We start from the raw sequence: 72,089 nt of genomic DNA, 5'->3' as shown, positions 1-72,089 counted from the left end.
TTTAAAAGAAAACTTATTTGGACGTACAGAATTAGTTTTTCGTACCCAAATCCGTGTCTTCCGGATATCATACATCACGGCGTACAAATTGAACCGTCTCCGTGCGACCCTCGTCACGGCGCAAATACAAAGTTACAATCAACGAAACACGAACACCCTCCACGTGCCGTGGGTAGATGTCCACAGTTAAAGAGGTGGAAGGATGAAACGAGTTATTATATTTAGTCTTATGTTGTTCCTACGACAATGATATCTTATGTTATGATGGGACCTTTCACGAAATTGTATCCGACCGACAAAACTAGTTATAATGAAGAAATAAGGCTGCGTTTCCACCAGAGATGTGCGAGGATGCGTAGCGAGGGATGAGAAGAACCAATAGAATCGCTTCATTTACCGAGGCGAGGTACAAACACATCCCTCGTTACGCATCCTGGCATTTCTCTGGTGGAAACGCAGCCTAAAGCTGGAGACTCGCGGGAAATTAAGCTGAGGTGGAATTGTGTAAAGCAATCGTTATCATTTGACAGTTCATAACGTACGATAAAGTCAGTTAAATAAAGCGTTTGACAGAATAATCGTACGTTATGAACTGTCAAATGAAAGCGAAGTCGCGAAGTGCGTCAGTTCAACAGATCAGTTAATTAACTGACCGTGAGTTTCAATTTTAATAAATACAAGAGTTATGGAAATCCTTAGGGGAGGCCTTTGTCCAGCAGTGGACGTCATTTGGCTAAAACGAACGAACGAAATACAAAAGTTCATTTCTCCCTCAGTAAGATTTGACGCAAGCCTATTTGTAACTTTAATGTCAATGAGAAATGACTGTGTCTTTTTTTAAATAAGTAAATCTACTGAATTTACATAAAACAAATCTAAAATCATTAAAGTAATATCAACTCAAATAAGTGTAACTAAAAACATAATAGCAAATAAAATTATGAAAACAGTATGTTGAATGTTCCAGTAACAACAAACAGGCTTCACTATTATGCCTGAGCCAGTTGATCTCAAACTATTGGCATTAACCTACTGGTAATAGAAAGCACGACAATAATGAGCACAGAGCAAATGAGGCACATTTTTACAACTTTTTCTTCTCTCAGGCAAGTGCAATCTAAAAAGTTTGACAGCCACTGGCTTTGACAGTGTAAACTCCTTTAACAAAACGACCTTATTACAATATATGCAAAGATCAAAACCGCATATTCAGTAAGACAGTTATTATTACGGCACGTCTACACGCGTATCGGTACTTTCAGAATATACTGAAAATGTATAACATTTAGTTTCAAAAGATTTCAAGTACCCATACACTTGATTAGCGCCGCGAAATATTCAAATAATAACAATAAAATTATACACAAAATAATAAATTACACAGGTTGAGAGATCTATATGTAAACATTAAATGAGTAAGAAATAGTGAGTTATTATTACAGTCATAGGGAAAGTTATTTTTAGAAGGCCGACCAGTATTAAGCTTTAGGTTACGTTCACATGTGGCCGCTACTTCATCGTTACCACACTCGTCTTAACTAAGGAAAATCCGTGACGGTGTTATGGCAATTCCATAAAATTGCGACCTGAAACGACTAACAGCATGTGAACACGCCTTAACATGCGATAGTTTAAGTACCTAATTCCTATTAATGTGCCGAACGCAGTCTTAAACTAAATGCATTTTAGTTAAATGAATTCAAACCAATCGTAGTTCTGTATCCGCAATAGCCGTTGTACTTTCGAGTCAAATGGGGCAACAATTGTTACTAAAAATCGATTCTCGCCACACATACATCGATTTAGACTGTCATAGAGATAGCTTCCCCTAAGAAAGATTTGCTAGTCATATCGATAATAATAATTATTAAAAAAAATACGCAACAGTATCAAGGTATTTATGCAACACTAGTGGCTACACGGGCTGTCAATCACTCCTTAAAAACTCTATCCAAAGGCAAATCCAACTTTCATAAGGTGACCTATAATACTGGGCGAGTTTTGTCAGCAGTGATTGTCATCCATGTTTCTTAAAGGTAAAATATTATGGATCGGAACAAGTTACAAACTAATTACACCTAACGAAGACTAGCAGATTAAAATGAGTTCAATAGACTACTGCTAACTAACGCGAACGGATTCAACTAAAACAGAATTAGTAGCGACTCGTGCGCACTTTTGTCTTGCGGTTGACAATATCCTTTGGTTGGTTCCCAAAGGTTGGTGGTTGTTCCCAAAGTGGGGGGCGCAAATACCTTTAAAGGGGGGCGCGTTTCAAATTTGGGAACCAATGACTTAGATCATGTGTATTATTGCTTTTTATGCTTCTGGGGTCAGTTCACAACCCAATATTCGTACGTTTGGGCCTACTTGTAATATCTGTCACACTCACACATGGTAGTCTTAGAATGAGCGAAAGAGACAATAATAATGATACACCGTGGCAAAGTAGGGCCTCTGGGTACAATGTTATTTGTGTTGGACCTAAATAAAGCATGTTAAATTACTTTAGTACAATGACATACCGCTAAGTGGCGCAAGAGTCGACGAAAGTCAACGAATCTAATAACAAACGATGTATTAGGACTTCAAAGTTAATGTTTTTGGAGTCTGATGAGACTTGCTATGAAGAGAGTATAAGAGACGACACTTTACGAGACAAGAAGTGATTATGTATAGCGCTATCACTTTCTCTAACCTTCCGAATATTATGCTGAGGACTCACTAACAAGTTATAACTGTGACGTCACACGTGCGTGTTTCACGCTTGCCTAGAAAGGCATAGAACCTCTAGAGTGTATCTAGCGGATACAGTTACAGCTCAGCTGTGAATACCCAGCTTTAAATATGTACCTAAAATATTGCGGGACAAGACTAAAATGCACACCTAACACTCTCCGGACACCAGAGTATACATAAACAGACTTGACATACGCAACTAACATACGTAGCACTTGGCAGTGTCATCTTAGAAGTAAGCGAGCGAAACCTTAGCAAAGACAACAGCACACTACAGCACTCTCACTACCCTGGACCCACATATTTCTGTTTTGTTTCATCTTCTAACGCCTCAGTAATAAAATACACACTCTACACATATTTTATGAGATACAATCAAAACTTTTGCGGTTTCTCAAACTTCTCAACGTGTTTATTTCCTTTTTTTTTGTATTTTTTTTTGTCCTGAGAGAGCTAACATCAGGCAAGTTTTTATCATATTTCTTAAAATATAAAAGATGTTTTGGCATAATGGTATATTATACAAAAAACGTGTTTCACTGATGAAGATTACAATTTTGATCTTTTATTCGAACTAATTAATATTTTGTCCATCTAATAGTCGAGAACGTTCACCCGTGCCCAATTTATGACCGTATATTAAAACCTTAACTATTACAACTACACTATGCTATGTTTCTTTATACTATAAATAACAGTCACAGCGCTATATTACATTATTTTATTTACATATACTATCAAAAACAACGCGTTCTTTTTGGCTACTCACACACACCCAAACACGCAAATGAAAGGCCCTTGCTTGTAACCTGCTCCACACGTGAGAATGGTATCATTATTGCAAACGTGACATTCTACTTTTAGCGTCAATTACTGGACCGCGAAAGACTTTTCATGCACACAAAATGTCATCAAGCGCACAATTCACTGCATTTTGTTACTTTAGAGCAGCGCTTAGCGACTCTTTCTATGTGGCATAAGTCTAAAACTTTCAATCCTTTAGCAAGCAGGATATGTCTTTCTTCTAGGGACAGTCAGCATCACCAGACATAATATAATAAATAACTGTTTCAAGATCACTAGGCAAATAGGTACTCTAGCTACTTTTTAATAAAGGGCTATATTACTCGCAGCTGTATTGTGATTTATCATTATTGGATATTTCTTTTACTCTTCGAACTACAGCTATCTGGTGAGTATTGCCGACTGTCACCTGCCTCTCCATCACCAACTTTATACAATCGAGTACTCGTCAAGTCCATACGCTGCGCAATGACACAGAACTTTCCTAAGCGAAAACAATTTGTCTATAATTATTGCTACAGCACACACGTCTTAAACGCGACGGTGCTTGTGTTACGTACGCTACTCGCCACAGAGGTGCGTCACGCAGCGTACAATAACTGTTCGCAAAATCAAATGCTTCCAGATATACAACAGTTGTTCAAATGTTTCTAAATATTTACTAAATAAAATCTTTGCTAAATAAAAATTAATACTACTCCATTATCTGTAAAAGGGACGATCTGCACCGACTTTTTCAACACTTTTTCGTAACGCAACTCTGTGGCGGCACGCAGTCATTAAACTAACCGAGCACTACGCAATACTTACTACCATGAGACGCGAACCTAGACAATTACAATGAGTTCGTCTGAAAGGCACAGAATTACGAAAGGCTAACTTGACAACGATTCAGTTTCAGTATCAATAAGGCTCGCGTGCACGGGTGACTTGTCACCGTGACTGTTTCCTCACACTCTGAGAGATGTATGGAGGTGACAAGTATCTGTCACTGTCAGGACGCTACGTGCGCGCACCACCATATAATTATGTCCATGGACTTGGTATGAGTGACGAAACAGTTATCGCGATAAGTCACTCGTGCTTGCGAGCCCTAACCATTACAATATTTAATTCTTATCACGTTTGGTCCTTGGTGTTGTAGTGTAAATTAAAACATCAAGAACCCACCGCTTAGTAGAATTAAGTGCTAAAATGGTCAAAAATATTTGCATCATCTCAAACACCTTAATACTTACAACTTTTGTAGCGTTATTGAGTCAATTAATGTTTCAGTCAATGTCACAATCGCATTGCTTCGCGAGAATCCTCATGGACGTCTCTGTTGGGTATATGTATTGTCTCAAATATAAGAAAATAAGTCTAAATCATATTTGGTAATATTGCTGTTAACGCAACGCCATTTAGTGCTTGTGTAAGCATATCTATCTATAACGTGTAGTTATTATTTACGAAATAATAATTTTTTTGATACATTTTTCAAGTTTTTAACCCTTGCAATGATGCCAATATAAATGTGGTATGACGATCACAAACTCATTAAAACGATGTTTGGAAACGGAAACAATATAACATCACATTCGCTCACACAAATCTCGCAAACAACATCCAGGGTGTCTAAAAAATTTTCTTGTTCCTATTTATTATGAACACCTGGTATGTATTTGAAAGACTGCCACTCGCACAATACGTTATTCATATTTTTCACGAGCTACTTACATCGTAGATAGACTTAGCATAAGCGTAAGGTCTATGAACATACACGCTGGCGTTACGTACGAGAAACGACGGCGAAGCGTCTTTTAAATCTAATTTATTAGAATTTTTGACTTTACTTTTATATTACACTTGGCCATATTTTTTTAACTTTAGCTTACGGCGTAGTCGCACGATGACGCGTAGATAAGGATTATTAAATTTACAGAGGTACAATATTCTCTACGCTAGCTATTTCTAACTATCTTCTAATATTAGGAATAGTTATTGAAATGGTTTGACATTTTTGAACCCGAATTATGATATGAAGGTCGTTGTAATTTTTAGTCTCGCGATTGCAGTGTGTATTTTGGGATCTAAGAGTAAGGGCAAGTACCTCAACAGTTATAAAGAAACTTTCTTATGATACTTTTTGTAACTTGTAGAACGATTGAAATTTTTTCCGAAGACTAAGTGTACTCTGTAGCTACAATACGTGAAGGTACCTTCCCTCCCTGCCTCGCCCCGTAATGCCACTCTGCTTTAACAGGCAATACAGAAGCGACACCGTGTATACTTGCCTTAATATTATCATCTGTGCGCACATTGCCATCACAAAGACACAACATTTAATTTATTCATCCAAGATTATTATTTTTAAATGCACTGGACTCTTCAAATTGTATTCTAGATATTTTTAGTTATTTGGACTTTTTTTTTCAATTTTATGTACGAAATTTATACTTTCAAGCAATTTAAACATCATTTAACTCACATATTACTTCACTGACTCTCCTAGCGATAGTTATCAAGTACAAAATAATACTCCTAAATACAAGTACACACCCTTCTAACTACTGATATAGTACACCGCCATGGAATCTAACGGTCAATTCTGAGTGCGTAGTAAATTGATTATGCGAACTTTAGATCTTTAAAATGAACGAGCGATTATTTACTCATCTGTGGCTTATTTTACAGAACGATTTTAAACCTACTTTGTCAATGTTATAAAAATTATACCGTTATTAGCTAAATCGTGTTTATATTTAAGGCATTTGTTAATAAATGAGTTAATTATGACTACTGCAATGTAAGGCTCATACTTAGTCTGTGTTTCCCTATTTTACTCGATTATTTTAATAGTAGTGCAATATTGCTTTTGTGTATTCACGCGCGCGTTTCAGGCATTACTTTTAATATTATGAGAACTATTCGATAAGGGTTATATACTAACAGTAAATAAGAATATTATTTAGACATTATAACAGTCCATATCAAATATAATTTCTTATTTATTCACTTTGGAAAATAAAGTCATTTTAACAAAATAACAGCTGTATGATTTTTGCTATTGCTTTTTGTTACTATAATCTATACATAACTGTACAAGATCAATATCTTAAAATTATTTCTGAGTTTTTAACCGAATTTCGAGGAACCACTAATTACATTTTTCTTAGATATTTTTGTCTTTTTCCAACAGTTGACTTACAACAATGTAGGTACAATTTCTAAGTTGTTTTTTTCCTGTGTTATGTACCTATTTTGTTTTAAGCTGAATACGTGTGGAATGTCCGGTATATATTTATATCGCAGCTCGAAAGCTAACAAGTCAATTTCACTGTTATATAGCGTAACCACCCCTGTATATTACCTACGTATAATACAGGGTGGCGTACGGAAATGCAATTATTCTTTGAAATGTATTCCGCGAAGGAAATGTCAAATTACCTACGGCAATATTGCATTTTGGTTATAACTGGATCATTATAATTGATGACCATTGTCATTGTTGTGATATTTGTCTACGTCCGACTGCACACCACACAATCGTGATCATAATTACCTCTAGTTTCTGAATTGATATTGAGATGTTTGCAAGCTTTATTAATTTTGCATGATAAAACTAATTACTTCATAGAAAAAAAATCGTCCTTTAGGAAAGTCGGATATGTTTTTGAATAGTTTATTGAACCAAATCAATCCAATCGATTTATAACATATCAATTTAGAAACATTGAAAGCAAAAACATTGCGCCTGAGATCCGAATCACAGACGTTTGTCGAAAGGGCGCTGTAAAGCAAGGTGTACACTACCGGTTGGTTGGCAGACGTATAAAGGTACATCTACACTAGGCGCATGGACGCGAGAGGCAAGCTTGACATCCTGTTTACGCAAGAGCAGGGTAAGTAGGATGTCGAGCATATCACGCGAATCTATGCAGCCGGTGTAGACGCGCCTTAAAACCTTGTATCTACTTGAGCATACTCAGGCGAATGTGCGGCTCATATGGTCGAGCTGCTTAGTGTGCTCAAGTGGATACAAGGCTCAACACACGTCTGGAGCGTGAGTATGACGAACGTCCGCGATAAGGGTCAGGGCACACCGCTGTGTGCGCGCGCCAGGCGATCCTCGATCACGCACAAATCACGCACGAGGTAGTCAGACATCATCCAACAAGTCTACACAGGGTGCCTTTGGGAACAGTCAGCAAAGCAAACATGTCACTATTGACAATGAGGAAAATCTAAGGAGATGGATTCTATACAAATGAAGAAAAACGGTTTTCTTCACTTACAATCACGGTTACTTAGATGACTTTATTCTCAATAGTATGATTCCCTCGCTGATCGTTTCCGCAACGCCCTGTATAGTTTATAATACCCTCAAACGTAATCTTTGATTACAACAACAGTTTAAGCATAATTTGTATAATACCGCCACATTTCGATGTACCACAAGCACAGATACCGCACAAATATTCAGTTAAAAGCAAACACTGGATTCTTATTGGCTCACAACGTAGTGTACATTCTGATGGATAATATTAGTTATTTTTACACGATACAATTTTTAGATTCATAAAGCTGTAGCCGAGATGACATACGCTTTACATCATACGCATACTGCGATTCGAATTAATACATAACGTCAAGAAGTTTCAAGTTATGTACAGTTCATACCACAGTCAATGATACTTTTGAATGCGCGTGCGCCTAAGAGTGTCAACGACCTTTGTACTGCGGCACTCGGGATTTTCTAAGCACAGTCAATGATCCTGAGTATTTTATTTATTTGTCCTAATGACTGCGAGCGGCCGCTGCACCATCTTAGTATATCCGAGACACATTTAATGACACTGATAACTAGCTTGTCCTAGTGAATGCACACGCATGCGTGTCGTACTTAAGTCATCGCAATATACCCGAAACACAATAATGACGCTGATTTGCTTGTACTAGTGAACGCACACAATGTTGTCCTAGTGAACGCACACAGCGTTGTCCTAGTGAACGCACACAGCGTTGTCCTAGTGAACGAACACAGCGTTATCCTAGTGAACGCACACAGCGTTATGTATAAGTATTCGTAATATATCCGAGACACATTAAATGACGCTGATTGCTTGTCCTAGTGAATGCGCACGCAGCGTGACGTACTTATGTCATCGCAATATACCCGAAACACAATAATAACGCCGATTTGCTTGTACTAGTGAACGCCCACAGCGTTGTCCTAGTGAACGCACACAGCGTTGTCCTAGTGAACGCACACAGCGTTAGTATTCGCAGTATATCTGAGACACAATAATGACGCTGATTTGCTTATCCTAGTGAACGCACACAGCGTTGTCCTAGTGAACGCACACGTTGCGTGAGGTACTTATGTCATATTTGCTTGTCCTAGTGACGTACTTAAGTCATCGCAATATACAAGAAACAATAATGACGCTTGCTTGTCCCAGTGAATGCACGTGCGTTACTTGGTCCCGCGCGGGCCGGCGATGGTGATGTATCATCGCGGCTGCTGCTTGCGGCGGCGCGGCTTGTCGGCGCGGGCGAGGCGTAGCGGCGCTGCTTGCACGTGTACAATAATGACGCTGATTGCTTGTACTAGTGACCGCACACAGCGTTGTCCTAGTGAACGCACACGTAGCGTGAGGTACTTATGTCACATTTGCTTGTCCTAGTGAATGCACACGCAGCGTAACGTACTTACGTCATCGCAATATACAAGAAACACAATAATGACGCTGATCCCTTGTCCTAGTGAATGCACGTGCGTTACTTGGTCCCGCGCGGGCCGGCGATGGTGGTGTATCATCGCGGCTGCTGCTTGCGGCGGCGCGGCTTGTCGGCGCGGAAGCGCTGCGGCGCCGGCGAGGCGTAGCGGCGCTGCTTGCACGTGTACGAGCGTTGCGCTCGCGCCTTCTGGCTGTTGTCGTTGCCGTAGCGCTGGATTACGCCTGCAATGAAATGAGGATAGGTTACGCGATGATATTTCAATACTTTATTGCTTCACCATATTAGTATTTAGCGTTTGAGCCGGTATTACACTACTCGCTTCGGCGTTTCAACGGAATCTTTGAGGAAGTTAACCGAAGTTCGCACTTTCACACATTTGTGATACCTCGCGAGGAATGCAGTTTCTCGGAGGTCGCGTGGCAACATGGTGTTCAAGTGGCACCTGCCATTACAAAGTTCAAAATTAAATTCGAAAGAACAACAGTCTCGATGCGAACCAAAGTTCTGACTCGGACACATTTACAGACACTATTCGGAAGTTCATTTCATAAAAAATAACTCATTTATTTTTGTTAGTAGGCTTTTAAAAACCACTTTTACACATATCCCAGTATTAACCCTACCACTGCTTCGGACAATAAATGGACCAGTGCTGAGAAGAAGCAGCGCAAGAAACTCAGTCATGATTTCGATCAATTTCGCGATTAGTGCTACGCCGGCATTACAATTCTTTTTCTATATAATATTTTAAACTATTATGTTGCATTTTTGCAATAAAATTATCACTGTCACGACTGACGCAAATATAGTGCAAATGCGGGTGAGTGAAGAAAATTGATCGCGCCCGAGCTGACGACGCCGCATCTCTTCAGTCTGCCCGCGACCATGACTCGTGCAACCGAGTTGAAACGTCAGGAATAAATATCTGTTTACCATTATAAAAGTGTTTTCGTTGCAAAAAAATCCCGTGACAGTGATTTTTTTTTGTTTAGCGGCAACGAAACTTCTAGGTTATTATTATTTTTATTTTATTTTATTCGGAAAACCAACAGCAATACATTATGTATCTGCTTAGCCATTTATAGGTAATCGCCATTTATAATTATTATAAAACTTTATTGCACAATAAAATAGTACAAAGGGTGGACTTAAGGCGATTAGAGTCCTCAATGACCTTGAGCGTTTGACCTTCACGCTTCGCACAACACCCGCGCACCCCGCACGAAAACTCCGATTTGACACCGATCAAAAATACACGGGCATAGGTAGGTACAGAATAGAAGCTCTTTCTTCATACATAACTGCCTATTATTTTATACTTGAATTGATGAACCTTGATGTCGATGTCATTCAACCCAGGCGCAAGTGATCGCCCGAAATGTTCTAAACTAGCGCACCGTATAGTAAGGTATTTATATTTAACAAAAATTACAAATCCATGAACATTTTGTATGGGATAATATTTTTTATTTTATTTTATTTAGCTTACAATGTATGTTGTGTGTAAACTATGTTTGTTCGGGTGGAATTTTGCAAGCTGAATTAGTTAGACCCATTTCCTGACGACAACCGATTGAGTTAAAATTTCGGATACACATGCAATTCGGATGACAATGCAATATTATGATGACATGGAGCTGATCTGATGATAGAGCTGGAAAGTCAGTGACCCCCGTCTGAAGGCCAGCGGCCGACTGCCGCCCGCACCCCGCGAAGGCCCCCTCAACAGCAAAACGTTCGGAATTTATCAAAAGTAAAATTTATGAATGAAAGTAATGTTCGATTGAAAAACGCAACGTGTCATTTAAAGATTAAAGAATTCTTAATCTAATCGTGCAAAAATCTTTAAAATTAACATAGCCTTTTGGGAGGAGTAGGGAATTGAAGTAAAAAATCGATGTCCCGTACTTAATTTTTTAATCCACAACAAAGAGACGTAGGAAAAATTCAAACGTGTCAAATGTAGTCCTTGAACTGTTGTATAACATATATTTTTTTCAACTATTTCTGTCCAGCAGTAAAAGAGGAGTAGGCTTTACAAAATGACCATTTCACGCGGATTGAGGACACTAATCGCCTTAATGCTATTTGAGCATTCTCAGCCAGTCGACCCCTGGGTTATGCAGAAAGCTGTGAGTGCGAAGGTAGAGATAGAAGGGTTTACCATTATAAAAGTGTTTTGTTAAAATCCCGTGAGTGATTTTTTTTTTGTATAGCGGCAACCAAACTTCTAGGTTTACCCACCTGAGGGTATGTTGTTGAAGTCGGAGTTGCTCGTGATGTGGTGGATGATGAGGCTCTGGTGCGCGGACACGCGGCGCGGCGTCGGCGACGAGCACTGCAGCGCCGACAGCGGCGGCGGCGACGTGCGCGCGCCCGCCGTCACACCCGCGCCCGCGCCCGCGCCCGCGCCCGCTTCCAGCGGAGACGCGCCGCCCGACCCGTCCGACCACTCCTGCAAGGAGATACAACGTTAGAAATGGAGAACTGGATACCATAAACATATCAATTCTACTATGTAATATTTTTCACAGAACTATGAAGAACACTGACAAGGGTTATTAATTTAGCTATAAACTCTGGCTCAAAAACTGAACTCCGACAAACTTTACTTAGACATTACGTTACTCCGACATTTCTGAAAATCGACATGACTTTACTTCGACACTACACTACTCCGGCAAAGGATATTCGCCTTTGTCTGAGTTTACTTAGGTAGCCATAAACTCTTTCTACTCTCCTCGATTTTTAGTAGGTTTAATGATATTGAAAACAAACTTTGAATATGTACTTCAATTCAACCTCGTTTTCACAAATATACAAGCACCGACGTAGCTCTTCAAATGGCCAAATGGTAATGACCAAGCCATTCACGAGATGAATGGTTCTTCTGTCGGGATGAGACCATAAACCATAGCAGACGCAACGTGGGTACTGAGTCCTCCCACGATGCAATACACTATTTTGCTCGAGGCCGGATGAAGTGTGGGGCTCGCTCCAGAGCGAGCCAAAGCCTAGGATGGCGCGGACGCATGTCCAGTTGAACAACAACTCATAGCTTTGTCTCATTGGACTCCAGCAAATACCGTCGGGTTCTAGTGGCCCTCTTCTGGCTGAGAGAACGTCATTCACTGTCTCCGAGACTAGTGGGTACGCAGTCTCATGCATTCCCCGCCGCAAAAAAAGGTCTCCCACAGGCAGATCCATAGCCTGAATAAGACTACAGGATACACTCACGGGCTCGCTGTCGGACGCGCGCTCGCGCTCGGGGCTGGACAGGCGCGCGCGGTGCGGGAAGAAGAAGGGCTCGAAGGTGTCGCGCACGACGCGCCCGAGCACGCGGCGGCGCGCTGTGGGAGACACTCACGGGCTCGCTGTCGGACCGCTCGCGCTCGTGGTCGGCGCGCTCGGGGCTGGACAGGCGCGCGCGGTGCGGGAAGAAGAAGGGCTCGAAGGTGTCGCGCACGACGCGCCCGAGCACGCGGCGGCGCGCTGTGGGAGACACTCACGGGCTCGCTGTCGGACCGCTCGCGCTCGTGGTCGGCGCGCTCGGGGCTGGACAGGCGCGCGCGGTGCGGGAAGAAGAAGGGCTCGAAGGTGTCGCGCACGACGCGCCCGAGCACGCGGCGGCGCGCTGTGGGAGACACTCACGGGCTCGCTGTCGGACCGCTCGCGCTCGTGGTCGGCGCGCTCGGGGCTGGACAGGCGCGCGCGGTGCGGGAAGAAGAAGGGCTCGAAGGTGTCGCGCACGACGCGCCCGAGCACGCGGCGGCGCGCTGTGGGAGACACTCACGGGCTCGCTGTCGGACCGCTCGCGCTCGTGGTCGGCGCGCTCGGGGCTGGACAGGCGCGCGCGGTGCGGGAAGAAGAAGGGCTCGAAGGTGTCGCGCACGACGCGCCCGAGCACGCGGCGGCGCGCTGTGGGAGACACTCACGGGCTCGCTGTCGGACCGCTCGCGCTCGTGGTCGGCGCGCTCGGGGCTGGACAGGCGCGCGCGGTGCGGGAAGAAGAAGGGCTCGAAGGTGTCGCGCACGACGCGCCCGAGCACGCGGCGGCGCGCTGTGGGAGACACTCACGGGCTCGCTGTCGGACCGCTCGCGCTCGTGGTCGGCGCGCTCGGGGCTGGACAGGCGCGCGCGGTGCGGGAAGAAGAAGGGCTCGAAGGTGTCGCGCACGACGCGCCCGAGCACGCGGCGGCGCGCTGTGGGAGACACTCACGGGCTCGCTGTCGGACCGCTCGCGCTCGTGGTCGGCGCGCTCGGGGCTGGACAGGCGCGCGCGGTGCGGGAAGAAGAAGGGCTCGAAGGTGTCGCGCACGACGCGCCCGAGCACGCGGCGGCGCGCTGTGGGAGACACTCACGGGCTCGCTGTCGGACCGCTCGCGCTCGTGGTCGGCGCGCTCGGGGCTGGACAGGCGCGCGCGGTGCGGGAAGAAGAAGGGCTCGAAGGTGTCGCGCACGACGCGCCCGAGCACGCGGCGGCGCGCTGTGGGAGACACTCACGGGCTCGCTGTCGGACCGCTCGCGCTCGTGGTCGGCGCGCTCGGGGCTGGACAGGCGCGCGCGGTGCGGGAAGAAGAAGGGCTCGAAGGTGTCGCGCACCCAGCGCCGGTACTGCAGCACGTGGTCCGTGACGCGCACGATGCGGCCCAGCACGCTGTGCCGCGCCAGCAGCGCGCTGTGCCCGCCCACCGCTTGCTGCACGATTATGTAGCCGTAGTCGAACGCCTGCCGACGTAGATAGGGTTCATGAGTATCGGTCAAGAATCGATATGAGAAAGAAGCGTTGTTGAGGTCACGATCTGAGTGCGCAAACTCGATGGATCTCTGTTTGCTGCGAGCGAGTGAGGAGTTAATAAGTATCGATGTGAAAAAGTAGCATTCTTGACATCACGATCCGAGTGCGCCATCTCGATGGTACTCTGTTTGCTGCGAGCGAGTGAGGAGTTAATAAGTATCGATATGAAAAAGAAGCGTTCTTGACGTCACGATCCGAGTGCGCCATCTCGATGGGCCTCTGTTGGCTGCTAGCGAGTGAGGAGTTAATAAGTATCGATATGAAAAAGAAGCGTTCTTGACGTCACGATCCAAGTGCGCCATCTCGATGGACCTCTGTTTGCTGCGAGCGAGTAAGGAGTTGATAAGACGTATCGATCAAGAAGCGTTGTTGACATTACGATTCGAGTGCGCAATCTTGAAAGATCTTTGTTGGCTGCGAGCAAGTGAGGAGCAGCTGTACTACATACAGTCAGCGTCAAATAGGTTGCGTGACACTCAATGCGGCCAAAAAGTTCACAACACAATTGTAACAAAGACGTGTTGCGAACTTTACGACTACTTTGGGTGTCACGAACTATTTGACGCTGACCATACTACAAGGCTCTCGATAAACAAACACAAATCATTTATTGTTACTTACGAGCATGCGCCCACGCATTTAAACTAAACACATCAGTCTCGTCATCGGTCCTAAACACAGTTCCACCGACCTGCTTGACTTGTATGGCGCCGTAGCTGGAGCGGCCGATGTCGTTGCCTGGCGTGAGCGGGTCTTCGATGCACAGCAGAGACGGCCGGTGACCGTCGTTCATCTCCTGAGGAGTTGGCACTCGTTAGCATAGGGGATTTCGAGCGTCGTCGTCTTGCCAGCGCCCGCACAGCATCGCTGTGAAGCCTGTGCTGAACGGCTGGCGAACGGTGGATCTACGCAACGCTGGTGTTACGTTACATAATTTAATGAGTTGGTTCGCCGCGTTGACGCTGCGCAAGCGCTGGCGAGAGGACGACGTTCAAAAAACGCTAGGGATGAGGCCTAGGTGATGGTTAATTTATACTAGAGTTTATACCCACGCTAAGTAAAAATTACCCACATGTTTTTGAAGCTTAATTTCACAGACAGATCTACAGACTGTTTCATACGGTAGATTCCGAATATACAGGTATAATATCTGATTATCATGAAAGTTAAAAGAACGTTTTACGTCTTATAAAAGATTTACATCTGAATCTTACAACAAAAATCTGAAATAAATTATAATAATATTTAGGAGACTAGACTTGGTTCAAGTTACAAATTCAATTTAAAATCTCGTGACAATCTAGATTATCGGAAAATAAATCCACATAAGCATCTAATCAGGTCCTAAATAACGTTTTGTGAAGTCATTCCATTCTTACAGTGTCGGTCCACAATTCCAGATTGCGTCTAGATAATGTTATCACCGCGGGTCAGGCGGTGTCGGCGGACAGACGACGGTTCCGCCAAAACTGTTACAATGTTAATAATTATCTGAATAATCATTACATTGTCAGACTAACGTATCATTTCATGATTATTGTAACATACTTAGTACTTGTCACTGAATAATTTTGTACTTGATTGTGATTTAATGGTGGCTCTTATGGATTGACTTCCGAGCTATCAAAGCGTGTTAATGCTAGTGTTAAGTGACGTCACAAGATTTCAACTAATGTATCTTAAATATTTTTCGTGATTTTTACCAAAAAGTCGTGATTATCGTAAGAGGTGATATGCAAAAATCAGGCCTCTCTTACCCCTTTGGTCAGGGTCGGAAATGTAGACCTCCATTTGTTTGTCGTAAATTGGTGAGTCATGTGTCTATAGAGGAGACTAATGCTCGTTTCCACCATCAATCCTTAATTTTTAAGTGACCCCTATGAAAACAAATTTTCTGTTATGTGTTACCATAGGGGTCACTTAATAATTACGGATTAATGGATATAAAACGGGCATAAGTGATCTTACAAAATACGGAGTATTAACATACCTTCTGCATCTCATCTTTGGAGACATAGCAGCCGCCGTTCTTCACTCTGATAGCTGTCTTCACATAGTTGAACTTCCTTCCATACAGCTCAAAGAACTCTATAAGCAGGACGCCCAAATTGTGGGGTTGCCTGAGACGCTCCGGCCTGGGGTGGAGTTGCAGGAAGCTGATGCACATGAGGATCAGCGAGTAGGAGGAGATGCCTCCCGTGAACACCTCGTTGAGGTCCCGCTGGAGCAGGAATTGCTTCAGGACCATCACCAGTCGGGACAGCACAGGGTATTTGTCCTGGAATCGTGATGAGGCGATTGTGAATGAGGGTTTTCGCGAATGAAAAATCCGCCAGATGGCAATACGTAGACGCGAGGTCCAAATGCTGCATGATTGGTTATTTTTGACATGACATTAACAGATATGTCAAAATCCACCAATCACGCAGCAGTCAAACCCCACATCCACGTCCCGCCATCTAGCGGATATTTCATTCGGGAAAACCCTCATTCGCTTTTGCGAGTTCTTTGCAAGGTTGATTGAATTTAAATTAGTATGTATAGTATGTAACAACTGTTAATTTATTTATTTATTTATTTATTTTAGGAATTACAAACAAATGTGTTACAAAAATTAACTTATCTACTAGACTTATGTATTATTTATGTGGTAACACATCCCACTACGTAATCCACGTATTGATAATGAAACCATGTAATATAGAGCGAGGCAATTACAATTAAGGTACACCTTATAAACGCGGTGTAGCTCAACACCAAGAAGTAATTAATATTATGTTCAGTATGTACCTATTTATATTATAGTTACTACTTCGCCTATTCTCACAAGGTCATTAAAGTTGAGTCCGTCAGCTGTGCACACGGAGTCACGGATCACATAAACTCATACCTATTTACCGTACACTCCTGTCCACAAATATGTTTTAAAAAATTACGAGACTTTAAATATTGCATGATATTAACTTGCTACTAATTTTGCCTATTATAGACATTAAGCTTTCTGCATCTGCAAAACACCAAAACTGGCCAAAAAGTTGACAATACTTTGATCTATATGTGTCACAAACTATTTGACGCTGGCTTTACCACACTGTTTATTGTCACCTATGTGTCAGTTAATTGATATCAGGTAAACATGAAAATTACATAAGATTCAAACCTATTTTCACAATACAAATGTGTACAACATGTGTACGACGGAGTGTACAACGAAGAATACGCACTGACCTTATATTGCTTGATAAGCTCAGCACTCTTGACCCCGCTGCTCATATTGAACGATATGTCCACCTGGGAACAATCAGCTGTAGTTTAGTACACAATCACTTACATATTTTTTAACAAATTATAAAAGTCAACTGCCTCTTGTGGGAATTCGCATAAATATTTATAACTATGTATTTTGAAAACCTGTAAACCTTTGAAAAAGAGGCTGCCAATAGTGTCTGAGTTTCTTGCGCTGCTTCTTCTCAGCACTGGCCCATTTATTGTCCTGAAGCAGTGGTAGGGTTAATACTGGGACTGTAAAAGTGCTTTTTTAAAGCCTACTTACAGAAATAAATGAGTTTTACTGAGTTTTATTGAACCTACGACCTTTCCCTTGCAGGGTGACTGCTCTGATCGCTAAGCTACGGATGTTATCACCCCATCATGTTGCCTTCTTTTCACATCTCCAGAATTAAAGGAATTGAAACAACAAGTAGAGGAAAAAACAAGGACAGCCACAGCTCGCGTAATTACAACCTGACCGAGTTAACTGCGCACCTGAAAGCCGTGATATCACGTCGACGTTCTCATACGGATGAGGCGAAAAGGGAGAGGGTGCGGATAGTGGGAGGGAGAGTCGCATTGCTGCGGGGTACGCAGTTAGCTCGATAAGCTTGTAGGTATAATTTAACACGATGTCAGAGTCCTTTCGATAGCATGTACTGAAGAATTCCATTGAACATCATCATCTACTTCCTTCATCCGGGAATATGTAGCTTAAGGTTCTGATGATAAAGCACAACTCACCTTGACGTCCGAGTATTTGTCGGTCATCTTGACGATGGGCACGGTGGCTTTCTCCAGAACCTTGATGCTCTCCTTCTCGGCAATGTCCTGAACAACAAGCTCCCGCTCCAGGGTCCACAGGGGCAGCTTCTCCCATTGCCCTGGAAGATGGAGAAATAAGTCAGGAACTGCGCTACTACAGTGAGGACAAGAATAGTCCCGTTAACCCCTCATTGCGGTTTGTTCCCCAGTCGATAAAGCACATGATGTCGTGCCCGAGCAAATGCACGCAGGAGGATTTATTGAATGCGACTGACAACGCCACTCTTGTGGCGGAGTTTTGGGTTGACGCTGTATAGGTTTTTTGTCGACACAATAAGAAGAACCCCTCGTGGTACGCTGTTACGAGTGGGTTCACCACAATAGTACAGCGGCGCGGCAGGGTTCGAACCCGCGTTCTTCGGATCTGAACTGATACCGACACCGTTGGGCTCTTGTCGATTCCAGTTCCAATCCAGTTTGACCTGACCAGAAGAAACGAACCAGTCTTTGATTGGAGACTAGCTTTTACCCGCAACTTCGCCCGTATTGATTAATCGAAGATTAGGAACTATGAGTAAATTATGGAGTCTGAAAATAAAAGCCTAGAATCAAGTCTTCTTACGTATATGAGCTTATGTCAAGGATATGACGTGGATTGTAATGACGATGGGACAATGCAACACAGATCACCATTAGTTAATACTACAATCCTATTCACAGTAGTAATTAGCTGTTTCCTTTGCAGTTATATCAGGTTTAAATAAAAACCATTATGGTGCAACAATATCAATCTACTCTATTTTGAAATGACAAAGTTCATTAAAAAACTACTATTTCTAACACGAGTAACGTCAAATTCAATTCTCGCTATCGTCACATCTCCATTCATGCGAGCCACTACGGGCCACGAGCGGATCAGATATCATTCTCGTTCCATTCATGAAGCAACGTGTCACACCCATTGACTGGGACCAGCGGTGTAGGTCTTTAGCACTAAAGGACAGATGGAGATCAGAGACCCCCGATGGTCCAGAAAAAAGGGTTAAATTTTTCAATAAGAATCACTTAAAAAGTATCTTTTACAGGTGATGTAGCATTGGCAGACTGACGCATCCTTGTTCTTATAATCAGACCAATAATTGGTTTTATACGTTTTAAATGTTTGTTGTTCGCCAAAATGATACACGATGGTAAATAGTAGGTAAGCTATGGAGTAATTAGTACATACAATTGTTTCAATAGTAAAACTGTAGTTGTGTACTTCGGCGCTTGATTCGAAGATCTTGAGTTAGATTTTCATTTATAGTGAAGTTAACTTTGTGGAGAATCAATGCAGCTTAAAGTTATTCTGCAGTAGGTACACAATGAAGCGTGCGTATGCGCATCTAAGTCTTGCGCAATGTGCTGTGACGTAGTAGCTAAGGCGGAAACCGGACGAGTAGGTGTCATTGAGGTCTTCGTTATCCGAGGTTGAATGGAAGCAATTTTTCTTGATATTATGATAATTATAATGCGGCAAGTGAGTCATAATAATCTTCTATTTACTCGAGTATAACATCTGCAAGTATGTTTGTGATTATTTGTCTGTATATCTAAATTGTTTGTTTCCCTAATATAAATAAACAAACTAGTATTACAAACTCTTTGTGCTTGCGAATCTAACTAGACAGAGGCATCCACGGTTGTTCCGAAGAATTCACGAATATGGTCTCCATTCAATTCGTAAATGGACGACTGACGATAGCAAATTAAAGTAAACTGTAGCTTCTTTTGTAGTTATGACCGTTGTAATTTAGTAACAAAAATGTTTAATCTACAGTGCAGTGCTGGCGAGCGTACAATACATATAGACAAGTATTTATCGAATAGTTTAAAGCGATTTAGCGTAACGTTCGGCCAGTCGCGGGCGCGGACGATGGTCATCAGTCAGGTTAAAAATAGTCGATGCGACTGCACTAAATATACCACTGCATTGTCCCGTCGGCGCACTGATAGACCAGCAGAGCACGGTAACACGCATTGACTACCTGTGTATATTGTTTTCTGTCACCTAATGGTTACTTTTGCGTGGTGGTTACTAGTTACCACTGAGTCACTTCAAATGCAAGACATTCGTCTAATTTAATCCACGAAGAGGAAGTTCTTGGCCTGCATCTCACTTTATGGAAAGTGATGATCAGGCTCAGGAGCTCTACCCAGAACCCTCCCGGAATTTTTCGATATGAATACCTTTACAAGACATTATTAAGACAACTCTTATCCTACTTTTTTATATTTTTAAACCGGCAGACAGTGGTGACTGAGTTTGTTACGGCGCTTCTTTTCAGCACTTGCCAAATGTTTGTCTCGAAGCGCTGGTAGGGCAAAAAAAGAATGAGACATGTATAGGCTCCTTAAGAGCATTTGACGATTTGCAAGAACTGATTTAATTAGTCTAAACAAATAAAGAAAATTTTGATTTTTGATTATTTTTTTTGACAAAAAGAACTTATTAGTACAATTTACAAGTACAAGTGTGGAAAATAAATAGATAAAATAAAATAAATTTAACAATGACAGATTCTCATGATGGCCTAGAAAGACTGACTCCAGAGTTGTTACATTACAACTTACGACGCACTATTCTTCGTTATGAATTTTTCATATGTGCGTGGGTGACCAAATCATACTACCTACTTTTAAGAGATAATAAGCAATAAATAATTCAGCATCATCAGACAACAAATAAGACGTGTCACGTTTATGATTTAGCTTAAATTTTTAGAATTATCGTTATTATCACTTAAGGCTTGGTATTTCTTCTAAAGTAGGTATTTCGCGCTGTCAAAATCTGCGCGCGCAATTCTTCACCGAAAACAGCGCGTCAAAGAGCTCCCGCCACAATTTCCAGCTACACAGTATAGAAATACGCAGTTGGTTAGGTTAGGTTGACTTCCTTCCCTTCAAGCGTCACACTCACAACACTTTCTAATAGAAATCATATCCAAGTGATACAAATTAAAACACCTTTCAGACTTTTTGGGAATATATTCTAGAATCGAATAAATATAAAATATAACTGCAGAAGTAAACACGGTTCAAAGTGGCCGTGGCGTCGCCCGACCTTCTGGAAGTTCTGCGCCGGCTTAAGAATTTCAAGATTACGTCGAGCGATTGGAATTTTTTTTTATGATAAGTTACTCTTAGTAGCGATTATTTAGAGCTTGGATAATAAATTTAATTATAGTTGTTGCAATTCACGAAGCTTTGCATGTGGTTAATAACATTAATCAGTATAGGTACGCATCAATTTTGTTCAGTCTCTTTGTTTATTAATAAATAAAAATATCATACTAAAATTGCAGAAACATATTTGTTTGTATTGGTCTGGGTGTTTTCTTTCTATAATATGTATGACGTATGTACGGGGTTCTGTACCTATCGAAAATTGCTATAAGCATCACACGCGGTTACCTGCGTACCTCTGTGCACTCATGGGAGTTTAAGCAGAGGTCCCTAGAGTTTGACTTTGAGCTTTGTTTATAGTCATTACGAAGCAGACTGATGGGAAACTGCACTGTCTTGAATTCGAAAGGGTAATTTGACGGTGTTTGGGGAATTCTAGGAATAAATACAGAGTCTCCTCATTGAGATTGAGACATTTCAATTTGAGATTTCACTTGACATTGAACACAATCTGAAATGGAGTTTTCAAACACTTGTAAAAATAAAAAGTAATTAAATCAAAGGCACTAAGTAGTATTGATATCAACTTCGAAGAAAATGACTGCCAAAATTACTTTCTACCCGTTCCACACGTCTTTCATGAATTATATTAAGGTATTGTTAAACTAAATTTCAAGTAGATTGAACCAAGGAATCACTTTGTCCCATACAAACTTTGCCCCCTTTTTTCACCCCCTTCATTTCATGACCCCATTTCGGAAAATCTTTTCTTATGAGATGCCTACGTCATAAAAAGAACACACCTTCCAACTTTCAGGTCTCTACGATATCCGTCAGTCATTTAGGACAAAGCATTTTTATTAGTTGTTCAAAACTCTATCGTTCCAGGTATGTCATTGACAGGAGGGCGCTACTATCTTAATGGGTTATTCATTAGTCCACTTGACATTTCAGAATCGTTTGACTTTAGATACCTAAGCGATTTGATATTCGGAGTCTTTTAATGAAATCAAGTTCTGAAATAACTTGAGGTGTTGTACCCGATCAAGCTTTTCATTGCAGGACAGTTAAATAGTTTTATTATTAGTTTCTTCTCTAAGTCTTAATTTGTCAGAGTAGGTAAAGGCTCCATGAGAGCAAAATTTAGCTTTATAATAGTTTTTAATTTTTTTCTTGAAATATTTGACGCCTTGTAATCTCTTGTAATCTCTCGTTAATATAGGTCCACACAAATAAAGAATGTTTGACTTCGACTTTAATAATTATGCTCTTACATAATTATAAATAAACTAGCTTTCCGCCCGCCGCTTCGCCCGCGTGGAATTTTTTGGTTTTTATATAACTTATTACACTCAGATATAATGTGGCTTTCTATTGGTGAAAGATTTTTTAAAATCAGTTCAGTAGATCCCGAGATTACCCCTTACAATTTAACAAATATACAAACACACAAACTTTACCTCTTTATAATATTAGATTATAGATAGGTAATTTGAAACCCTATTTTGTTTTATTCTTTTTTTTATTTTAAATATTTCACGATCCAAACTAATATTTACTGTAAGTAAATGCTAAATAGTAAATATTAGTTTGGATTGTGAAATATCCTACTAATATTATAAAGGCGAAAGTTTGGATGTCTGGATGTCATGATGTCTGGATGTTTGTTACTCTTTCACGCAAAAACTACTGAACGGATTTTGTTGAAACTTTACAGTATTATTGTTTATAACCCAGATTAACATTATGACGATATGTGGCAAATAAATTTCAATAAATAAATAAGACGTGTCTAAAAGCGCCATCTATCGTCATTGGTTAAAATCTACAGCACTGGACAAACTACGGTATGACGTTCGTAAATATTCATTCGGGGGAAACCGTGAAACGCCATCTATCAACATGGGTAAAATGAGGTAAAACATCATATCTAACGGGGGTAAAACGAGGTCCACGCGAACGAAGTCGCGGGCGGCCGCTAGTTTATAATAGGTAGCTTTCCCTCCGCAACCTTATTGGTATTCCATGTATGTGTCTTTTAACTGAGTTCTGTTAAACATTTCATGTAAAATTTGTCCAATTATAACTCTATTTACATCTGCATCTGTAAGCAAGAATTCATGTTCTCCAGCCCAGATGCCGAGTAAACAGAATCGTCTTTCAGTGACGTGCAGCTGCCAGTGCCGTAACTAGGGCGGTGCCAGCGGTGCCCAGGCACAGGGCGCAGACCCTGGAGGGGCGCAGAAATGACCAGACCAAGCATTTTTCAAGGGCGCAGTTTTGAAAGCTCGCACCGGGGCATAAAAGGCTAGTTACGGCACTGGCAGCTGCCCCTATATTTGACTCACTGACCTATTTTTTTATTATTTATTTGTGTCAGTGTGCTCTTCTAAAGAGTGAAGACGATTGTATGTAGGTACTATTAAAATGTAATTTTAACTCATTGTCATTGGTTATGTCTCATATTTGAGGAATGTATCATGAGTAGAGTCTTAGTTTAAAAGGATGCCAACGATTTAAATTTCAATAGGTAGACAAAATTCAGAATTCTTAATTATCAAAAATTTTAGCTTTCTCCAGTAACACTGGTATTATTATACTGTGACTCATCAAAGTCATCATTGTCAAAAATATTGACAAATCGAGAACTGTCACGGCCAAAAAACTGGCACGCGTCCGTCCTCCGTAAGCGCCACCGCGCGACTGATTGAGATTGTCCAAGCCGTCATGGGCGATTTTTTCCACATTTTTTAACATAGTAACTAAATAAGACGCAATATAAAAATTTCATCCGTTAAAAGCCCTCAAGTTATTTCTGAACTTTAGTTTAGTAAAAGATTCAGAATCTCAAATCGCTTATTTTAAAAATAAAACCATAATTAGAAAACGAATAGAGGTAACTTTGGGAATTTATTCTATCGAGTCAACTTCATCAAATCGTGTTTCCATCCGTTAATAGCCCTAGAAAATATCCTCAACTATGCCCAAAAAAAATCTTTGCCTTTTATTTTACTGTTTAGTACCTCAAAAATGAAAAATGAAAACCTCATTTTCGCCATTTTCTCTGTTACCCGGCCTTAACTACTGTGTCACTATTTCAACATAACTATTAACAATCGTGTATATCTTTGTTACTATTAAAATTTTATCAAAATTAGGTCTGTATTGGACCGATAAGTAGCAATTTCTTTATGGTTTATCGTTTTATTTTCGGGATTTTTTTTTGTAGACAGTTATCACGGACTTTAAAAATGGCAGGGACGTGTAAAGGTATTGCAACAATAACATCAATAATAATTTACCATTTGCCTTTTTTGTTTTAAGGGTTACAATAGCAAACGATTATGCCATAAGATTTCTGTAACTGGCATGGCAGTCCCCTTACTTTAACGCTTAACTTTGCCGTGTTTTTGAAGTCTTAAGAATTAACAAGATTCTTATAAAAAGTCCGAAGTAGCGTGTCAGAAGAATTTGTCAAAAAACAATGTCCGTTACGCGGATTTTTTTTCATAAAAACAGAATAGCTGTATCTGAAAGTGCGATCCGAAACTGTCTGTTGCCACCCAAAAACTCGCTCGGTCGTCGAACCTGAGGCTACTCGACAGCAAAAAGAGACGCAGAAGGTCCTCTCTTTCTTTTTCTTTCTCTCATATAATTTAGCTTGGCTCGAGAGGTCAACGGGACTTGGTGATAATATAGTGCAATATAATGCATATAATTAACTTTAAAAAAAAATAAAACCGACTTCAAATGCGTGAACACAAAAAAAAAACTAAAAATTAAAAAAATTGCGTATAAAAAAGTTCATCCCCAATTTTCCACCCTTGGGGGTGAAATATTTTCTTCAAATTCGCATGAAACCACCCTTTTGATAATACCTATTCAACAAAAAAATAATCGTTCAAATTGATTTATAATCGGCGGAGATATTGCGTATAAAAAATTTCATCCCCAATTTTCTACCCTTGGGGGTTGTTTTTTCTATTATTAAATTTAAATGGGACCACCCTTGAGGTATTACCTATACGCCGAAAAAAGATTTGTTCCAATCGGTTCATAATTGGCGGAGTTATCGCGTAACAAACATAGAAAAAAAAAACATACGGGTCGAATTGAGAACCTCCTCCTTTTTTTTTTAAGTCGGTTGAAAACTAATATTGTTTCTAAAATTAAATTACATAATAACTTGAATTACCTCCACTAAGTGAAATGGCAGCATGAACCGACTGAAAAGCTATGTAGGAGTGAAAACACTTCATTTATCTGTAAATCCTGTAGATGCATTTGTTCGAGAAAAATTTAAGTATACATACAGGGTGCGGTTCACCACGTGTCATTTATCTGTAAATTCTGTACATTCAAAAAGTTGATCGAGAAAAATGTAAGTGTGTGGTTCTTCGTAAGATGTGAACCAACTGAATGTAACTGCATTATTGCAGTACTGAAGTACACGCCAACTAAATCAAAGCTAGTGTTGAGATAGCAGACAGATAGGTTTATCTGCAGCGTAACTTGCTACACGTCATGCGACCTTGTCTTTCTTATAAATTATTAAAAATACAGGCCATTTCGAGTTTCATATCTTTGCTGAGTTACTGATAGTCTTCAAGTAGAAAACGAATTAATATCTTATCTTAAAATAAATACAAGCTAAGTTTTCAGATAAGTATCGTGAAGTTTTTAAAACAGGAACGAGGCGATATCCGGGATCCCGGGAACAAATCCTCTATTTCCGATTGAATCCTGTCAGACATCTGCAAAGTAAAGAGTTCCCTTTTATTTCTGCCGAGACCCTAAAAAGGCTGTAAATGCTTTCAGACTGGTTTTATACTTAGTCCGGGACCTGTCTAGGATATTTTAGTGTTATTGCTTTGTTTTTGTTTCTACAACTCAAGGCCTTTTGGGTCATTTCATTAATTTATGGTAATGAGTTGAAGATAAATGTCGCTTATACACACTGACTTAAAAATTATATGGACCGATTTAAAGCATTTTTTTTTTGTATAACCGGTATCTCGGTAACTTAGTAGTTGGAATATTAATAGTTTTTGCATTTTATGTTTATTTCATCTCCGATTAAGTGGTTAAATACATTATTTATTCCACATTTTTGAAACGCTTAGCAACATACGTAAGGCGTATGAAATGGATTTGCATCGATACATTTTATACAAAACTAGGCTGCCAATTTGGAACGCGATATCAGGTTATTAAAAGTTTACAGGCCGATTGATTTATATGCTTTATTATATTTTAACACTAGTATTTGTTCTGGGTTCCGTTCGCATGGATTAAGATTTAATACAGTTACACTACATCGATATGGGTCACCCAAATTGATAACGTATTATCTTTCCATTTGATAATGACATTGTAGGATTGAATCTACCAGAAACTAAAGATTCCGTGTTCCGGATGACATATTTTATGAAAGTTAAAGATAAAATTTGACACCATTTCAGATACTAAAAGTTACAATCCACACGGTAGAAGTAAATCAACAAGTCCAGCCCCCTCACTTCAAACACGTTTAATTACAGACTCCCGCGTTCTTATTCACCGAAGATTAAAAGTAATATTTAGATGAAGCTCTATTTTTACCCGTGTGAATTATTCATTTTCATTATTCTAAAAAAAAATGTCTAAAAGTATTCGTGGTCTAAACAATTCGTCAAAAACAAGTCAAATTATACATTTATCTATGCAAAACACGACACGCACGGTGCTGAAAATATTAGTGAACCCACGACCGCGTGAGACAGTAGCCAACTAAGCCAATGCTCTAGATATTACGGTACGCGGAGCGGCGGCGCGCGCCGCGGCTGCTGGCGCTCCCGCGCGCGCGGACCAACCTGCTGGCCGAGGCGCCGCTCACGCGCGCCTTGCGCACTATTAATTTGATAGCGGAACAAGTGGACGTGTTTGCGTGTTCTCTGAGTGAATTCACAAGGACGGCTTTGGGTATTATTAGTTATAAAATGTAAATAGATACTGTATGGTTAGTTTTTTAAGTTATTATTAAGCCTACCTAGATTAAGTTATGCTATCGCATTAGGTTTTTAAGTACCTGTAAAGATAGTGATAATGTGTGTGGAAATAAATAAATAAATAAATAAATAAATATTTTTAGCAGAAATGATTAATATTTATCTGATTTCGCGGCGCACACCGCGCTATATTTTACTTTGCCATTTTTAGCTTATCTAATTTAGGTAGATATTACATATTGCATTTCTTTTTTCTGTTTCAGTCTTACGTCCAGTCCATCAACCTTGTTTTTTAGGCAATGAGCCTTTTGGCAAAAGTTTCACCGTGAAAATTAATACCTTACGCGTTCAAGATATCGATGGACAAAGAACTTAGTATGTAGTTGCAATAATGCGCCAGAATGCCACACCAGGCTGCGGTCTCAGAGGCCGCACTCACCGATGACCACCAGGTCGATGTCGCTGGTGGGCAGGTAGAGCCCCGTGCGGAAGGAGCCGAACACCTCGACGCGCGCTTGCGGCCACAGCGCCAGGATGGCGCTCCGGATGCGGTTCACCACCGTCGACCGCACCAGGTGCTCGGTCTCCGTCGGCGACATGTACATGTAGAAGTGCTCGATCTCCTCGTGAAGCCTGCGGACAATACGATCGTGTTACTGGCGTCATATGACATAATCGTTAAAGAATGCAGTAATCTATGACCTAAGTTCTAAGATGCAAATAGGCAAGTATTCAGAATGAAGAAGATGACGGAGCTAAAAGTAAAATGATGATACATGAATCATTTTGTACACATTATCGTGTGTACACAGCGTGTCGGCAGCACATGAGACTATTCATTTTTGTTGTATAGTAATGATTTATTACAACTCGTTTGCCTCCTGTCACAAAAAAAATATGCAGTAGATGTGATTGTCGTGTACAAAGGTGAGCACGTTAAATTAACTTTAATTCTTAAATGTCTGTTACTTGTGCGAGTCCAAAATACCAGAGTCATGAAACTTAAATGATCATTTAAGAAGAATGTTGATTTGATTATGCAGGTGCCGACTTCATGTAATCAATCTGAACTTGACTCGAGGCTCAAGGGCACTATAAAAACTATATTTGCAGTACCAACATGTACTGCAAACTTCAAATAACAATCATTCAAAGTTACGACTGGAGATGTCGTCTTCAAACCGGGGAGATTTCGATTCTTCAACCCTTTTACAGCATACAATACATTCTACCTAAATAATCGACACCATGATTATCACGGATTGGTATCTGTTTCCCTTATTGACACACTCGTATCTTTATAACGTCTGAATAGATTTCGAAAGACAAAATCAGGCGATCAAAGCAGGGAATGTGCCTCTAGCTAGAGTCACGCGCAAACTCCTAATCGGAAATAAGCCTACACATTTTTTGGTGGCAACAGTTTACGTCGACATGCTGCGCGTCACCTGCTAGTGTTTACGGCGCACGCATTATGCAATCCTTGGATGGACTCGCTTGGACTATTCGCGGACATACTGTCGCGTATCATCGCGCTAATTTGTTATCATTATGGTCGGGTTGATTATCCGAGGCAGTAATCTAACTTTTTTATAATCTTTTTAATGTTCACAAATCTTTTACCCATGGAAAGGTTCCGAACTTCCAAGTGCCATGAATTTTGTTTCGGGTATAAGGGGGCGTCCATAAATTACGTGAGACAATTTTGGCCATTTTTAAACCCCCCCGCCCCCCTTGGTGAGATTTGGTGAGATTTTGCCTGACCCCCTCCCCCACCCCCCTAATCTCACGTGATATTTAATAAAATGCCTATTTTGCAATGTCTATTCTATTAGATTTATATGAAAAAATCAGTAACCCAGTGTCGTGCCATGCGCAGTGCAGGGTTCTGTAGCTTCCCATCGTTTAGTAAGACAAGCAATTGATTCAACCTAGGACCAGTTTTTTGATTCATCATAGTTAAAATAACTAATTGTTAAATTTTGCTACTAATGGTTAAATATTAATAAAATGTAAACTAATAGTTAAAAATGTACTAAAAGTCAAGTTAAACATTGTTATAAAAACATTTTTTTCTGTTATTTAACCACTTGTCATTTGACATCTGTCAAATTTGACTATTGGTTACTTTAACTACAAATAGGTAGGTACATATAGTTCCAAAATACTGGACTGTCCTGTCGATGACATTGACAGTGGGGCGCCACCGTCAATACCGGATCGCTGGTTCAGATTTTTGCCATGTTGGAAATAGGGATTGCAATCCGGTCCGGCGGATCCGGTAATCCGGCGGATCCGGTGTGTTTTTGAACCTACCGGATCCGGTGAGTCGGCGCCGGATCCGGTGGCGGATCCGGTAAAGCAAAAAATACGCGAACGTGAGCGCGCGCGCATTTGCCAGATCGCTAGACGTGCCGCGACACAACATTGCATTTTCCTTTGCAAAAAATAAATGCTTCTTGTTTTATTGTTTCTTAGGAGTCAGATTGTTTCTTAATAACTTTTAAAAAAAATAAAACCGACTTCAAATGCGTGAACACAAAAAAAACTAAAAATTAAAAATATTGCGTACTAGCTGACCCGGCGAACTTCGTACCGCCTTAGTGTAGAGATTTTCTTAATATTTTTTTCCGTAAGAACCATCCTTGGACTTCCACAAACATTTAAAAAAAAGAATTATCGAAATTNTCGTATGCGAAAAAGGCCGCAAACCTAGGGCTTGTATCGTGTTTAACAAAAATACTAACTTCTTACCTGTTCCAGAACTTTGCAGCGAAGATACTGTCACCGCGTACGTAGAAGTCAAAGGGCCGAACAGGTCCAAAGTACTCTTCTGCTCGGCATATCTTCCTGGAGATAAGCAAGATCCCACTGAAGAACTGACTAACGTCCTGGAATACTCTAGAAGACAAAAGTCGGAACTGATAGTGGGATGCGATGCTAACGCCCACCATACCATCTGGGGAAGCTCGGATACCAACATGAGAGGTGAGTTACTATCCGATTTTCTTCTATCTAACTGTCTACAGGTGCTGAACAATGGCCACACGCCAACATTCGTAACAAAAACCAGACAGGAAGTAATAGATATAACTTTCGCAACAGAAAATGTGTCAAAATGTATAACAAAATGGCACGTCAGCAGCGAAAACTCAATGTCTGATCATAGACATATACGTTTTGATATTTCAGGGCTGGCAGAAGCTCAATACCCAAGAGTAAGAAATCCAAAAGATACATCCTGGGATATGTATATAACCCTGCTCAGTGAGAATCTAAAGGATTTACCCAAAACCATCAAAACACCGGACTCTCTTAATGCCGCGGTCAAAATGCTCAATAATGGCATAATCAATGCCTACGAACGGAGCTGCCCCGAAAAAGAACAAAAATCTAATAAATCACCAATGTGGTGGAACAAGAAGCTGGAAAAGCTCAGAGCCATCACACGTCGTATATTCAACCGTGCCAAACCGTGTGACTGGGACAAGTACGGAAAGGCCCTAACAGAATATAACAAACAAATCAGAAAAGCCAAAAGAGCCTCTTGGCGACGCTTCTGTGAAGAAATTACACAAACTCATAAAGGAGCAAGAATTCACAAAATCCTCGCTAAGACCCCAAACAACTATCTTGGACTACTAAAGAAGCCAGATAACTCATTTACGAACACCGAGATGGAGACTCTCGATCTCCTTAGGTCTTCACACTTTCCGGGTTCGTACCAAATCAATACACAAAGCAATACCCAAAGGAATGATGAACTCCATAGGGCTAAATGCTCAGACTGGAATAAGGCCTCTAGGGATTGCAATCCGGTCCGGCGGATCCGGTAATCCGGCGGATCCGGTGTGTTTTTGGACCTACCGGATCCGGTGAGTCGGCGCCGGATCCGGTGGCGGATCCGGTAAAGCAAAAAATACGCGAACGTGAGCGCGCGCGCATTTGCCAGATCGCTAGACGTGCCGCGACACAACATTGCATTTTCCTTTGCAAAAAATAAATGCTTCTTGTTTTATTGTTTCTTAGGAGTCAGATTGTTTCTTAAAAATAACTGAAGTTGAATTTATACGTACAAATTTAAAAGACTTTTGTTGATTTAAGTCTATGTAGATTATTTAATAAGAGTTTAATAGTATTATTACTTAAGTACTTTCTGATACTTACATACAGCAATAAGTGAGATTCAGACTGATTACTAACTTTATTATTTAGAATTTTCATAATTTTATTAGTACAAACAAATAGTAGTTAATTACTTACCAAAAAATACAATTAATACCGAAAAATATAAATAAAAGTGACTTTATTTTCCATAAATACGTATTTTCTTTTTCTTTTTATGTGCTATTATCAAAACTAAAAATCACTAAATACTAGATCAAGTAACTTTGCAATCCGGCCGGATCCGTCCGGATCCGGCCGGATTAGCGTCAATCCGGTGAAATCCGGCCGGATTGAAAATGATACCGGATTGCAATCCCTAGTTGGAAACCATATAGTTGAACGATGGTAGCGCCCCCCTGTCATTGAGTTTGGCGGGACAGTTCAGCGTGGGTCATCTATAATATTTTCATACGTATGTAATGTCATTTTTTAGGGTTCCGTAGTCCTGACGAGGAACCCTTTTATGTAGTTTCGATATGTCTGTATCTGTCTGTCTGTCCGAGGTTTCGCTTGGAAACTATTGGCACTGGGGAGCTGTAATTTTGTGAAGGTATGTATATTAATCACGCCGACAAAACGGTAAAATAAAAATTTGAAAAAAAAAATGTTTTTTTTCTATGGTAGCTCCCCTGCATGTAAAGTGGGGATGATTTTTTTCAAGGAAAACTATAATGGTTAAGATTTACTTAGTTTAGAAGAGTTTTAAGAGTAATAGTCATTTGACTCATCCCAACTAATATTATAAATGCGAAAGTAACTCTGTCTGTCTGTCTGTCTGTTACGCTTTCCCGCTTAAACCTCGCAACCGATTTTGATGAAATTTGGCATAGAGATAGTTTGAGTCCCGGGAAAGAATATAGGATAGTTTTTATCCCGGTTTTTGAAACAGGGACGCGCGCGATAAAGTTTTTCTGTGACAGACAAAATTCCACGCGGGCGAAGCCGCGGGCGGAAAGCTAGTGTATTATAAAATTTCTTAACCAGTAAACATTCCTTAGAAGAAAATATGAAAAGTGACTTTAGATGAAGTAATTGCTTGCACTTCTGAAATATATTGTGGTAACGACAGACAACTACGGAACCCTACGTGAGATTTAGTGAGGTTTTCGTTGACCCCCTCCCCCCCCTAAAAGTCTCACGTAATTTATGGACGCCCCCTAACCAGTTTATGAATCGTGACAATGTCCGATATAATCTGATGCACGTAGATCGACGCAAGCGCCAGCGACCAGCAAATAAAATGAGAAAATTTCCTCGTTACTGCACCGTTTATTATTGAGAATGTTACTTTGTTGCACGAGATGGTCTTGCGGTTTATTGGTTTTTCCTCGTAGCTGTGTTGCTAGCGAAATATCAAGATAAAGAAATCTTCTTAGCGATTATAAACCTCTAATAAAACTAAAAGATTCACAGTGCACGACCTGCAAATTATTTGTGATCCATTACAATGACTTGCCCCCAAAAAATTTTCCTGAAATGGATTATTTTCGACAGTAAAATAAACAAAATGCTATCCGACAATCGTATTTCTTAGAACAAAATAATGGATTAGTCAATCATAGCGATATTGGGAGCGATAGCACCAAATTCCTCTCACATTAGTAGCGATGATGTAATTCTTTATCTTGCTTTATAAGCTTAATTAATAAGATAAACAATAACGCTACTCGGCTACGGTCGGCACGCATCGGGCTCGTACGTTATCTCTGGCATCGTACACGTAACGTATCGCAACGTAAATAGACAAACTCGGGCGTATCGTGAAAGGTCACTACTGCCTGCCTACGGGAATGTTTTGGTCAGCTGTTTTTGAAATAATAATCCAATTTCTGAGATTTATTTCTACTTTACTTAGAACTGAGTCTGGGTGTGATTTCAATGACATCCTTTACGCAAGACTAAAGGCATAAAATGGCCATAAGGACCCATACTCATTTGGATCTACACGCATCCGTGATGAGATGATCATCTCTAAAAGCTATCATTACCTTTTAATACTTTTAATTACTCTATTAAACTCAAAACAAATAAGAGTTTGCGATAAGTAACGTAAGCAGTAAATCATAAAATCTGCGAGAACCCTGTAGAAAATCAGCCTTCACGGAATCAAATCAAGTCGGAATTCGCTGTACAACTTAGTAACACCATTAACATTCTCACCGGCTAAAGCTTTAGGCAGATTTAATCTGGCAGAGAAACTATAATTTATGTGCAATTTATTTTGCTGGAAGTGAAATAGAAGAGAGATAAGATTTTGCAACGTCACGGTGCCGGCATGAAAAGTAAATTACATTTTGTAGCTAGTGGGAGCTGAAATCTTCCAAAGGCTTTTGGTAAGATTAATGCCCACAATTTACGATACTTGTGGAATATTATATACGATACTGGCAAATCTACCGAATTAAGCAATAAAGCTTTACATCTTTGATTATATCAATCTACATTAAGACGCAAGTTGACACAACGAATGAGACACTTGACAACAATGAAATAGAGCAGACAATCGCAAGTTCGCAACATTTCCCACTTCGGCAGAATCCGCCCTGTCGAGCCTTCGTGCACAATCGCCCTACATATTGTCAGCCACCTGGTCGGTCACATCTGCCTTTCGCTGCCTACGTGTGCACGCGAATAAAGTTCACACAATGGCAATAATCAAATGAGGCTGACAATCGCAACATTTTCCACTTCAGCCGCCCTGTCGAGCCTTCGTGCACAATCGCCCCACATATTGTCAGCCGGTCGGTCACCTCTGCCTTCCGCTACGTGCACGCGAATGTTCACACAATGGCAACAATCAAATGAGGCTGACAATCGCAACATTTTCCACTTCAGCCGCCCTGTCGAGCCTTCAAGCGTCGCCCTACGTGCCGGCGGCCGGTCGGTCACCTCTTCCTTTCGCTACGAGTGCACGCGAATAAAATTAACACAATGGGAACAATCAAATGGGGCTGACAATCGCAACTTTTTCCACTTCAGCAGAATCCGCCCTGCCGAGCCTTCAAGCGTCGCCCCACGTGCCGGCGGCCGGTCGGTCACCTCAGCCTTTCACTGCACGTGCTCGCGAATAAGAGCAAAGCCTCAAGGTCCGCGCCGAAGGTGACCAAGTGGCTGACTTTGATTGGAATGTCTGCCCGAAAGGTTCTGAGACATGATTGTCATGATGTATCCGGTAAATGGAGACTACTTTTAACTATTAGGCGGTGATTGTGACTGAACTTATTTTAACGCTAGGCTAGGTGTTTGACTTTCAAAACTAAACAGAAAATCTAACATTGTCGATTGTTGTATTCACGTCTGGGGTTAAGTGAACAATTTTAGTGGGGAGTTTTTGCATTTTGTTATTTATTTACCTAAATCGATGAACAAACGAAACATTTTTGGTAATTTTCCTGAATATTTTTTTCCTTATGGAGCCATACTGAGTAAACATTATTATTTATTCATTTCAATTAGACAGCACGACTTTCAGGATCATAGAAAGCGTTTTTGATCTTATTTGATACTTTTCCTCCAGGAACGAAATAAGCTTAAAAAGATGGTGAACCTATCTGTATTGATAGAAAAGCCACATCGATTTGTTTCGTATTTACTTTGAACAGTTACTCTTTGTGTCGAGTATTTCTTTTGCTACTTTTTGTGTCAACACTATCTAAGATTGGTTTCTAGTTCAAGAGTATACCAACTGCAGAAAGGATGGCAGTGTTTTCAGTTTCGAGATATTTTTTCAAATTGCAATATTCGATTAAGATCCAATGCAACATCATCTTCTTCTTTTGAAAATCAGCCATTGCAATCCAAAGATTTTTTTCTGCTGAAACTGCTTTATTTGCTGAGAGCTGTGAAGCTGCTTGGTCTGCATTTCACCTGATGGAAAGTACCAATCAGGCCAAAAGTGTAAGCTAGCTTCACCCGGAACCCTAACCACACAGGAACTAGAAATCTTACCAATTTTAACTTCCAATAAGGGTTCCGTTTTTGCCATTTTGGCTACGGAACCCTAAAAAGCAACAATGCTGTTAACATTATTGTTTTGGCGACGGACTTCGCAAAATATATCACTATTTTAGCTGCCCTAGAATATTTATTGTTGTCCGCCTATCAAAGTGCGCAGGCACAGCTAGCCAGGCGTGTCAGAGCTAGGCCGACAAAGGCGAGTCTAGACCGCCGCGGCGGGCGACCTCGATTCAAAAGCGACGCCGGCGCAGGCAGCCATGCTTTCATTGACACGACAAAAACTTTGATTTATTTTTAAATTCTTTAAAACGACACCGTTACCCAATACTATGGATATTTAGGTCTTGAAGGTGGAACAAATCAAAGTGTTTTAATACGAGCTTTTGGTTGACTAGACTAAAATTCAGATTCATCAGAAATCAATGATTTGGTGATAAATTATTACTACATGTATGTTGTAGGATCCAGAGTTCTGATATGAAAGTCGTAACCAGATTTTTTGTTCGGGAAACATTAGTCAGCTAATCAGAACGAATTGAATAAGTGCCGTGAAATGAGAGTGGAATGTTTTATTAAGACTGATAGTCAATTAGTCATTAAGACGAATGTAGACGAGACGTAGTTTTTAACCTCATTAACATACATAGTAAAACAGTTAATTGCATTAATACTGCGAAACAAACTCTGCCCTCATCATGTCTCATCGATTATTTAAAATTAAGCGATAGAAAAATTTAAAACATTTGGACATTTTCCTTTACTCCTTGCGGTAGTAAAAAGTAAAACAAATGTGAAGGAAATCACGAAAACTTAAGAAGAGCGGCCTCATGTAGCAAATATTTGAACTAGATTTTGTCTAGACTAACGAGTCCGCAACAAAACTTGCTCATTGTGCTTAATATCTGGGAGCATAAGAGTCAGAATCCGGCATTTGCTGTTATTCGCTACTGCATTTCCTTTACCACGATGAACTGCCGTTCAAATGGTTGACTCATCGTAGGCAGGAGAATGTTTTGCTGCGGTAAGTGTATGTAGTTGGTTCAATGATGAAAGCGTTTTAGAAATATCTCAAGTTTTCGACAGTTTAATAAATGTAACAGCAGTCTACTTTTCTGGTTTGTTTGCGGTGATTTTAAAAGGCTTTAACTAATTACTGTTAATTCAAGACAATATCGTTGTAACCCTGTGTACCTGGAAACCCTGGAGTCAACAGCTTGGTTGGACAAAAGTTGACTATAGAAAAAGCTTTTTAGGGATTACTAGTCGCAAGAAAAACCTAGTTCTTAGTAACCCTTTAAGATGTTATAGGGACTTATCCACTTTTTGCCTATGGAATGAATAATGGATATTGAATAATCTGCCAGTCAGTCAATTTGTGGCAAAATCTCCGAGATTTGTGTTGATGAACTGACAAATACAGAGTTACAGACATAATAAGTCCGAAATTCGGCAAACTTGGCCTTGAACGATGCGTACTGTGAACGCCCTCGGTTACTTGCGTTACGTCACTGACGCACGAGACACCGCCTGTTCAGGTACATACATACCTCCATTTAAATTTTGAATACGTTTTTTGTCGGCTCAGCTCGCTCCGGCTATTGCTCGGAAGGAAGGCCAATTGAAGAAGAAACGTTATTCTGCACAATAGCGCGATGAATGAGTGACGACCCTAATAAAAGCTATTTGCATTATTTTGCAACCGACGTTGTTGGATCTTCGGGGATTGGCACAATGCAAGTATGGTTTTACGTTACAACCGTCGGGTTTATTCAAATTAGTAATTTAACTCTGCGCTTCTTTATTATCGATATCGTCAAAGTAAAATCCAATAAAAAGTCTGTTTTCCTATTTTTTGCCCTTGTAAATAAATAACCTGAATTACCAGGTCTCTCATTAAGACTTTTTCTGATATTTCCTATTTTTTACCCATTTATTTTGGCGATACGAATGGACGCATCCGCCCCCAAAAGAGGACAGACATAGGAAGACTTCACGTTTTGCTTTCATCGTTGCCCATCGGTGCCAAATGAGCTTTCGCTAAAAAACATCTTACATTAGGTACTCATGAGAGAAATTTATTTTTCCTACGGGTCTATAAATGTTACTCAAAGAGGAAACAGCAAGCAATCAGAAGCGAACGATGTTGGACACTTGAAACTTGATGTTCACCAGAAAGTGGTATTACAAATTCAAAAATTTGGAGACATATAATACGAATACGACACGTCATTGTTCTCAGATACCGTAATGGCCTACTGATCCTATCATATCCGATGACATAACTAAGGTTCATCAGACCTGACTTCTGAGTGCGTTGCACGATCAAGGCCACAAGACGCCGAATTTTGACCTAGCCTTTTGAATAACATTACCTATTTAATTATTTACCTGAATGGAAGGAAAGCATGTCGACTTGGTGAGACGTCACGTATAAGACAACATCGAAAAAACATCTGCTATTGATGATGGATAATGACAATTTCTTAACCCTCTCTTTAGTTTTAGTAGCTCATATTTTATCCCAGTCACCATATCCCAGAAGCCAGGTAGATGTTCACTGTGCGTGACGGCAGTAGTTGCTTTCATATAGCCACTCGGCGTAATCATTCTCTTACGAGTATAATAATACAGCCATTAGTTGATATTTCTGTTTTTATCAAGACCAGACGGGCGGCCTATAATGATTTCCGACTTTATTATTTTAAACAGCCACGAGAAGACACTTTTTATCAAATAAAAGATCTCTCAAACAAAGTATCAACGTTATCGCTTATCCTTCGTTTCGCTTTCTGTTTAGCAAAGGCTTTAGTGAGGTATGTTAATTGATAAGACTGATTATTACGTTACGTCCAGTTTCGCGAGTTTTGCTATCTATTTAGCTGGCGCACAACGTGAATGGCGTAATAGGTAGATGCTATTATCTCCGCTGTGATAATAGGGAATTAAATAATGTGGCGTTGAACAACTGTAAAACTATGGTTTACTAAGAATCATGCGTATGTTTCGTGTTTGCCTCTTTTTTTTCTATCGTTGGTATATCAATAATGGCAGACTTTCTGCCGCCATACTCGTCTAACATGACTCAGTCGGCAAGGCTTAATGTAACTGCTGGATTTTTCATTGATAAAATTCTGGGTTGGCTTGTTCCAAAAGCATTAAACTAATGAGACTCGCGTATAAACATCCTCCTTTAATCGCTACACAGTTCTGATATTAATTTTGTAAAAGTTCAAAAGAGAAACGCCTCAAAAATGTCGTTTTAATTTTTTCATTAGGCTGTTATTTGTAAACATCCCACAGTAACCAGGGTCACTCAAACCATAAACTTTCATGAGCGTCCTGCTAGCGGGGAATAACGCAGTGATGTCATCGACACATGTTTTATGATGCCACAATACAGGTGGAGAAAGAAGGCCCATATACCGCAGAGTTCGCGGAGCCGACTTTCGTAAGCGCATCACGAACATGTGAAAGCAGCAGTGGGAGACGGCTTATGTGACTGCACCAGACAGTCTGCCAATAGAGAGAGATGGAGGGAGATCGTGCGGAGAGTTGTATCCGCTTCTACAACCGATGTGAACAACGCCTCAACGTGACCACGACCGCTCTGCCAAGAGCGTAACGAATAAGAAGGATCACGAACATTGTCATGATGACACAATATAAAGGGACAATGACGGCAATTGGTGCTTTGGGGGAGAAACTGATGAAGGAGCTGCTTTTGCTCTTGTGATGTGATGTGATAGGTCATAGGATTCTGTGCTCCAGACCACATTCTTAAATGTATTCTAGCACTTTACTGCTGTGAGTTTTTAGCCAGCAAAGCCAGCTGTTAACCAGCATGGAGTGGGCCTGCTGGATCTACTGTTAACTGTTATTATTTAAAGCTAGCATCTCATCCTAAGCAGGTATGGGCACACCTGTTTAAATTGACAAACAAGTGAAAAAATGTATTATACTGAAATTAAATTATTGATTACATTTTGGCAGGATGATTACATTTACGTGATTACTTCAAAATGGCGCAGTGAAACGACGTATTTCGCACACCTGTGCAAATGATCCACAATGTATTATTTTAGAAACACATTTTCTGTTGAATTATGTCATACCCATAAATAAATATTGAATGAACAAACCAGGCAGAGTGAATTTTAAAAAATATATTTTGACCTTGGCTCTGCTGTCATACAAACATTTCGGACTTCCTGAGTAGATAATATTCCCAGGACAAAAATTCCTTACTGACTTTCCAAATTAAATAAGGCTGAGTTGCACCATCTTACTTTAACAAATGTCAAAAAATAGGTCAAAGTCCATACAAAAATTACCAGTTCTTGTCATTTTTACGGTATAAATCAGATGGTGAAGCTGAGCCTAAGACTTTTAAATCAGTTCAGTATTTTTAGATTACTTTAAAATTACCCTATAATAATGTATTTAATTAAGATGCATTTCAATGTTTTTATGATTACAATAATTGTATTTTACTGCCACTCTGACTTATTAAATTAAGTTTATAAAACGCTCTACCCATTGATGATGATGATTGATTTGACAAAATAATTGATTTTATCAAATAAATTTTTCAGAGAAAGCAAAAATAGTGAGAAGACAAAATGGAATAATTAGCAACATGCAGTGAGTCACTAACACACTATGTGGGTCAGTGGGCAGGCTGTTGTTTACTGTCTCACTCACACACTGACTTGAATACCTGTTTTTATATCTTAGGTAATCTTAGATAATTTTAATTTATCAACATACAATAATATGGTTACCCCCTGCAGCACTTTGTGGCCTATTTTCCTCTTTACTTACATTAATTAGTGATTTCAAAACAATTTTAACCACCCTCTTATAATAAGCATGATAATTCATAAGAATAAATTCCTGAAAGTAGCTGTATTACATTATTAGCCCTAATGTTGAAATGTTGTTTCAAGTGAAAGTTTGATAATAATGATTTGAGAAAAAGTTGGTGGTAGAAACAAAAGGTAGGTAGATAAATCACCTTTTGAACAAACAATGACAATAGTAACAAGTATTGATCCACACTTCAACTTAAACAAAGTTCTGTAAATAAAGTAACCAAATGTTATCTCAAATGGTTAAAAAACAGATAAGATAATATTTACTTTGGTTATTCATCTTGAAATATCAATCGACATTGGACAAAACAGTATCACAGCTCCAAAACATTGAACTATCTGGTATTTTAGAGTGCGTGGGAGGCTGGCAGGCGTCCAGCGTGCACCGTGAATGGTACCGTTGCTACAAGACGACATGCCAGTTACTGACTTATGGGTGCATTCTATGATTCCGACATGAGTTTAGTAGTTAATATTAGAACATTTTATATCATTTGAGTTTTACAGCAGTGGGTTTTTGTATCAATAATAGTAACTATTTTATTTTGTGGATAAAGATTGAAAATAGTAGTTTACTACATTACAAATATTTTAATTATGGCAGGTGCAGTGTATGTAAAGTTATCTTGATGATAAGTAAATACTGAAATTACATAAAACATTGTGATAACAATTAACTTTACGGTAAAAAACATATCATTTATCGACACCCTCTGTATCCATTCAAGCTTGTCAATAATACTGTTATATTTATTTCTTATCAATTTATTAATGAATGATTTGCACCTTTCTGTTTTGAACCAACACATTAGCCAATAAATGTTATGACAGAGATGAACCAAGTCTTAGGTATATGTTTTCTGGAATAGTATGATACAGAGGGTATGGACCAGAGATCAGCAGGTACATTCGCGCACGTGAACGTGTGAGAACAGAGCACGCTTCTGGCGGCCTCCGTCAGCCCTCGGCTCGCACGCTTGCCACACCGTCACAGCGCCTCCTAACCAACACGTTGACATTTCACGTCATAACCAATACCAAATTAAAACGCTACTCACCCGAGAATCCCAGGCTTGTAAGGGTAATTGGGTATCCTCCACGGACACCCTCCGTATTCACCTATTAGAGCATCGTGGTTTTTATTCAGGTTAAAAGTTGATGCGCGGTTATCGTTTATTTTCCTCCGCGCGGGGTGGAAATAATTATTGTTCCTACTTTCACCGTTCACATCGTGTATTGGTATAAAGTCTTGAGCTTTATTCACATTAGGATTAGCATTTTCTAAGTTTTTTAGGTTCATTTTGTCTATTTCACTTTGAGTTTCCCAGATACGAAGCCACAGGCGCTTCGCGGGTCCTTCCTGCTCGGGCTGATACCACGCGACGGCGGGATCCATTCAGCCGGAGCAAGGTTCCACTATATGGGATTACACATGCTGTTACATTTCACATATAAATTACTGTATTGAAAATTAACACAAAACAAAAATAAGTCACACCACATTCGGAACATGGACGACACGCGTATAGTTGACAGTTCAACTACTAGAGGGAGCCATTTTTGCAAAATAAGTTCTAGATTGAGAACGAATACAATACTTTTTAACGTTAAGAATCAGAAAATGTGAATTAAATAACACAAGTCATATAAGATCATAATTTTAAATTAATTAAATATTTGAATTGATAGTAAAATATCAAGATTTTAATATAATATTAAATAAAAAGATATGCAATTGGTAGGAAGTTGCAACTGAAAATTCGGATACTCAATATTCAAATGACACAATAAGAAAGCTAGTGATATGAAGACAGAAGAATACCACAATTACTGAAAAAATATGATTATTTCAAAGGTTTTGTTTGTTGAGAACTAAAATTTGTTTTAGTCCTATAATGGCCCTTTACTTTTATGCAACTTATATGCTTTACGAAATGCATGTATCCGAATGTGTTCCTTAGTGTTGCTCTGCATCTTAATCACAATCACAAAATACCGGTAAACAGGAATCGAATCGGTATTCATTCGGAAAGTAAATCGAAGATCGAAGCTCAGCACTAATGACAGTCTACTGCGGTCTGCGCGCCAAAATGGCAAATTTGACAGATAAATGAATAACCACCAAAAGATTGCGTTTCTAAAATTGGTATTTTGCCTCGTATTTATTGAAATAAGTTACTAAAACCATGAAATTCATATAATTACGTATGTTAAGTTTCAGTAAGTTAATCGTGCAATTTAGATTTTTAGTTAACTGTACACATTTGCCGGTAACAAGAAAAGTTATCTCACAGGTTTCCATTTCAAACAATTATTTTTATGGAAGAAATAGGATCATGGCTCAAAAAACCATAATGTGTTTCTTCTCCTCTGCTCCAAAGAAACCTGTTAAATTAGAACAGGAAGTTATACATGATGTGAGTATTAAATTTCTGTTCCCATTTTCCAATTGGTTGGATAGGTTATAATCTTTGTTTTTGATTGAAAAAAAGCAATACATTTTCTCATTACTCAGGAGGAGACAGACTCTAATAGTGATCAAACATCACCACCGTCTAATGGAAAGGAAAAGGTCTGTACACTAGATTTTAAAATGACTTCAAGCTATACATACCTGCTCCATGTCCAATGCTTATCTAATCTAGAAGGATGTACTCGGCTCATTGTTGCTTGTTAATTTACAGAGGTCCTCCAAAAGACAACGGCTAGAGAGTAACAGCAGTGGCTCGGCAAGTGAAGAGGCTTCACCTCCTTCTGATAAGGTGATTTCCTTTATTGTTCATGTATCCTCCTATCCTACTAATATATAAATGCGAAAGTTTGGATGTCTGGATGGACATTTGTTACTCTTTCACGCATAAACTAGTGAACGGATTTTGATGAAAGTACAGTATTATCCTATACCTAGAATAACATAAATAAAATAAAAATATAATTATAAGTATTATAATACTTTACTTCTACTTACTAAGAATGCTATAAATGATTGTTACACTTTTTAAAACTAAATTGATATAAATTTCACAGAGAAGGAAATCAAAAAGGCTAAGGATTGAGAGCTCTGGCAGTGAGACAGGACCATCTCCGAAGTCCTCACCGATGAAAGTAGAAAAGAGTGCTGGACCACCAAAAACATACAACTCTCCTAAAAGCAAAAAGCCAAAAGCCAAAGTGGACTTATCACCGTTACAGAAGAAGGAAACTAACAAACGGAAAAGTTCTCCGACATCTGAACTCAAGGTTAAAGAAGAGGTGACTTCCCCAACTGTCAAAAGTGAAAAAGAAATTAAAAAGGAGGAGAGTGTTAGCCCTGATTGTAAGAAGGAGGAAAGTGTAAGTCCAGTTAGTAAGACAGAAAGTACAGACAATGAGAAAAAGGAGGATAAAGTAGTTCCAGGTAAATATAACACCTTCATAAAAAATTGAGTCGCCCGAGTGGAATTTTTCCGTTTTTTATACCTATGACATGCAGCAATAATGTGGCCTTTCTATTTGTGAATGAATTTTAAAATCTGTTCAGTAGATCCCGAGATTACCCCTTACAATTTAACAAATATACAAACAAACACACAAACTTTACCTCTTTATAATATTAGTATAGATTTCCACAACATCCTCTTTTTACACAGAAACAGAATACAACCCGGCCAAGTCCAAGTACCACCCGATCAAGGACGCGTGCTGGTCGCGCGGCCAGGAGGTGCCGTATCTGGCACTGGCGCGGACACTCGAGGCCATTGAGGGCACGTCGGCGCGGCTGAAGATGGTGGAGATCCTCAGCAACTTCTTTCGCTCGCTGCTGGCGCTGTCACCCGAAGACCTGCTGCCGTGTGTCTACCTGTGCCTCAACCAGCTCGCACCGGCATATCACAGCTTGGAGCTAGGTTCGTACTTATTATATTGTACCCCGTCAAGGACCCGGGTAGGAGGTGCCGTATCTGGCACTGGCTCGGATGATACCAGTCAGGTGCCATATCAGGCACTGTTGCGGACACTCGAGGCCATTGAAGGCACATCAGCTCGGCTGAAGATGGTGGAGATCCTCAGCAACTTCTTCCGCTCGCTGCTGGCGCTGTCGCCCGAGGACCTGCTGCCGTGTGTCTACCTGTGCCTCAACCAGCTCGCGCCGGCATATCACAGTTTGGAGCTAGGTTTGTACTTATTATATTGTACCCCGTCAAGGACCCGGGTAGAAGGTGGCGTATCTGGCACTGGCTCAGATGATACCAGCCAGGTGCCATATCTGACACTGTTGCGGACACTCGAGGCCATTGAAGGCACATCAGCTCGGCTGAAGATGGTGGAGATCCTCAGCAACTTCTTCCGCTCGCTGCTGGCGCTGTCGCCCGAGGACCTGCTGCCGTGTGTCTACCTGTGCCTCAACCAGCTCGCGCCGGCATATCACAGTTTGGAGCTAGGTTTGTACTTATTATATTGTACCCCGTCAAGGACCCGGGTAGAAGGTGGCGTATCTGGCACTGGCTCAGATGATACCAGCCAGGTGCCATATCTGACACTGTTGCGGACACTCGAGGCCATTGAAGGCACATCAGCTCGGCTGAAGATGGTGGAGATCCTCAGCAACTTCTTCCGCTCGCTGCTGGCGCTGTCGCCCGAGGACCTGCTGCCGTGTGTCTACCTGTGCCTCAACCAGCTCGCGCCGGCATATCACAGCTTGGAGCTAGGTTCGTACTTATTATATTGTACCCCGTCAAGGACCCGGGTAGAAGGTGGCGTATCTGGCACTGGCTCAGATGATACCAGCCAGGTGCCATATCTGACACTGTCGCGGACACTCGAGGCCATTGAAGGCACATCAGCTCGGCTGAAGATGGTGGAGATCCTCAGCAACTTCTTCCGCTCGCTGCTGGCGCTGTCGCCCGAGGACCTGCTGCCGTGTGTCTACCTGTGCCTCAACCAGCTCGCGCCGGCTTACCACAGCTTGGAGCTAGGTTCGTGCTTATTTTATTGTACGCGTGCTGATCGCGCGGCCAGGTGCCATATCTGGCACTGGCTTGGATGTCACCAGCCAGGTGCCATATCTGAGCACGCTGGTAATAGGTTCGTACTTATTATATTGTACTCGATGGACACGAACATCAAGGACAGACGAACGCTTGACAGAGTTTACTACGTGCAGCTCAACGAAGAGACAACCACTAAATATCGATCCGTCGACCTGAGAAGAATGTCCTGCAAACTGTCACGCTGTTTCTTTTCATTATAGACCTGAGGTGGAATTGTGTAAAGCAATCGTTATCATTTGACAGTTTATAACGTACAATATTATTCTGTCAAACACTTTGTTTAACTGACTTTATCGTACGTTGAGCTGTCAAATGATTACGATTGCTTTACACAATTCCACCTCTGATTAAGAAAGTTAAATGTTTTTAGAGATAATAGAATTGCACTTCTGTTTCGTTAATATCTGTGATTATAGACTAGTGCTTAGCATCCATTCCTGATAATAATATTGTTACTCCAGGCATAGCAGAAACATACCTAATGAAGGCCGTAGCGCAGTGCACAGGCCGCTCGCTGGCCCAAATCAAGAGCGCAGCGCAGAAGTGCGGCGACCTGGGCTCGGCTGCGCAGAGCGCGCGCGCGACGCAACGCACCATGTTCGCGCCGCCGCCGCTGCGGTGCCGCCGCGTGCTGCGCGCGTTGAAGGACGTGGCTGAGCTTACTGGTGAGTGCACTGAGACTAGCTCGATAGACTATAGAATAGAATAGGTTTTATTTAAAAGAAAGACATACAAGCAGGAAAGACATAGGTACATAATGAAAGAGATACACAAATGGACAGATAGCTGCTTGTGCCCCTCTGACAAAAAGGCACCCGCTCAGCATACATCAAGACCGCGCCAGGGCTTGTCTCGAAACTGATTTTCAGCGGGGGCCCTCTGTTGTCAGCAGGGGGACGCAATGTACAGGAAGAGAAGAAGAAAAACAAGGCAATCATAAAAGAGTAAACAAACAAAAAACACCATAACAATTAAATTTACTATAGACCGACGACTCGCTGAGAAGATAGGCCGTCTACACTGTGATCTAGCCACTCAATATATCCTAGATCGACGCCTCGCGGAGAAGATAGCAGTTGGTAACATGTTCATTAGGGAGTTCCTAGTGACACAATCTTAACTTAACTTATTTTGTAAAAAGTAATGCGAACGGAAAACCAAATATTTTTACAAACTACCCACATAATTTTAAAGTGGCAAAACCATGTCATATTATTTCAGGTCACGCCTCAGTGAACAAGAAAATCGCCAAAATACAGTCGCTGTTCACAGCTTGCAGACATTGCGAAGCCAAGTATTTGATTAGGTAAGTATTGTTTTATCTTTCACACGCCAACATTCGTAACAAAAACCAGACAGGAAGTAATAGATATAACATTCGCAACAGAAAATGTGTCAAAATGTATAACAAAATGGCACGTCAGCAGCGAGAACTCAATGTCTGATCATAGACATATACGTTTTGATATTTCAGGGCTGGTAGAAGCTCAATATCCAAGAGTAAGAAATCCAAAAGACACCTCCTGGGATATGTATATAACCCTGCTCAGTGAGAATCTAAAGGATATACCCATAACTATCAAAACACCGGACTCTCTTAATGCCGCGGTCAAAATGCTCAATAATGGCATAATCAATGCCTACGAACGAAGCTGCCCCGAAAAAGAAGTAAAATCTAACAAATCACCAATGTGGTGGAACAAGAAGCTAGAAAAGCTCAGAGCCATCACACGTCGTATATTCAACCGTGCCAAACCGTGCGACTGGGACAAGTACGGAAAGGCCCTAACAGAATATAACAAACAAATCAGAAAAGCTAAAAGAGCCTCTTGGCGACGCTTCTGTGAAGAAATTGCACAAACTAACAAAGGAGCAAGAATTCACAAAATCCTCGCTAAGACCCCAAACAACTATCTTGGACTACTAAAGAAGCCAGATAACTCATTTACGAACACCGAGATGGAGACTCTGGATCTCCTTAGGTCTTCACACTTTCCGGGTTCGTACCAAATCAATACACAAAGCAATACCCAAAGGAATGATGAACTCCATAGGGCTAAATGCTCAGACTGGAATAAGGCCTCCAATATCTTTAGGCCTAACCAGATTAGATGGGCTTTGGAAAAGTTTAAACCATTTAAATCAGCGGGAGAAGATGGCATCTTTCCTGCTCTTCTACAAAAAGGTAATAACTTACTTCTCCCGCATCTGGTAAAAATATTCAGAGCAAGTTACGCCTGGGGTATTATACCAGAACCATGGAATTGGGTCAAAGTTCGTTTTATACCCAAAACGGGGAAAAGGGACTACTCACAACCCAAATCCTTCAGACCCATAAGTCTAACATCCTTCCTGATGAAGGCCATGGAAAGGATAATAGACCAGCACATTAGAGCCAAATACTTAGTGAAAAGACCACTAAGCATCAACCAACATGCATACCAAAAGGGAAAATCTACTGAAACAGCCCTGCTCGATCTGGTCGATAAGGTGCAAAAATCCCTAGAGGATAAGCAAACGGCCCTATGTGCTTTTCTCGATGTTGAAGGTGCATTTGACAACACCCCTATAGAAACCATTCTAAAAGGAATGGAGGCAAAAGGGATTGATATAAGCACCATCAGATGGGTAAAAAACATGCTCTCCAACCGAGTAGTAAACATAACCCTCAATGCTGCAAAGCTTGAATTTCTTGCCACAAGAGGATGTCCACAAGGAGGCGTACTATCCCCACTTTTATGGACACTAGCAGTAGATCAACTTCTTGCTAAAATGGCAGAAAAAGACTATGATACTCAAGGCTATGCTGATGACCTAGTGGTTATCATCAGAGGTCCCTGCCTGAGCACAATTTCAAGTCTAATGCAAGGCGCTCTCAACACCATAAGTAGGTGGTGTAGAGAAAACGAATTATCTATTAATGCGGATAAAACAGTGATAATACCATTCACGAGGAAGAGAAAACTGGAAAAACTGGTAAATCTGAAATTAAACGGAAAAACTCTTCCTTTCTCAAGCGAAACCAAGTATCTAGGGGTAACTTTTGACCAAAAGCTTACTTGGAATTCGCACCTAAACAACATCATTCAAAAAGCCAAAATGGCTCTGTGGAGTTGTTGTCGAATGGCAGGGTCAAGATGGGGACTAAAACCCGCAATCGCCCTATGGCTGTACACAGCGGTCGTGAGACCGATAATAACCTATGCCTCTGCCGTCTGGTGCAGCAAGGTCAACCAAGTGACAACAATACAGAAACTGAGCAGCCTACAACGGCTAGCCTGCATCACAGCAACCGGAGCACTATCAACGACACCAGGGGCTGCATTAAATGCTCTGCTGGATCTTATACCACTGCATATGCATGTGCAAAAAGAAGCCAAGCAGAGCACATATAGAATCTGCACCCGCACGAAAGTCAGATGGGCTTCTCAAAATCTGATAAGACTCAAGGAATCAGTACTTGAAAACAAACTTCTGTGCATGCCCAGTGACGACATGCATACGGAATGTAACTTCACCAAACTATATTCCGTAAACATACCTCCTAGAGACAAATGGCTAGAAGGCCAAATGTCATTTAAGGAAGGTAGTCACGTCTGGTACACGGACGGATCCAAAAAGGAAAATAATGTAGGTTGCGGGATCTACGGAGAGAGGCCTAAGCTCAAAGTTAGCCTAAACATGGGGACTGAAGCCTCAATCTTCCAAGCCGAGGTCTTTGCCATAAACAAATGTGCAGAGATAAACTTGGAAAGGAAGCTCCAGGATCAACACATCTACATCAACTCAGACAGCCAAGCAGCACTGCTGGCCTTAACATCCTTCGAATACACGTCAAAATTGGTGCAAACATGCACCGAGACACTGAATGCACTGGGAAATACCAACAAAGTAACGCTTACATGGGTACCAGGACATTCGAATATAGAAGGAAACGAAGTAGCAGATGAACTCGCCAGAGATGGAGCCGATAACCCTCAAATCGGCGTAGAACCGTTCTGTGGCATTACCAAACAACGAGCCACCACGCTACTAACCGCCCTCTGCAAACAAGAGGCTATTGAGTGGTGGAAGTCTACATCGGGACAAAAACACTCAAAAGCACTCATTCAGGGATATAGCAATAAAGTAACTAAGGAACTGCTAAAGTTCAAAAGATACAAAGCCTGTGCAGTGACTAGAATACTGACCGGCCACTGCAAACTAAACAAACATAAATCGAACATGAACATGACCGAGGAAACTCTGTGCAGATTCTGCCATACAGAAGAAGAAACGGCCATGCATGTTCTTTGCTCATGCTTCCCGCTTATGAGCAAAAGAAGTATCCATCTCGGGCGACACATCATGCACCCGGATGAGATAGCAGATATCACGCTCCAAAGAATCTGGAAATTTATAGACTCAACGGGACTAAGCAGTGAACTTTAAAGACAAGGGCTGCCACAATAGATCAAACCTGGTCGAGTTGGCGCAAATAAAGGCCCAAAAACCAATAATAAATACATATTATACATAGAAAATATCTATCCTATGGCAATGGTAGAGCATCAGCAGGACAAGATCACACTAGTAAATAATAGTGATAGTGCCCAAGATTATAAATATTAAAATTAACTATTTGTCCATGTACTCTACTCCGACTAAATATTGTTGGATTTATGTAACCGTAAAGCGACGAGTAAACTCTTATTAGTACCTAAGGTAAAACATTGCATGTGATTGCGTTTGTTTTTTTCTAAAAAGATAAACGAGTAGTATGTAGGTAGTATTGTGTAAAGGTGTTCGTTAATGAGTACCTATGTGCGTAATGTAGTGAGTGAGGAGAATGTGTTTAGTGCGTGTATTTGCCTTGCTGTGGGTGTTTGTTTCCAGTGTGATGATGAAACATGAATTTATTGATTATATTATACAGGCTTTTGTCTGACTCGTAAATAAAACTATTGAGATTTACAAAATACTATGTAGATATTCTGCACAAAATCAATTAGTCTATTCCATAGAGAGATACCTACTGGGAATTTACGCCTAAGACCATAGACATAAAGTTTGAAAACATTATCAGGGGTAGGAAGTTGCATCAGGTAGCCACTTGCCTGGGTAATTCTCAGATTATACTGTTAAATTAGATGAAAGTAGTGGTTAAGCTGCGAGCTAAAAGGCAATATTGAAATTAGAGTTTCTTTCAATGGAACGACACTTTCGCGCTTACGTATCGGGTTAAAAATGATAATTTATTGTTAAAGAAAGCGCTTAATGTAATTGTGGATGCTCCTTCATTTACTGGTGACATACGCCATATTGAAATAGGTGAAAACCAATAACATGGAGCTAGTAAAGAGGATCGTTAGTTTACATCTATGTTGTTTATGCTTTGGTAATACGTTTATCCAGTCAATAAAAACGTTTATTTATTTCGAAACCTATTAACCTATTTCGGTAGTTTACATATTTCCAAGAAATTATAATGTGATAGTTATAAATCAAGCCTATAATTAAGTTCTAGGATACACATTAGCACACCAGTCCAATCAGTGTTTATATCTATCTAGACTAGTTGCAAAATGCGGCGGCCTGTCTGTGGGCGGCAATTTAAACACACCCTGAGCCTGGGTTATGAAAAACCACCTAAAGTCAGCTGTAACTACTGGAGCTATTAGCGTATTGCTATATTTTCCTGTATAATGCAAGACTGATTAAGTGATTTTACCTTAGTTTTGGTTTCATTTAAAATAACTATATTTTATGATACTTAGATATAAGTTTTAGATTAAGTATCATTATCGTCAAAGTTTAAATAGGCACTGCTTCAAGGAACTCGCATGTTTTCAAGAAGTCTACGATAATGTCCGAACATCCAAGTCAGAGTAGCGACTCAACGCATATAGCCAATGTACTCGTAGTTACGTATTACATGAAAATTAAAAGTTAAATTCTCAAAAATGTAAGGTAAGTAGATGTAAAAGGTTTGCTTTCAATTTATTCACACCAAGATATTCATCACATACATAACATCACCGTTTTAAAATACAAAACTTAAGTCATTGATTGATATTCAACTGAGGTTTCAACACCACTGTGACTGGACTAATTAAGGGCCGTAAAATTAACATCCACGAAGCCGTAGCTGGTTTTAAAAGTAGATTATCATTATGACCCTTATGTCTATCAGGCGTAGGGCGAGATGAAAAGAACCACTTTTCCTTCGACCGAAACCAATGACGGTTTGTGCAAGTTTGACCTCCAGATTAGTGCAATAACGCCAGTGAGTTCCGCATAAAAAGTAATGAGTATACCTACTTATTTTGTTTTGCTAAAACCACTTAACTACAAACTTATGGTGTAAGTCGTAACCGACAAGGGCATGAAGTTTTTTCACTGAGTTTTCTCATTAATGAAATAATTACCAAGTTGGGTCACAAGAGCTTAAATTGCAAGCAACGTGTTATGTTTTTTTAAATCATAAATAATCTAAATTACCTGAAATGATTGTATGAGTCTAGAATCGACCTAGATCAGCATTACCATGGCAAGCTGAAACCAAGTGTGATCGCAAGCTGAAACCTATTACCACCTTCAAAGTTATTGGGCTTAAAGGTACACTTAAATGAGAGAGACGTGTATGGAATGTTTTTACAGTCACATATCTGCATCGTAGACACACAAATCATCAAGCGGAACCCAAAAAACAGTCCAAACGACAGCTCCCATGGATTTCTCTAACCCGCGCAAATTAATTAGCCGAAGAAAGAGTCAGTGTCATCGCCATTACAGCATAGACTAAACTGGGCTAGCTTACACCTCCCGCAACGACATTCGATTGTCAATCTTAACCCCCCGTGCTAAGGTCGAGGCAGACAGTAAATCGGCAGTAATAGCAATAAGTCGGTCGTGAGATGTGACTTACTTAGGCACAATACAGAAATGGCCGTGTGTATTCCGATTTCTTTTTATTATTTGATTCATAACGCGTTTCCGCCAGCGCCGATGTTGAAAACTGTAATGCTTGCTGAGTGTCTTAATCGAGTATCGCCGAGTTTGTGTAGGTTTACTAATGCAAACCATTGTAGGACAAAGTTACCTACACATTACTCTGTTTCTTTTTCATGTTCAGTAAAAATACCAAACGACAAATAGTGAATATTAAGTCGGTGTTATTGGATTTGCCCACCTCTTATAAAAACTTCACTTCAAACAAAACTTTATTTCTTGTTTCTCCGTAGATTTTACTTTATTTAGTTTTCGTTTCGTTTTCAGAACATTTAAATAAGAATGTCTCAGATAACAGTTGACTAATACTATAAACATCTTGTACAACTTGCTTGGGAATTTTTAAAGCACTTTTGCTTTGATGCTTAGAAAAAGCTTTCATTAAGTTTGTCTTAAAGCTTCATCTATGTTTCAAGTTTCGAGAATGTCTAGTTCTACTCCCAAAGTAAGATAAACAACACATGATTTTTTAATTTTCGTGAATACGTGATGCACGAACAAGAGATTTATCCATATTTGCCATGTTACACATTCAAAATTATATGTTCAAGTTAACTTTTTCATTTCATTCTCGTGGGAAAAATTATTTTTTACGCAAGAGTTCTTATAATTACATGCAGAACTATAAGTCGAATTGTAACATTATGCTAATCATAGTTATAAACCGATCCCAGTGATTAAACAACTGGTAAACACAAAAATAAATAAAAAATAGAGTTCTTGTTCAAATAGTAACTTGGGTAACATTAAAAATGTCTTCAATAAATAGTCCCATTTAATATCTGTGTTACTAGTTATTCTAAAACAACAAACTTGCTTGGCTCTACAATCAAACTAGTCACATCTCAAAGTCGGTAGTTCAACCACTGAGCCGTTAAGATGCATTAGATAACCGTAGCTGTTCATCATCTACAGCCGTGACTGACGCTAATGCGATACTAAAACAAACAGAACTTTACGTCAGTTTGCATAATAACTGTAACATGATGGCCACTCATCACTCCCATATATTATTGTGCTCTAAGTTAACGTTCATATGTTAATCTGAGCAACTTTTAACTTGTAACGTATGGAAAGTGCAGATAAGACATTGATATGATCTGGTTGCGCTCTGAATGTGGTTAAACTGTGTCGTATGTTGACTGAGCATAGTCTTTGTTTCGTTCGTTTCAGCCAAATGACGTCCACTGCTGGACAAAGGCCTCCCCCAAGGTTTTCCACAATGAACGGTCCTGCGCTGCCCGCATCCAGGCTCTTCCCGCGACCTTTACCAGTCTTTGTTTACTTTTAATATAAAGAACTAAGTTGCAGTTTATAGATGTTATACTTGTCTAACTCTACTAAGTCTACAAACCACGCGAACAAAGCTGCCCGCATGTAGATTTTCTTTATAAATAATATTAAAAACACAGCTATAAAATAAACAAGTAGGTATAAGTAAACTTAACATTTCAATGAAACAAAATTTAAGAAATCATCTCACGCTCAGCTAAAATTAATTAAAATTCTAAAGATAGCAATCTTGATTGATGTAAAACTTTAAGCTAAACTTTTTAATGTTAATTCTGAAAAAATACCAAAACACAATGGGACGAAAAACTAAACACATTCTCACTTTATTTATAGATTCAACGAAAACAAAAGTGCAGTCAAACAAAAACTGAAGCAGACGTGGTCATACGAATTTTTCCACGACTATCATATCTCATCACGCACAGTTCTCATACATCACACAAAGGATTATCTTTAGACGAATCGGTATTTTAATCTCGATACAATGGTTCCGGTGAAAGTTGGGAAAGCAAATCTAGTGAACTCTTGACCATAATTAGTCGGTTCAAATGACACTAAACGCTTTTTAGTGGACTAATAATGCCGCCGCGAACAATTGTCAGTACGTGCGTTCAGGAATTGGGTTATATTGCGTATTTTATCACTTTTATAAGGATGTACCTACTATTACACAGTGTTATGTTTATATTTTGTAGTGAAATATTTACATAATACTTTTTCTTACATCCAAATCAAACTAACGATTTTGAAACACAAATTATCTATGATGATTGACGACCTAAGTCATCATTTTTTTTTCTTCTTCAAGAAAATAAGTCGTTTATAAAACTTGATAGGTATAATTTGTGTTTAATTTTGCACTGTTTTGGCCAAGTCATATTTAAAAAATCTTACAGAAATAATTAAGTTCACGGTCGGCTTATGACAACGGAACTCTATAATAATTGAACATAATTCCCCATTTTGTGTGTACGTGAATAAGTGCAGACAGGTGCTTGTACTGTTATTAATTTGTCATACAAAAAATGTAACGTTTAAGCCAACCAACTTACTCGTAGTACGAGTGCTGCTGCCTATTAGATGAGTTTGTAGGTACACGTTTCGGAAATAAAAATCTTGTCACTGTCGCAGTATTATACAATTTCATGTTAGAGTTTTTGTCTTCTGGCTGGTTAAAGTAAATTGTTAACTAACTTTGAATGTTGCAAGAAAGTTTCCACTTACATATTGCTCTCCTCGCGAAGACTATAGCCAACAGCACTATCAATATCCGCGGAGCCATTGCGCTGGTCATAACGACGTCACTGCTGGGATCATCTTGCGACGCTCAGTCCACTTGGTCTCATACCAGCACATTTGAACCCTGAAACAAAGAAAAAAATGTTACGCACTTTTTAATACAAAGAATTTATCAACTACGATTTTTAGTGCAACTTCCTTTTTATCTCTACCATTTTGGCAGAGACTGAGGTAGGTCTCTAAATAATATTTCACTTCAGCATTGTATCCAGTTTTGTAAGATGGGAATCCTCGAGCTAAGTGATAGCAGTTACATTGAATGGCGTCATTATCAAGTTAGCGCGAGTAGGATCCGTCACGACCGCCCGCGGGACCCGTCAATCGCGAGCCGTTACTCGGGAACGGTTCCTTAACCGCTATTAATTCATCGATATCTATCTCTACAATAAAACTAAACTTTTGATGTAAATCCGACGCATGCGCCTACACAACTTGTGCCCGTTTTCACCATCAATCCCTAATTTTTAAGTAACCCTTATGGTAACACATAACAGAATTGTTTACAAAGGGGTCACTTAAATATTAGGGATTGATGGTGAAAACGGGCATTAGCGTCGCAAAAACAAAGCGCAATGACAATAGTCAGCGCTCTACGCGGATTTATATTTGACATCCATGCTCTTCCTCTTTATCATGTAATGAATTTCATCCACTGAACATAAGGAACATGCCCTTGGGCGGCAGATACACGGAGACCATATTACTGGTTGGAGATGTCTGTGTATAAAATAACTTTCTAACGCGGCAGAACTGTCAATCGTCTGTCAGTAAAGCAGATTTATAAATTGGCGCAGGTGGTGTACAAACAACTGTATACTTTATGTCTTTCCTAGTTTTATGGATTAAGAATGTGTTCAAATTACAAGCTACACGAAGGATTTTACCCCTTTAAATTAGTTTTTAGTGTACGTCCAATATCAACGACAAAAAATATAAAACTTCATCAATAAGGAGTGATTTTGCACTTACTCATCCAATTCTACCCCTGAATTCGCTCAATTCCAACTCTAGAAATGCGTGCATGCCACTTCAAATTGCTTCCGCTTTAGTTCAGTGGAACTATTTTCAGCAATTGACAACAATAAGCCGAGAATAATGGGTGATGGTCACTTTAGTGAAGACCTTTACAAATTTCATAATAATTTTGCCTAAACTAGTCTTTGATGGCTACGCAGTTAGTGCTGTATGCGTTTTTGCTGAAACATGAGTTTCCTTTTACTTGATTATGTATAAAGAAACCAGTTTTGCTTAAAATCTACCCGATTAGTGAACTTATGCTGTTAATCGTATAGAGTAATATCTAGTGAAATGTTTTTAAGCCTTGCCTAATAAGTGCATTCAATTTTGACATACAGGAAACACAGGTAATTGCGCTCATTATCTTAAAAAATATCAGCATTATCGCATCGACACATCGTTACAACATAACAGCGTACGCTCGCCCGCGGGAACCGAACCCCGTTACCCGCGCCGATCGGCGCCAACAATCACTCGCGTGATCAATCGCACAATTAATTATTTTGCAACTGTTACCTAATAAGCCCGATTGAATTTTGTTTTATAGTAGCACAGTTAATTACATTGTTTTGAGATGGGATGAGAAACAATTACATTTTGTGTGTGCAATTTATCGCGTGCATTTCAAAGCACCGCTCGATAATGATGAATTAATGCGTAATTAGAATTTAATGGACTGCCAATTGTACTTCAACTGGTGGCCTAGTAAACAGATCCTAGTGGTGGAATTTACGATTCCGAAGATTCTACGAGACTGAAACCGGTACGGAGTGATGGATGGAAGCCTCCGAGTCATAAATGAGTTAGCTCGGTAGGTATCGACCCAAAGCAAAGCATATACTTAACTGAAAAAATATCTTAGGCACATGGCTTTTCTTTCAGTAATTTTGTTTATAATGTATATGTATTTATTTCGGAATTTGAATTCTAGGAATGCCAATCGTTGCCCTAGAAGGTGCTAGACAAATATCGAATCGCAAATGATTCGATAAACCCGTTCGCCGCGATGTGTTCACGCGAATTGATTCCCGATGAACCGAAACAAAGTGTGTAACGGAACGGGCCATTATCCAGCGGTGGCTGTTCACAGTTTCTGGCGGCCACAGTCTCATCTCACAGTAAGGGGGGCAACTCCTACAGTGTTATTACTGGACTATGCTATCAGGTATAAGGATTACATACATTTTGTATCCCAATTTGACTTGATAAAAGTATTTGATTCTTTGTTTTTTACGCTTACTGTAAGCACATTACATCGCTATACATTACCTAGAGCTTAGCAAGTATTATATTACTTTCTGTAGTAGTGTTGACAAAACATAAATTATAATAAAGTAGATACATTACAAAATAACATTTTAATACAGCAGAGTCATGACTTACAAATTAATAATTTACTTATGTCATTTAGGTAATCTTACGAATTTGTGTCAGGCATCCTATCTGACAAAGTGTTCACCTACTAAACCATCGGACAGTGTCATCCGTTGTCGGACTTAATTCGACATTTATACAACTGTCCATACAATTATAAGTTACGCAAGTGATCTATGAATTATTCAGATTATAGCGGTTTCATAATATATGCCCGCGTTCTGGTTAATATGTACAAATTGCAGTCTTTTGTGCTATTTGCCAAGATGATTATGCGGAAGTGTATTAGAGAATCAGACTCTTTGATTAACAAGAGGTTTTATTGCAAGTAACGATGTTAAGGGATCGTTAGTTCCACTTGCCTCTGTCTTGGAAAGGTTGGAAAGATTGAAAAGAATTCTAATCGCATGCAACGAATTCATTTACAAGTTTAGTTTATGTCTTTCCGCTCTACTCTAATAGGATAATTTTGGTCAACATCTTAATTTTGTAATTTACTTAATTTGTAAAATAAAAACAAACGCAGTTCACGACCTCTATGCTCTCATTTCCGGGAAAATTACTTATAGGTAACTCTTCAAATTAGAGATTAAGATTACGCCTACTTATCCCTCCTTACCTACGCTTTGTACTTCTATTACAGTTAAGACAATCACCTACTCATTTATCATTATTCTTGTTGAATTTGACAACTCTATGGTTTTTCTGTCAGATCATACATGAAAATTACGAGATTATCTGACTGCTGCTTATGACTGCTAACCACGCGCAGTGAAAAAGTTAATGAAACTTGTTTGCCGACGTGAAGATGCAATAACCTTTAAAAAACCAACAGCGATCACGGATCACTTTCTTAACCGCTGACCACTAATGTCGGGACACAATCGTCGAAGATTATCCACTTTCTAAACAAAACATTGTAAATACATAATGACGCTAAATGACCAAACAAGAAAAAAGTTAAATCTTTGTTACTTTTGAATTTAACTAGCAGGACGTCATAGCAGTGTGAGAACGAAACTTAAAAATTTCGCTGCCATTGATTGGCAGTGAAATTCTTATTGACACACAAATTTAATTTTTTCGTTGCATTGAACATGGCAAAAAAATGCTAGGCAGAAATTAAAAACGTGTTTTAAAATCGCAGCTTACGGTGCTCCTTTATAAATATGGTTCGTGCGCGTGAAATATGAATAATATATCGATTTAATTTCCCCATATTTATTTCATAATTAACATCTAACAAAGAAAGCAAATACCAGTTGATCAGTATCAACTAGTATCAAGTAACAACAAAACGCTCCATTTGTAAAGCTGTAACAAAAGTTAAGGAAAAAGCAGAAACGAGCATGATAAGGCGTAAGCTTAATAAGTATTGATGCTTATGTAGTGATCTATCATAACATGTTATTGATGACAACATTTTGAATAAATCCCATAATTATGTCCCATAATATGACAGCAGAATAGATAATCTTTATAGGTGTATAAGTGAATTTTAACACACAAATTAATTCGCCATCCTCCGAGCAAATCACGAAATTATGCGCTCAGCTTTCTTCAACATACAAAATATCAATATCGCCGGCTTTCGACTCCTTGGTAGGCATACTGTTCAAGTTTATGTCACTGAATAACATAAAGAAAGTGCATAATATAGGATCATTTGCATACTGATCACGATTTTTAATTAAGTGCTAATCAATTTATAGTGAAACATTTAGTTTTATTGCGCCTATATTTTATGTAAATCTACGCAAAAGTAGTGAAAATTAGGCATAGACAATCAAATATTTAGGTTTATTTCAAACGTTTTGCAATTTTAAAGTCAACTAAATTTGATTTAAATGAATGTAAGTATTATTAATACTCGTATAAACTGAAGTTTAACTTGTCGTAGTTAAATGCTTCTTTAGGATTTAGATCACATAGCTTATTATTCTTGTTTAACAAACTTCTAATACAGGAATCATAATATGTCTTAATTTAAAAAAGTAAGTATATAATTGATATACCTACTATTACAATACTTTTCATTTCAATAACTTATCTAAAATTCTCAAGTAATCTTATCCCGGAAAATATGAAAAGTTCCTTGAAGTTGCTGGAAATTCCTCCACAAACCGAACCCACGTGCCGGCGAAAAGCTCGTAAATAAAACAAAAAATCTCACCATCACACAAGAAATCGTAACATCCAAAAATCGATAACAGTCCAATTCAAAAACACAACACTGAGTTTGACATAAAAATTTCCGCAAAGAAACCGTCAAATCGTGCGCACGCGCCGCTGCCGCCGCGGAGGAGACGCTACTGCGCGGCGAGCCGACGATGTCAGCGAGCTTTTGCAACCGGCTGCGTCGCCGGCTCACCTGCCCGTGATAGATGGGTACTTAATCCATCTATACTTGTGATTTATGACATGAAAATGTGTTACTTATTTGACGCACAAATTAAGCGACCATCTTTTGTTTTTAATGTCAACCTTTGTGTTCGACAACAAACGCTACAATTTCTGATAGAAAGCTAAGTAAGCTAACTTTCTTTGAATGATTTATTTTTAGATTATCCTAGAGGGATAAGCGAAAGTGATTTAGCACAGCATGTAAATTGAAGGAAATGAGACCCATTTAAGAAAATTATTTGCATGCTGGGCACAATATTACCGTAAGCTATAGCATAGCCAGCTATTAATGGTCCTGAATATTGCCATAAAATTACTTATGATCTTATTATTTAAAAAATGTGTTTAATATGCAAATCTATATTAATTAATCTACTAATCCACAATCATTTTGATGAACATACCTACCTACTTCTTTTATTTTGTGTGCCTACATCATTATTATCATGTTGTCAGAATTCATGACACTGTAAGCGTCAGACAGAGCTCAATCGGACCAACGCCAGTCTTCACATATCCTCCAAAAAATTTGTGACCGACCTTAGAATTAATCTAGACTTGATCTAAATTAATTAATTCATCACAATCTGTTCATAAAGTCTAACCCTCTAACTAACGACATCCATAATAATATCGGATAGAAGTCTCGGGTATGAATATTTATTTACTGCAGTAACAAGTAAGAAAAGTTTTCTTGGTCATACTTCAAAACCATATTTATTTTTAAGTACACGGGAAAAGCTAATTGCAATAGGTTGTTAGCCATGTTATCTGTTCCTCAGGAATGACTTTCACTGTCCCTTGTGAGAGCATGTTCACGCGCGCTGTGATCGGGCACGCTCTGGTTGCGCACAATCTTCGCCACCTCGCGTGTGCGTCTGCGCAAATGACGAATTTTTAAGTGCAGGAAGGACGGTAATGGTTTCAGATGACTGCATGTTATGGTTTTTAATCAGTTGAGGTAAAACGGCTACATGTTCGTTTCATGTTCGAAGGTTATGGCAAATGTAGAGTTCATTGAAATTGAAAAATATTTTGGATCTTTTTAACTTTTAGTTGCTGCTTACTTAAAACAAAAACTTTTGTATAGATATTAGATTAAAGCATCACATCATCATAATTAGTTTTACTATTCCAAATAATGTTTTACAAAGACTTATTTTCTTTCTTAATAATTAAAAGTTTTATAGACTGATTAAAAATGGTGCAAAGTGTAAATGATTCCACTGGGTTCACTGTTGCTCGCACTCTAACCTGTACTTACCTACTGTCAAAGTTTTTACCATTACATCCTGTATGTATGAATCACCATGAGTGAACTAGGTAATTTTACTTTCTTTGCTCTCACTCTTTGACAATCTTGGTGTTACCGACCGTAACCAGCGATTGAATTCGTTCCGAGTGTAAAAATAAGAATGGTAAAAAAAAGTACGAAGATAATCGACCAGGCCAACCTATTAGCTCCAATCACAGGTGCGTTTCATAATCGATCATACCGAAGTGTTCGAATAAAAAGCATCCAACAAAAAACTAATTGTCCTAAATTGCCACTTGCACTTTCGAACAAAACTCGACATGATTCTTGACCATAATAACGCCGCGCTGTTATTAAGTCATTGTAAGGTCCAAACGAAATTTGTATTATCTTCTTAAATATTTTTTGATTCTCGCCTTTAAGTTACTCTTACGACATACCCGGACGTTAGGAAAGTCCCGGACACTCGGACATAAATATTTATTGAATTATAAATGATTAAAAACCTTTAAGGTATTTCAGGAATTAAATACTTTTCCGATCATATTTTGACCATTTATTTGAGTTAAATATTTATAAACATTCAAGATACCGACATAGCTTTGGAAATGAATTTGAACCAACGGTTATTTCTTATACCTTAGTAAGTAAGTACCTGTTAAGTAACCACACGTTTTATATCTCAAATTATATAAATTATTTTTTAATGAACCTTTTATGACTTCGCACTTTCCATCAAAGGTTCATGAGCACTTTCTTTGAGCCGGTTTGATGCTTCCACACCATCGCTAAATGCTCTGCCTCTAATATGGGATGTTAATAGCGCATACTGTAATCACGGTGAACCAGAAGTAAGCTGAGCTATGGTAGGGATGATAGAACACATTCATACGAACGATAATTCAGTTATGTAAGAAACTTCTATGACTTTAAATAATTGTATGCGTGGCTACAAACCTCACCACATAACACTAAAGCTTTCGGTCAGTGATAGAATCGTAGTATATAATACTCATTAGAAGGTTAGAGGCGACATAGACATAGACATCATAATACATTTCAGCTTTTATTTTTCATATTTTTTCTGAATACCGTCAGCAGGTCACAGGATAAATCCGTCTGTAACGGTGTTGCGAGCTGGATTTACATTAGACCGGTCAGTCTTGATTTTGAAGTGCACTCATTTACTTAAAACTACCTAACCGGAGAACTGGTTACCTTGGGTATAAACTAAACTTAAATTACTTTGAGACGCATGGAAGAATAGTTGTCGAGGGTTGACAAACAACTGCAGAAAGAATATTTGTATTTTTATAATATATGAATAGGTGGGGATTGTTTCTCGTGTTTCCATCTCATCATCATCATCATCATTTCAGCCATAGGACGTCCACTGCTGAACATAGGCCTCCCCTAATGCTTTCCACGTTGATCGATTGGTAGCGGCCTGCATCCAGCGCTTCCCAGCTACCTTTACGACGTCGTCGGTCCACCTTGTAGGTGGACGTCTCACGCTGCGTTTTCCGGTACGCGGCCTCCATTCCAGAAATTGCTGCCCCATCGGCCGTCAGTTCTGCGTACTATATGCCCTGCCCATTGCCACTTCAGCTTGCTAATCCGTCGGGCTATGTCAGTGACTTTAGTTCGTTTACGGATTTCCTCATTTCTGATTCGATCTCGCCCTATAAATTGAATATACCTAATAGTCCAGTCAACGAATGCTTTAACGACGGTGTAGAGAGAAATCCACAATAATAATTTCTGACCTCGGGACTTTATTTAGACTAGACAAAAATAAAATTTCCAATATTACAGACCTTCTAGAGCAGATGCCGTGAAAACTATAAAAGATAATAGAAAAACTTGACTGTCTCACCTGTAGAAAATTGAATAAGCTTTTTTTGGTTCATAGTAGTCATGTCACTAGGACGCATAGTTTCCGAGGATTAAGCGAAAAACCGAAAAGTAGTACCTTTAAACCCCCCTCTCCCCGCCGGCTCAAGGGCTAAGGGCGGGGACTTTTGCTATGTTCACCTCCTAACTAGTCTAAATAAAGTCCTGACTGAAGTCAGAAAATGTGTTCCACGGATTTCCATCTATAATGCTTTATTGACTGGACTATAATCCCAATATCAATATATTTACAAACATTAAAATTAATGTAAAGAACAAATACGATAACGGAAATGAGCCAATAAATAATACCAAACATAGATTTCAAGACATCGCAATAATAATTATGAGAATTTGTGTGTATTTATTCGGGGTAATAAATATAAAAGATTGCACAGCTAAACACACGAAACTATATTGGATCACAAGGTCATGAAATGCATATTTTATAATATTAATGTGACCACTTCTGTAATAAATGCATAAAGATGTACCGATGCGGTTAATTAATCTCTAAACTTAATGGGCCGTAAATTAGACAACATCGAAATAACCAGCAAGGAACATTAGTATTTAAATTATTCTAAAATACAAAAATAAGTTTAAAAACATTACGAGAGCAAAGTTCTAGAACAATTACCTACCATAAGTAATGCTATTAAAATTATTTAAAATGGATTAATCGCGTAAATGGTTTAAAAAGCTTTACTTAACAAGCACTCAATCCACAGTTGAATTTTCATAAGATGTAGTTACAGCCTCATATCTTAAGTAATTAACAGTATTGAGTCATTAATCTATAATTGGATTTCAAATGATCATTGCCTTAATTAACCAGTCAGCTGCAGTATTAAGTGATCGGATATTAATTAGTTCCAACGCTCTAACTTAAGATGGTATCAAGCAGAATGTTATCTAGCCGAGATAGTCTTAACCTCAGCTCGGAAGTGACATTATAAAGTTACAATGATGTGAATGACTTGTGGTGGGAGTTGGGACATAGTTTTAGAGATCTGTGAGAGTTTTATTCCGGTTTTTTTATCACGTAGAGTAACATTTCATGAATCATACTTATTTAATTATAGTTATGAACACACGCACAAGTAGGTACAACAAGTAAAACTAAAAGGATTATTTCGTAGCCTTTTTTTTGTCGCGGAGGAAATGCTTTGCGCACTGTCTGCCGGGGGACAGGGTTACTCCCGGCGCGCTGCTCGTAGCTTGTATTAACTTAAATAACGTTAGGTAGTAATAAGTATTTTATTGTCCGTAGTATACATTTATGACCACTTCAGGATTAATGATAATTAAATTGTTTACTCCGTCTTCTTTATGTATACTTACAAAATATACCTAAGTCAATAAGAGCAATATTTTAATGAATAGTTCAATCATAAACGCCGTTATCATCCACCAAGTCATAATTATTATACGGAACCGTCTTTCCCATAATAAGTCGAGCATGACTTGTAATTTTATTGCATAGCTATCTCTCATTCTAAAAGCCGGTGTTTCCGGCTCTGGCACTTTTACTTTTAGTGCGAATGCATCTGATATGCATAGGTCAGGCTAGCATTATTTAACGCCTTTGCAAAACCTACGCATGTTAATGCTAAAAGTTGTTTTTAAGTGTTAGTTTGTTTGATTAATATGTTTGTCAGGATGTTGGTTTCTATAGGTAAAACTTTCGAGAATTAACGTTATTGATGTAAGTGGTAAATGTAAAATAAGATTTTTTTGTATTTAGGTACTTCAATTAAAACAAAATTCGATAAGTTTTATTATGTACGTGTACGTACAGTATTAAATAAATTCTATTTGAAATCAATAAAAACGTCTAAATGCTGAAGGGTTAACAGACTTTTAACGTAGGTCAAGAAAGTATAAGGTTTAAATGTTTCGTTAAAGGTCGTAAAAGTATTTTATAGAGTTGTTAGTCTATTATACCAATAGGTAATCAAGCAAGTAAGTAAGAACCTACTTGAATTTTCCTCATTTTCAACTGCCTCCACCAGACCTTTTAAAAAACTTGCTTTTTGTGTAAATTACATTTTAAAAAATATTTCGGCTACTGAAGAATCTTAATTAAGGAAAACAAATGTTGTGCAATAGGCCAAAGTTGATGAATTTTACATGTTGCGTAAAGGTAAGTATCTCACACATTCGGAGTCTAAAGTTATCCAACATTGTTTCTCAATGACGACGATAGCTTAACGAAATGCTCTACTTATAGCCTCTAAAACTTAATGGCAAACCAAACTGCATGGTCTCGAAACCAATTTCTCAACGCATAACAAATTTTATTAATTCCTCAATCATTTCGATCGGTTGCCAAAGATGCGCTTGCGCTCCACTAACAGAATTTGCATTTGGCCTGCGATAACGAAGAAGTTGTGTCATTAAAAATTAGTGCAATATCATAACTCAACGGTGAGAGGCTAGCTTTATGGCAGAATAATAATATCTGCAAAACTGGTGAACTAGATGGCCTATTCATTTGAAGGTTAGTAGGAAAAGGATTATGATAATTTTATGCACTAGATGAGTTAGGCTCAAGTGGTATTTAAATAATTTAAATCAATAGGTATTCGTATATCAAAATTCACGGCCATGGAAGCATTTTCCATACAAAAATCCTTTCTCGAGATGTACATCACGTCTACATCCTAAATACATTAGCAAATTAAAATAGTAAGACACGGGTCTTACTGTTTTAGTTGAAATGGAACGCGTAAGTTTAAAATCTTACATTAGCAAATTGTCGGTAAATGCCTGAATCATGTTGCAAAAGTTGAGGTATTGACAAAATAATATCATAATTTTAACTGTTACATATTTTGTGTTCCTGTTTATGTTGTTCAAAAATAAATTTTATTCATTTGTAGGTATTGGATGGTGAACATTTTACATTGTACAAGGATTAAATCAAAGTTCTCCCCTCTTGAAAATTGGCACAAGAAGGATTACAATTTATTACTGTATCTGCCAATAAAATAGAACTCAAGTCAGAAGTCATGGCACAACGGAAAAGTAGAGAACCAGGCACTGTTACGCATCTGCATTGTAGAGTTGTATAACTTATCTACTGGCTGTTTTGATAAAAAACTTATGCACGTTTTGCAAATCAAATTGTAATCTTGGCTTACGACTTGAATGATCTGTCTTTACCGTTTATGCATCTCCCGTTGTTGTTACGTGATCGATTCTGTGGTAAGCTCTGCTCATCTGCGGTTAACTACAGTTTTCTCAGCACTTTTTACAGTTCATCCATTTTATTTGGGATTTGAATTTTATTATGATCATCTTGCTCCGTTATTTTATATTTGGTTAGAAGCACTGATGAATAAAAACTTACAATAAACCTTCACTTATTAAATAAGATGATATACATACTAGTAGTTTCTCGATTCATTTTGAAAATTTCAGATTTGTGTAGGTATACAGAAAATAATCATCTCGCTACTTTATTTTATCGAAAATAATAAAGATAAAATAAACACAAGTCATTTTTTATCAATATAATAAAAAATAGGAAGTTTTTCTTTGTATCACGAGTGCATTTGATAGAATGTGTGCTTTTAAAGCTCTATGCTTGCTGCACCTCGCGTGATTGCACACGCGGGCTTACGGCCGCGAGTTTAGTGCACTTACGCCGCGGAGCGCGGTGTAACGAGCTGGGGCTGGCTCGGCACTTACATAGAGCTGACACCAGGCGGTAATTATACAAAAAAGCTTGTAAAAAAATATTTTAGTTTCAACGCAAGACAGTCTCACTTACCACACGGGCGGGTGCGGGAAAAAATAACGTTAATAGAGCCCTAGTTGTATTCAAACATTAAGATAATGTTAGCTACCTACTTATATACCTGCATGGTAATGCTTAAAAATCTAAAAAAATATTAATTCTAAACTAAAAACTAAACAAAACGTACGCCTATAGATGTGAAAGCTAAGTAAGAACTCAAGATTACGAATTCCCTGAACTGAGGCACAAAGTAAAAATTTAGTCTTGGTGCATTGGTTTGTCTTCTTAATCAATCAAGATTCATTTATTGAAGTCTTCAATCCGTCCGAATCCGTTTACAGTAAAACGTATCTCTTAAAAGAGCTAGATGCAAGCGTGTTGTATCATCTCGTGCGCATATCCTGATAGTTGAAACTAGAATGATAGCATTAGGAATATGTGGCAACGCCATACTGTCACAACGCAGATGTCACCAGCCATGAAATTGGTCCGAGTGTCCGTCAGCCTTTCTCTGCTCTTCCTTATACTCGTAGCCTATGAAATTATATAAATACCTATGTGATGAAACTGTGACGTAAACATAAGACAAAGAGCTTGCAAGTCTCAAGAACGGGTAATGTCAGATTACATACGTTTTGTAAATGAAATATTAAGATTTGGAAATGAAGTCATTGTTTAAAATTGTATAGTTCGGTGTTGGTAAACTCACTAGTAAGTACGTTATAAGTCGGGCACTAGCTGAATGTATTGCACTTTTTAGTTTACACGGAATAGCGTTTCATTTTAAAATACTAGAAAACATTAAGATTTAATATCGTAACTTTTATAATAATATGTAAATAAATGAATGCGCCCCTACTAAGCAAAGGATGAACCCATTCATTAAATAGTACGAACAAAACAGGAACGAATTATATTATGTCTTCGATCAGTCTTTGATAAATGTTGGTACAAAGACAATGACTAATCCAATTAGGTTCACGCTTAAAAAAGCTTATCTAACATCATTACACTACAGCCTCCAATCAAGTAGGCAAATTGAAGTAGTGCAAGAAGCACCGAGTATTAGTCATGCTTTCCACAAGCGTCGCAGTCGCACCCAGCCGATGACAGGCGTGACGGCTAGCAGATGGACTGACCCGAACACTGATGGAAGGCTGAACTATCAAAACAGTAAGTTATGTTACACAACCGTATATAATGCACAATACGACTACCTAAATTAGAGTAATGAGTTGTAAACATTACTGTAATTTTTTTCTTGTTTTTTTAATGTAAGTAGACACCACTTTGCCAGTAAATAATACTTTGAAACTTAACTTTATCCTTAGAATTATGGAAACATGGATATTCTTATCAAATCAAATTCAACTCAACCCTAAATTTTACGTAGGTACTCTTTCAGGAAACTTAACTTTTTGTAAAATGGATTAGATGTCAATCAATAAAACGTTGTATAACTCTTTATAATCGCTAACAAGCGTAGTGTACGGTGTACTGCAAAGGGTCCAAATTACGAACCCATTACAGTCCAATACGGTTGATTACACGATTCACACCAATTTACAATTAATGTTGTAACATGTTTTGAAAGATGTAACTTACCAAAATTACAGTTACGGAATATTCTTGTTAAAATAGGCTACTCACTTTGATAAAATTATGAATAGAATGATTTGAGATCGTGAACAGCTATGAACGAAAAATTTAAAATTCCTAGAGCAAGGCAAAGGAGCAAGGCATCTTTCGCATAATATTTGTGTTTGTTTTTTTTTAACTCTTTATTTAAGGAGCTTTGGTGTTCCCAAATGCTAAACTACTAAAATAATACTGATGAGTTACGGAATTATAGATACTATTTTATTATCAACACAAGCTTCTGCCTACGGCTTTCCACGCATGAACTTGAGTCTATACATATACCTACTTGCGCAATATTTATTTATTTTCACCAACTTAAACTTAATATGATTGATTATTCATTTATGTACAAAATTTTAATAACATTTCACCCCTTCAAGTTGTTTAAACAGCGACAAAAGATACTTTAATCTATAAATTATTGTTTTACCAAAATTTATCGAAAATTCTGTTCAGCAGACAGTCAATAACTATGGTGGGTAAGTATTTTGCCAGAAAAAGATTAAAGGGTACAATGTTAACTTTTTTGACTGCGAAATAATTATAACATTCATATATGCATAAATTAAACAATAATCCAATTTGAATGCGTATCATAATCAATCCGACCCAGCGGCGATATCGGTACCCGTTTCCCGGAATTGCCGCCATTTTCATTTCCACCGTTTCCCAACATGGCCGGGCGCGGCCGCCTCTTCCGGAGATTACGAGCTATTGACGTTATTATAATCAAAGGAAGAATTTTTAAGATACATTTTCTAGATTATTTAAATTACTTCTCCAATAATTTCACATGTTTCTTTTATTCAATTAAGTAATAAGTAAGAGATTAAAAAGTGAGATTGTGTTTGTTGGCGCTCCTTTGGGGACAGACTACAGTGTAACTACTGTCATAGACAAAAATTATAATGAATATTTAATACAGAAGTCTGGAACTAGAATGAATGGAAAATGTTTTTTAAAAGAAGCAGCATAATAAGTAGGTAGGTAATGATGAGAGAACTCTGCGACAACAGTATAGACATTAGACATTTCAAATTTGTAGTTACTAGTACTACTGATAATTTCAAAATCATTTCATTTGGGCTACTGAATATCTATGAAGAATTTCAGCTATTTAGCTAGGACCACACAAGTTAAAAAAAAATTAACACAATAAGACACAACGTAACAAAAAATTACCCAATATACAACTTACATTTATTTTCATCTAACGAGATGCTTTGGTAGAGGTGTAACTTGCTTTGCCGATATCGATAGATGATTAACATCTATTCTTGACTGGCGACCACGAGCCGGAAGACGTAGCGTCAAACTAACAAGAACAAAACTAACTAACTAACGTCAAACAAACAAAAAAACATCATACTAACAAGTTTAGTCATCGATCAATGGTGCATTAGATCAGTAGTCTTTGTTGAAATTAAAATCGATGATTTTGTCTTGTCCCGAAGGATGTCATAGCCTCATAGGGATCCCATCTAATGTTGTAAGTATTTTTTTTTAATATTCAAAATGAACTAACAGGTCTATGAGATTTTATCGATACCACAATGACAAAAATGAATCATCCCTAGCTACCGAATATGACAAGCGCGAGGCAGTAACGAGGGTCGCTCGACAATAGTAATCATCGCCATCATCACGTCTGATAAGTCCGCCGTCCGCCGCTCGCGCGTAGCTTTACTTCGCCTTTTACTTTCACTGCTTACGCCTAGAGAACTACAATAATCGGGCTTGAAGATGGACATGTCATTCTTGTAAACTTTTTTATTTGCCCTATTTTCTTGAATCAGCGTAAGCACCTACCTCGTTCGTTCGTTTCAGCCGAAAGACGTCCACTGCTGGACAAAGGCCTCCCCCAAGGATTTCCACAAAGACCGGTCCTGCGCCGCTCGCATCCAGGCACCTCCCGCGACCTTCACCAGATCGTCGGTCCACCTAGTGGGAGGCCTGCCCACGCTACGTCTTCCGGCTCGTGGTCGCCACTCAAGAACTTTCCTGCCCCAGCGGCCATCAGCTCTCCGAGCTATGTGCCCCGCCCACTGCCACTTGATTTTAGCGATTCTGCGGGCTATGTCAATCACTCTGGTTCTCCTACGGATCTCCTCATTTCTGATTCGATCACGCAGGGAAACTCCGAGCATAGCACGCTCCATCGCTCTTTGGGTGACCTTGAGCCTTCTTATGAGGCCCATAGTAAAAAACACCTAGATACCTACTACATTGTAATAAAGTAATTCATTATTATCATCATTTCAGCCACAAGACGCCCGTGCTGAACATTATGCCTTCCCCAATGACTTCCATATCGCATGGTTGGTGGCGGCCTGCATCCAGCGCCTTCCCGCTACCTTTATCAGGTCGTCGGTCCACCTTGTGAGTGGACGTCTCACGCTGCGTATTCCGGTACATGGCCTCCGTTCCAGAACCTTAATTCCCCATCGGCCGTCAGTGAATACTTGTAATATTAAGAGTTTTTGTATGGCATTGGCTGAGCCATTGTGGATCTGTTCTTCTTTCATCAGCTTTTGCTGATACAGAATGGCATTCAGTCCGTCCGTCCTCAAAAACTATTATCCTACTAAATAAGAACTTACTTAATTTAATTGTTTGTTGTTAAAATACACCGATCCGGCGAAAGGCTTCGTACATACCGCCAATAAAAATTATATTTAACAGACTACTAGCATTCCGCCAGCGGCTTCGCCCGCGTGTAATTTTGTCTGTCACAGAAAAACTTTATCGCGCGCGTCCCTGTTTCAAAAACCGGGATAAACACTAACAGAGGATGTTCGATTCCGTCATACTTGAGGGAAAAACGCCTACGGCATGGCACAGAAGTGTGGTGACACTTTTTTTCAAAAAAGGCGACAAAACCTTGTTGAAAAATTATAGACCCATCTCACTTCTGAGCCATATCTACAAGCTGTTTTCGAGAGTCATCACGAATCGTCTCGCACGCAGGCTCGACGACTTCCAGCCTCCCGAACAAGCCGGTTTCCGAAAAGGCTTTAGTACCATAGACCACATACATACGCTACGGCAGATTATACAGAAGACCGAGGAGTATAATCAGCCACTTTGTCTGGCGTTTGTGGACTATGAAAAAGCCTTCGACTCGATCGAGACCTGGGCAGTGCTACAGTCTCTCCGACGGTGCCAAATTGACTATAGATACATCGAAGCGCTGAAGGGCTTGTACGAAAACGCCACAATGTCGGTCCGCCTCCAGGATCAGAACTCGAAACCTATCCAGTTGCAGCGAGGGGTGAGACAGGGAGATGTCATATCTCCGAAACTGTTCACCACCGCCCTGGAAGATGTTTTCAAGCTTCTGGACTGGAGCGGATTCGGCATAAATATCAACGGCGAGTATATCACCCACCTTCGTTTCGCGGACGATATCGTAGTCATGGCTGAGACCGTGGAGGACCTAAACACAATGCTCGATGGCCTCAGTAGAGCCTCTCAACAAGTGGGTCTTAAAATGAACATGGACAAGACAAAAATTATGTCAAATGCCCGTGTTGTACCCACTCCTCTGAAGGTTGGAGACACTACACTCGAAGTTGTTGACAATTATGTATACCTGGGACAAACAGTCCAGTTAGGTAGGTCCAACTTCGAGAAAGAGGTTAATCGTCGAATCCAACTCGGCTGGGCAGCGTTCGGGAAGCTTCGCGAAATTCTCACGTCCGAAATACCGCAGTGTCTCAAGTCAAAAGTATTTGACCAGTGTGTGTTGCCAGTGATGGTGTATGGCTCTGAGACGTGGTCGCTTACTATGGGCCTCATAAGAAGGCTCAAGGTCACCCAAAGAGCGATGGAGCGTGCTATGCTCGGAGTTTCCCTGCGTGATCGAATCAGAAATGAGGAGATCCGTAGGAGAACCAGAGTGACTG

General features: G+C 39.5%; 2 protein-coding genes across 2 annotated transcripts; one reads left to right on the top strand and one right to left on the bottom strand.

The window, feature by feature from the left end:
- Window positions 1-12,772: 12,772 nt before the first annotated feature.
- On the bottom strand, window positions 12,773-41,788 carry LOC114362111 (terminal nucleotidyltransferase 4A). Its single transcript, XM_028317379.1, has 10 exons — window positions 41,306-41,788; window positions 27,692-27,885; window positions 18,080-18,219; window positions 17,294-17,356; window positions 16,056-16,343; window positions 14,757-14,861; window positions 13,728-13,995; window positions 13,444-13,611; window positions 13,203-13,327; window positions 12,773-12,901 (listed from the first exon to the last, which is right to left on the bottom strand). Exons 1-10 carry the CDS (start codon window positions 41,641-41,643, stop codon window positions 12,773-12,775), a joined length of 1,818 nt encoding a protein of 605 aa, XP_028173180.1. The 5' UTR covers window positions 41,644-41,788.
- Window positions 41,789-42,343: 555 nt separating this feature from the next.
- On the top strand, window positions 42,344-51,452 carry LOC114362110 (DNA ligase 1-like). The gene is made up of 11 exons (XM_028317378.1): window positions 42,344-42,452; window positions 42,542-42,664; window positions 42,763-42,819; window positions 42,932-43,009; window positions 43,275-43,644; window positions 43,877-44,131; window positions 45,736-45,939; window positions 46,496-46,580; window positions 46,825-47,046; window positions 48,499-49,180; window positions 51,447-51,452. The coding sequence occupies exons 2-11, from the start codon at window positions 42,584-42,586 to the stop codon at window positions 51,450-51,452; spliced, it is 2,040 nt and encodes a 679-aa protein (XP_028173179.1). The 5' UTR covers window positions 42,344-42,452; window positions 42,542-42,583.
- Window positions 51,453-72,089: the final 20,637 nt, after the last annotated feature.

The sequence above is a fragment of the Ostrinia furnacalis genome, unplaced genomic scaffold, assembly GCF_004193835.3.
Source record: "Ostrinia furnacalis isolate ACB-3 unplaced genomic scaffold, ASM419383v2 OfSCF6210, whole genome shotgun sequence".
Lineage (NCBI taxonomy): Eukaryota > Metazoa > Arthropoda > Insecta > Lepidoptera > Crambidae > Ostrinia > Ostrinia furnacalis.
The sequence above is the reverse complement of the archived record's forward strand: the minus strand, read 5'-3'. Positions and strand labels throughout refer to the sequence as shown.

Excerpts from the sequence above, each read along its gene's own strand:
- LOC114362111 (XM_028317379.1), bottom strand. The coding sequence starts at position 41,643 with ATGGATCCCGCCGTCGCGTGGTATCAGCCCGAGCAGGAAGGACCCGCG. Across the intron at positions 13,996-14,756 it reads GCGCCATACAAGTCAAGCAG|GCGTTCGACTACGGCTACAT; the intron begins GTCGGTGGAACT and ends CTACGTCGGCAG. Across the intron at positions 13,612-13,727 it reads GCCGCGTGCTCGGGCGCGTC|CGCGCCGCCGCGTGCTCGGG; the intron begins GTGCGCGACACC and ends TGTCTCCCACAG.
- LOC114362110 (XM_028317378.1), top strand. The coding sequence starts at position 42,584 with ATGGCTCAAAAAACCATAATGTGTTTCTTCTCCTCTGCTCCAAAGAAA. Across the intron at positions 42,820-42,931 it reads CGTCTAATGGAAAGGAAAAG|AGGTCCTCCAAAAGACAACG; the intron begins GTCTGTACACTA and ends GTTAATTTACAG. Across the intron at positions 43,645-43,876 it reads GGAGGATAAAGTAGTTCCAG|AAACAGAATACAACCCGGCC; the intron begins GTAAATATAACA and ends CTTTTTACACAG.